Source organism: Oncorhynchus clarkii, chromosome 13, assembly GCF_045791955.1.
Source record: "Oncorhynchus clarkii lewisi isolate Uvic-CL-2024 chromosome 13, UVic_Ocla_1.0, whole genome shotgun sequence".
NCBI lineage: Eukaryota > Metazoa > Chordata > Actinopteri > Salmoniformes > Salmonidae > Oncorhynchus > Oncorhynchus clarkii.
In genome coordinates this window covers 56,822,059-56,894,147 of record NC_092159.1, presented here as the reverse complement: position 1 = coordinate 56,894,147, position 72,089 = coordinate 56,822,059, and the positions used below count along the sequence as shown (strand labels likewise).

Below are 72,089 nucleotides of genomic sequence, written 5' to 3'. Positions count from 1 at the left end.
ATAGACTGTTCTCTCTGCTACCGCACGGCAAGCAGTATCCGAGCGCCAAGTCTAGGTCCAAAAGACTCATTAACAGCTTCTATTTACATTACCCCCCCCCCCCCATGTTTTTACACTGCTGCTAATCACTGTTTATTATCTATGCATAGTCACTTTACCCCTACCTACATGTAGAAATGACCTCGACTAACCTGTACATTGCGTCAGTACCAGTATCCCCTGTATAATGCCTCGTTTTTGTTATTTTGTTGTGTTACTTTTGTTTATTTAGTAAATATTTTCTTTACTCTATTTCTTGAAATGCATTATTGGTTAAGGGATTGTAAGTCAGCATTTCACAGTAAGGTGAATGAATGAAGAGGAGGGAGTAAAATGTAGGCAAGTAATAAACATTTCAGAACTACTAGTCGAATAGGACATGGGAGAGATGACAAATTTTGTTTGAACTGCTGATTGTCCCTTTAACTAAGCTCTAAAAGCATCTAGAAGTTATTCAAAATAAATCAACCAAACAGACTGTGGAGATCAGTGTGTGACTTAAAACAATGCAGGTTCTACGAAACGCCCTGTGAAGTAAACAATGAATGAAATGTAAATATAAAAACAAACTAAAAGTTGTTGGAAGCAGTTCTGTAACAAATAAAGTATAATTCTATGTTGACACATATCTTCAGGAGTGATATTGTTGCAATATAAGTTGGATTAAAGTATGTGTGAGCTATTTTGGTGAGTTGTTTGGTCTGTGACAAGAAAACTATTAAGTTAGGGGTAAAAACACACACAACAATCCCTTTTAGCATTTATGACAGATACGATTTTCAAGCCAAATGCCTCTATTATGTGAGTGAATACACAGTGGTCATCATTTCACCTGTATTATTTGACAACACTTAACATTTAAAAACAACTGAAATGGAAAATTAATGGAGGAACATTCTCTGAAAACATTCATAAACTCAGAGCGAGTGTGGAAAGTAGGGCCACATCAAAATAAAAACATTTTAGAGGGCTCCTGTGTTGACAAAAGCTATTGCTAACTGGTTGAAACACCATGTACTCAACATATTGCTTTGACAATACATGCCTATTGAAACTAACTGGAAGTTTTATACCTGCTAAAATACCAACATTTTGAAAATATTTAGCCAGATAAAACAATGTCACAGATCATATCAACAACCACAACATAGTTTAATCTCAGGACTTCCTCTCACCTCACAGAGGCTGCGATAGGGCCTCTTGAGATCCAGCTGGAGCATGTTACCAAGCAGGGGCAGAGGCCTGGGTCCTGGAGGCTGCTTCCCCTGTTCCTCAGAGTTGGAACCAGAGGAGAGGCGGTAAAGGGCCAGCAGAAACAGCAGAGCCCCCAGCAGTGTCACTGTGCTCGATGTCTGGAGAAGACATTCTAAAAGAGACATCTTCAAACAGCTCTAACAGGGCTAAAAATAGTGACTACTTCCTGCTCATTGATCTGCCTGCCAATGGAGGCTCACCTTTTATAGAGCATGGAACAGCCTCAGGGGAGGGACTAAACATTCTGAAAAAAATGTGCTCTTATCTATGCAAAGGTTACTCGTCCTATGAGGAATTCCCATAGTTTATTAGACCATGATCAACACAAGATACAAGAAGGCAAGTGTAAAAATAAACATTTACAGACCTTTGAGGTTTGACTCTGTTAACCACCATCTTTTGAATATCATTTAGCAACTATTAGATGCATATTTCCAAATCTTTTTTCACAAATGCACACATTTTGGGGGCTTTCACATTTGACACTTTAGTGGGGTGTAAAAATATAAATGGCATGGAAACAACGTTGATTCAACCAGTGTGTGTGCCCAGTGGATTGATAGATCACGGTGCTGTGCCGACATAGACATAACCTGAACGACCGCTCAGCAAGAAAGAAGCCACTGCTCCAAAACCACTATAAAAAAAGCCAGACTACGGTTTGCAACTGCACATGGGGACAAAGATTGTACTTTTTTGGAGAAATGTCTTCTGGTCTGATGAAACAAAAATAGAACAGTGTTTCCATAATGACCATCGTTATGTTTGCAGGAAAAGGGGGAGGCTTGCAAGCCAGAGAACACCATCCTAACCATGAAGCACAGAGGGGGCAGCATCATGTTGTGGGGGTGCTTTGCTGCAGGAGGGACTGGTGCGCTTCACAAAATAGATGGCATCATGAGGAAAGAATATTATGTGGATATACTGAAGCAACATCAAGACATCAGTCAGGAAGTTAAAGCTTGGTCGCAAATGGGTCTTCCAAATGGACAATGACCCCAAGCATACTTCCAAAGTTGTGTAAAAATGGCATAAGGACAACAAAGTCAAGGTATTGGAGTGGTCATCACAAAGCCCTGACCTCAATCCTATAGAACATTTGTGGGCAGAACTGAAAAAGTGTGTGCGAGCAAGGAGGCCTACATACCTGACTCAGTTACACCAGGTCTGTCAGGAGGAATTGGCCAAAATTCACCCAACTTATTGTGGGAAGCTTGTGGAAGGCTAGTTTACTTTTGAGGTAGAAGAACACAAGTCATGTTTAGTGCATAAACTGTGTCAGAGGTATTTTCTGTCGACAAACATTTATTTGTAAAACTGTAGCAAACGGAACACTATGTACTTGGCGCTTGAGTCATGACGTCCATAGGGAAAAAAACATTAGCCAACTAAATGCAGGCATAATGTGCTGAAATCCATTCTATCATTTTACTTAATGAATGTTTGAAAACTGAAAACATTAGCCAGATAAAACAATCTTACAAATCACATCAACAACCTAGGACTGGGTGGTATGGCCAAAATATATATGATTATTTATTATTATAATAATAATTATTATAATAAAAGTTCTACATTTGCTGTATGAGTTGTGCATTACCCTAGGGTGGCCACATACATTCTAATTGATTTCAGTGGGGCTTTTCCATTTGGATTCATTTTATACTGTTTATAGTTCAACCAGAAGTTGAACTCATTTGAGATCATTTCCACACTGCCACATAGTGCTGCACGATACAGGCAAAAAATCTAGGCCTTATTTTTTCAAAAATATTGCAACTGTGATTTGACTTGCAATTTAGATCAAAACACTTGGTTGAACTGTTGGTACATGTTCTAATTCTATAGTTAGAATGTGATAGTGGGCAAAAAGCCAAGAGGTGTTCAAAGAATTAGAATACTAACAGGATCTCTATGGAGGAAGTACACTATATATGCAAAAGTATGTGGACACCCCTTCCAATTAGTGGTCTCGGCTCTTTCAGCCACACCCATTGCCGATAGGTGTAAAAATCAAGCACACAGCCATGCAATCTCCATAGACAAACATTGGCAGTAGAATGGCCTCACTGAAGAGCTCAGTAACTTTCAATGTGAACCGTAATAGGATGCCACCTTTCTAACAAGTAAGTTTGTCAAATTTCTCCTAGAGCTGCCCCGGTCAACTGTAAGTGCTGTTATTGTGAAGTAGAAATGTCTAGGAACAACAACAGCTCAGCCTCGAAGTGGTAAACCACACGGGACTGCCGAGTGCTGAAGCGTAAAAACTGGTTGCAGCACTTACTACCGAGTTCCAAACTGTCTCTGGAAGCAACTTCAGCACATTAACTGTTTGTCGGGAGCTTCATGAAATGGGTTTCCATGGCCGAGCAGATGCACACAAGCCTAAGATTACCATGGTGTAAAGCTTGCCGCCATTGGAGTCTGGCGCAGTGGAAACGTGTTCTCTGGAGTGATGAATCACGCTTCACCATCTGGCAGACCGACGGACAAATCTGGGTTTGGCGGATGCCAGTAGAACGCTACCTGCCCGAATGCATGGTGCCAACTGTACATTTTGGTGGAGGAGGAATAACGGTCTGGGGCTGTTTTTCATGGTTTGGGCTAGGTCCCTTAGTTCCAGTGAAGGGAAATCTTAACGCTACAGCATACAATGACATTCGAGACGATTCTGTGCTTCCAACTTTGTGGCAACCGTTTGGGGAAGGTCCTTTCCTGTTTCAGCATGACAATACCTCATTGCACAGATGCAGAAGAGTAGGGAGGTAAGGCAATAAATAGGCCATAGAGGCGAAATAATTACAATTTAGCGTTAACACTGGAGTGATAGATGTGCAGATGATGATGTGCAAGTAGAGATACTGGGGTGCCAAAGAGCAAATGGTTAAGTAACAATATGGGGATGAGGTAGTGGGGTGTGCTGTTTACAGATTGGCTGTGTACGTTCAGGTACAGTGATCGGTAAAGGAAGTGTTGGCTTTGGGGATGACCAGTGAAATATACCTGCTGGAGCGCTTGCTACCGGTGGGTGTTGCATACACACCCACACACAGGTCCAGAGGAAGAGAGACAGAGAGAGCCTGAGATTTCATTAAAGGTAAATTACATTTTAAAACCCTTCATTTCCTCAAAAATGTTACTACCAGCATTTAAACACATTACCATTATTAAAAGTTACTATGCAATATTAAGCTATACCTCAAATGTTTTCTTACTAAACATTTATATAAATACTACATATTACAACACAATACTACATTTTAATAGCCTTTAAATGTTTATGTATAATTGTTTTTGAACTGTGTTCATATAAATAAAGCCTTTGCTCCTTGATCAGGGCTTCTAAATCCACAGCTCGTAACTTGATGCAACCAGAGGGCCGAGGAAGAGACAGAAGACCAGAGGAAGAGCTGTCATTAGTTGAAGGTAAATACAGTACATGCTTCTTTTAAAAAAATGTTTTGCTGCAAAATGTTACCATAGCGTGAGAACATCCGGACAGGATGTCCATAAAAGGGCATATTACTACTATTATTATGTTGTAGGAAAGATTCTAAATGTGTTATGTTCACAGAAATAATGTTTCGAGTAACTTTCTCTCTGCTTGTAACCTAGCACCCTGCCTATCTCACACGCGCGTGCACACACACACACACACACACACACACACACACACACACACACACACACACACACACTTGTCATAGGACAAGACTAACACTTAGTTATACTCAGGCAGACCTACCCGGAAAATACTTTTTCATTTTACAAGGGGTCACAAGCTCCCTCCATAAGTTTACGAATAAACTTTACCAACTGTTTCAAATGGTCAAACTCAGGCCTCCCCATTCTCTACATAAATACCCAACTGTTTCAATGTTTACACTTAGGCCTCCCCCATTCTCTACATAAATACCCAACTGTTTCAAATGGCCAAACTCAGGCCTCCCCCATTCTCTACATAAATACCCAACTGTTTCAAATGGTCAAACTCAGGCCTCCCCCATTCTCTACATACATTTCCAACTGTTTAAAATTGTCAAACACATTCAACAGTTCAACAAGGTCACTCACTATACATCAATCACCAGGACATTTTTATTACAAACATATGCTTTACTTCAAAGGAACAGTTGCACGATCATGTTACATAAGCACTCACTCTATAGCATGAGAAAATCCGGACAGGATTTCCATAGCGTGAGAACATCCGGACAGGATGTCCATAAAAGGGCATAAACAAGTGACACTAAAAATAGATCTTCAATCACTTTTTGACACATGCCGTCTACTATATTCTCTCTGACAACATATAACAATTAGGTCTACATATATTTCCTATAGTTGACATATCAATAGATGTCAAATTGTACACATTTCTATAACATAAACTATACCATCATCTCTCTGGGTCAAAGCAATGGCCAAAAATGTTAGAGCACCATAGATGGATTCTGAATGAGTCGCTTAGTGTTATATGTATCTATATTTTTCACAGACCCGTCCATCCCCTCAACTCTCTCTGGGCCAAAGTAATGAGCACAATAGAATGTATGATTGAGTTAATTGCTGAATGATAGTGTAAATTAAGAAACAAACATTGGAATTGCCTGCAGAGTAGGGCATGAAGGCATCCCTCTTAACAAATCAATCTTTCTCATCCAGAAAGTGGGCGGGGTTAAAGGTGTGTGAGCTCTCCTATTCACTCCCGTCTTGTAGAACAAACGTCAGTCGAGGAAACAAGCGTCCCCTTCTTGATGAAGTGGAAGATGATGCCCTGGAAGGTGATGTCTCACCTAGAGGTGTGAGGTTTTAACTGTAACCCTGTTCCTGTAGTAGAGCTACTCTCCTGTAGGTTTTAACTGTAACCCTGCTCCTGTAGTAGAGCTACTCTCCTGTAGGTTTTAACTGTAACCCTGCTCCTGTAGTAGAGCTACTCTCCTGTAGGTTTTAACTGTAACCCTGTTCCTGTAGTAGAGCTACTCTCCTGTAGGTTTTAACTGTAACCCTACTCCTGTAGTAGAGCTACTCTCCTGTAGGTTTTAACTCCAACCTTGTTCCTGGAGAGCTACCCTCCAGTAGGTTTTCGCTACAACCCCAGTTATAACTAACCTGATTCAGATTATCAACCAGCTAATTATTTGAATAAGGTGTGCTAGTTAAGGTTGGAGTGAAAACATCCCAGAACTGGATTGGAGAGCCCTGCTCTATTACATGGACCATATAGTTATTTCTCAATACCCACTGAACCCCTAGACCACAGGTGCCAAACTCATTCCACAGAGGGCCGAGTGTCTGCAGGTTTTTGCTTCTCCCTTGTACTTAATTGATGAATTAAGATCACTATTAGTAAGGAACTCCCCACACCTGGTTGTTTAGGGTTTAATTGAAAGGAAAAAACAAAAACCTGCAGACAGTAGGCCCTCCAATGAATGAGTTTGACACCCCTGCCTTAGATGCAAGTTATTCATTTCAAGAATTTGAACTCTTGTATTATCAAAAAGGTTGAACACTGTTGAAGTTCTGGGTGTCCTTCAGCCCACACACCAGCTCCCTCATTTCCTTCTTGTTGTCAATATTCTTTAACAAAAGCTTATTGGTTTTCAGCCAAGGCCCCAGCCATGGGAACATGTTGTACCACTATCTTCCCATAAACAAAAAGTAAAGCATGAATGTAGCCTACAACAAATTTAATATTTATTTTCCTGGTTTAGTCAAGTGTGAACAGTTTGGCATTATTCTCTAAGAGTGAGAAACAAAGTAAACATTATGTACCTGCATTGAAACAGAGCCACTAATTCTGGAGGTTCTCATTGGCTTGGATCTTGGGGTCAGAGTATTCAAACCTGCTGCCATACACAATGTTGGAGATTACATTGGAGACATCATAATTCATTGGCTGGGTTGTGTCAAATGCTTTACCTGTCACAAAGCCCAACAGAAAGAGAATTAGCAAAACTAAGAACATGTATATATTTGTTATCTTATTTGGGTATTCAAAAATCGGAACTTCAAATTTTTACCTCATGTTTTTTCTAACATTGAATAAGGTAGCGAATTTCCTCCTGACTTCCTTTCTTGCCCATGCCAAAGTCTAAGGTTCGCTACGGCAAAGCATCTCATCTCAGTCCATGACTCTCCATTGGCAACCAGAATTCCTGTAGAAAAAAGTCACATTCTGCAGGTGTCAGGAATTAATCATGTCAGGAGAGAATAATATTTTTGTCAAATATTTGGGTCTGGAGGTACAGCACCAACTATGCCTGCTTGACAGACCATTGTGTAGAATGCAACAGTTAACTGGATTACAGGTTTGGACATTACCATGTCCACTGGTGAAATATTAGAACACAGGCGGCGTTCCCCTGTCCCCAAACTCCTCTGCCTGGTTGACCAGCGCCTGCTTGACCATCTTGTATCCTGCCAGAACAACCACTTTCTTGGGTCCAAAGTGAACCAGGTGGAGCCATATTTTTTGGAAAGCTGGAGGGATAAAGCATACAGATAAAGTCTACCTATAGATACTGGTGTACCGGACTGTAACGAATCTATTCTTCGTCTGAGGAAGAGTAGTCAAGATCAGACCAATATGCAGCGGGGTAAGTGTCCATGTTAATTTATTAGAACTGAACACACAAAACAACACCGTGAATGAAAGCAAGAAAGAAACAAACAAACAAACAAACAAACAAACCAGTCCTGTCAGGTGAAACAACACACTAAACAGAAAATAACTACCCACGAATCATAGTGGGAACACAGGCTACCTAAGTATGGTTCTCAATCAGAAACAACGATTGACAGCTGCCTCTGATTGGGAACCATACCAGGCCAAAAGCAGAAATACAAAACATAGAACAAAAACATAGAATTCCCACCCCAACTCACGCCCTGACCAAACTAAAATAGAGACATAAAAAAGGAACTAAGGTCAGGACGTGACACGGACAGCCGCACAATAAAAATCACAGTAAATTGAACTCTTACTGAAGAAAATGTAACTCTGCCTCAAATAACATTTGGTCCCAGTCTAAAGAGAGTAAAACCTACTCTGGTCATTTTTTTCAGAGATGTATATGTTAAATTTATTGTTGAGATTTAACTCTGCGTCATTGCATTTCCCTCTGTACACTATTAATTGTAAATATCTCTTACTTTTTTGTTCACTATTCTAAAGTTGACTAGAGTAATGTTGACTCATATAATCACAACAGTTAATTCAACTTCTATTTTGTCAAAGTCAAAACTATTTTGTGTTTATATGGTTCCATTTGAGTTGTAAAATCTAATTGATGTATTTCTTAATGTGTCGTATTATGGTGGCTTGGTTGTGAAATCCAATCTCTATTGGTATCCATTGAAGATAAATCATTTCCAGCAATTTTACATTTCCCACAATTTACATTCAGAATGCAAGTCAGCCTTCTCAGTAAAGGTTGCAATAAATCCAACCACCTACAGATTAGATTAGGAAAATGTACAGTATGTTACATATCATTGTGTAGCATAAGATTAAAAAAAACAATCAACGTATAGTACCAGTCAAAAGTTGACACACCTACTCATGCAAGTTTTTATTTAATTTTTACTATTTTCTACATTGTAGAATAACAGTGAAGACATCAATACTATAAAATAGCACATATGGAATCATGTAGTAACCAAAAAGTTAAACAAAACAAAAATATCTTTTATAATTTCGATTCCTCAAAGTAGCCACCCTTTGCCTTGATGACAACTTAGCACACTCTTGGTATTCTCTCAACCAACTTCAATTGGAATGCTTTTCCAACAGTCTTGAAGGAGTTCCCACATATACTGAGCACTTGTTGGCTGTTTTTCCTTCACTCTGCAGTCGGACTCATCTCAAACCACCTCAACTGGGTTGAGGTTGGGTGACTGTGTAGGCCAGATCATCTGATAAAGCACTCCATCACTCCTTCTAGGTCAAATAGCCCATACGCAGCCTGGAGATGTGTTTGGATCATTGTCCTGATGAAAAACAAATGATAGTGGGACTAAGCGCAAACCAGATGGGAAAGTGTATCGCTGCAGAATGCTGTGGTAGCCATGCTGGTTAAGTGTGCTTTGAGCACCCCCTCACCATCATACCTACTCCTCCATGCTTCACGGTGGGAACTACTACTACTCTCCGTCTCACAAAGACACAGCGGTTGGAACCAAAAATCTCACATTTGAACTCATCAGACCAAAGGACAGATTTCCACCGGTCTAATGTCCACTGCTCGTGTTTCTTGGCCCAAGCAAATCTCTTATTATTGGTTTCCTTTAGTAGTGGTTTCTTTGCAGCAATTTGATCATGAAGGGCTGATTCATGCAGTCTCATCTGAACAGTTGATCTGGAGATGTATCTATTATTTGAACTCTGTGAAGCATTTATTTGGGCTGCAATTTCTGAGGCTGGTAACTCCAATGAACTTATCCTCTGCAGCAGAGGTAACTCTGGGTCTTCCTTTCCTGTGGCAGTCCTCATGAGAGCCAATTTCATCTTAGTGCTAGATGGTTTTTGCGACTGCACATGAGGAAATATTCAAAGTTCTTGAAACGTTCCAGATTGACTGACCTTCATGTCTTAAAGTAATGATGGACTGTCCATTCTTCTTGCTCAGTTGAGCTGATCTTGCCATAATAAGGGCTTGATCTTTTACCAAATAGGGCTATCTTCTGTATGCCACCCCTACCTTGCCACAATACAACTGATTGGCTGAAACGCATTAAGGAAAGAAATTCCACAAATTAACTTTTAACAAGGAACACCTGTTAATTGAAATGCATTCCAGGTGACAACCTCATGAAGCTGGTTGAGAGAATATGTGCAAAGCTGTCATCAAGGCAAAGGGTGGCTAATTTGAAGAATCTCAAATATAAAATATATGTTGATTTGTTTGACACGTTTATGGTTAATACATGATTCCAAGTGTTATTTCATAGTTTTTATGTCTTCACTATTATTCTACAATTCAGAAAATAGTACAAGTAAAGAAAAACCCTGGAATGAGTAGGTGTGTCCAAACTTTTCAATGGTACAATACATGCGAAGACACAGACATTGAAACAAACAATTCAAAGAATCTACCTGCAACAGAGCATGCTGGGAAATATGACAATAACGCCCCTCCCACATATGTGGATACTCCATAGTTTTAACTCCCTGTCTCTGATTACTCTTAAAGACAGGAAGCAAACCAAAAAGGTGGAGCAAAATCAAATCAAAGAAATCAGACAAAATAATGCTTTTCTAGAAATCATCTTCTGAGAGCCCACTAAAGGTGTTGACCCTCCACATCTCTCAAGACAACTGGAGCACTGTAACAGCCAGTCTTAAATTGCACCTTGGCCAGCACAGGTGAAACACCTTCCTTCTAAGAAGATTGCAACCAACACAGGTGTAACACATACTGACTAACGAGGTGACACCAATTGGTGCGCCCTACGTGCTGAAGTCCAACCTCAAAACATATATGGAAAAACCAAAACCTTTAATATTACCTATTTTGGGGTGGTGTGTAGGTTTGGAGTGGTTATAGTCGGTTAGAGTGAGTACTATATTACTGTAGTACTATATATATATATACTGTTTTTAAAACAAACATGTTTTAAGTGAGAAGACGTCATTGGTCTGAAACCAAAAAAGAAAGGAAATTCACAAGCACCAAAATGCCTACTCCACCCATGCTCTACCAGCGTTTTCCAGCCCATAGTTTTGGTATATTGTACTATAAACAATGTGTATGCAGGTTTCTCAGGATTCAAACCTCCTCAAAAAATCAGGAAAATACATATTTTAAACTTCAGGAAAATACGTATTTTCACCTTTCATTCAAAACTTAAAATGAGCCCAACTTCAACATCTGGAATAGACGTATTTTGAACGCTTACTGCTTACTGGGTTCAGATTTCTGGGAACACACTGAAAACTAACATGACACTGTTGATCAGTCAGCGCAAATTGGGATTAAAATAGCATGAGGAAAATTGCATTGACTGAAGAGAAGAGGGTGTACTGAATCAATGCATCATAAAGATAGGGCTGGAATTTGTTCTGGATGCTCGAGCAGGAACGTGTCTGTCTCGTGTGTTTATCTAGATAATTAGGTAGCTAGCATGTGTACACTCACTGCAATGCACAGCCAATGCGCTACTTGCTTGTACATTGGCTGGGTTTAGATTAAACTTTGCCAACTGTTTCTTATCAAGAAGATTTGTTTAATTATTTTCAGTTTGTGTTGTGAGAGGTTGATCTTGGTTGAGGAAATGTAGAATATCTATCAGTGTTTGTGCTGAAACTTACATCTGGCTGCACACGTAGCCATCTAGCCAATTTTGAGCTTAAACGATTTAAGCTATTAAAAACCTCTTCAAGATTGGTGGGTCCCCTGCGGGATGGTTGAGCTAAAGTGCGATTAGCATGAGGTTGTAAGTAACAATAAAATGTCCCAGGACATAGACATATCTGATATTGGCAGAAAGCTTAAATTCTTGTTAATCTAACTGCACTGTGCAATTTACAGTAGCTATTACATTGAAAGAATACCATGCAATTGTTTGAGGAGAGTGCACAGTTTTGAACATGCACAGTTATTAATGAACAAATTAGGCACATTTGGGCAGTCTTGATACAACAAGAACAGAAATGCAATGGCTCATTGGATCAGTCTAAAACGTTGTACATACTGTTGTCATCTAGTGGCCAAAATCAAAATTGCACGTCGGCTGGAATAATACATTTTGGAATAATACATGTTGTACCATTTCAAAGATGGTACAAAAAAATACAAATAAACTAGTTTTTTTCTTTGTATTATCTTTTACCAGATCTAATATGTTATATTCTCCTACATTCCTTTCACATTTCCACAAACCAAACTTCAAAGTGTTTTCTTTCATATGGTACCAAGAATATGCATATCCTTGCTTAAGGTCCTGAGATACAGGCAGTTAGATTTGGGGATGTCATTTTAGGTGAAAATTGAAATAAAAGGGTCCGATCCTTATAACCAACTTTCAAATGTCCAACTGCCCAACTCGGAATGCTTGAGAAAATATTTTTGATAGACATATCACAATTTCAGAACCATGGACAGTGATATTTATACTATACTTGTGGCAGGCGTCATCCACATACTTAAACGGCATACTATTTCGCATCGCCACAACGTAGTAGTGGCTCCTAATTGGCTGAGTAGCTGGGGCGGGGCCGAATGAGGAAGGATTCTTCCATATTCAACAGACATGAATCGCATTAACCAGCCTGATAACTAATTTCCAAGTTAGAATAGAATAGGAATGGAGTTATAGGCCTACTCAGGCTGGTTATAGACAGACTATCACATTCGACCTATACCGTAGTAGACAATAAATATAGCCCATCTAGCCTATTTAAAAAGGACTGAAGACAGAAACAGATTTGGTTCCATTTCAACATATTTATTAGTGAAACATACACTATATGACCAAAAGTATGTGGACACATGTCATTGAACATCTCATTCCAAAATTATAGGTATTATTATGGAGTTGGTCCCCCCTTTCCTGCTATAACAGCCTCCACTCTTCTGGGAAGGCTTTCCACTAGATGTTGGAACATTGCTGCGGGGACTTGCTTCCATTCAGCCAGAAGAGCATTAGTGAGGTCGGGCACTGATGTTGGGCAATTAGGCCTAGCTCACAGTCGGCATTCCAATTCATCCCAAAGGTGTTCGATGGGGTTGATGTCAGGGCTCTGTGCAGGCCAGTCAAGTTCTTCCACACCGATCTCGACAAACCATTTCTGTATGGACCTCACTTTGTGCATGGGGGCATTGTCATGCTGAAACAGGACAGAGCCTTCCCCAAACTTGTGCCACAAAGTTGGAAGCACAGAATTATCTGAATGCAGAATGCATAAGGAGCCAAGCCTGAACCATCAAAAACAGCCCCAGACCATTATTCCATTTCCACCAAACTTTACGGTTGGCACTACTATGCATTGGACAGGTAGCATTCACCTGGCATCCGCCAAACCCAGATTCATCAGTCGGACTGCCAGAGGGTGAAACGTGATTCATCAATCCAGATAACGCGTTTCCACTGCTACGGTACAATGGCGGTGAGCTTTACACCACTCTAGCCTTGGCATTGCGCATGGTGATCTTAGGCTTGTGTGCGGGTACTCGGCCATGGAAACCCATTTCATGAAGCTCCTGGTGAACAGTTATTGTGCTGATGTTGCTTCCAGAGGCAGTGTGGAACTTGGTAGTGAGTGTTGCAACCGAGGACAGCGGATTTTTACACGCTATGCGCTTCAGCACTCAGCGGTCCCACTCTGTGACCTTGTGTGACCTACCACTTCGCAGCTGAGACGTTGTTGCTCCTAGGCCTTTCCACTTCACAATAACAGCACTTACAGCAGCTCTGGCAGGGCAGACATTTCACAAACTGACTTGTTGGAAAGGTGGCATCCTATGACGGTGTATATAGTGTATATACATTAAATCAAATAGCCTAGTACAAACACTAAAACTTTTCAAATCAAAAGGCTAATGCACAGAACAACGTGGACAGTCGGGTGCATCTCAAATTCAGTACCATTGGACAGCAAGATAATAAACTAAAGCACTGATCATCAGGAATGAGATCAGAATGAGTGCTAAGGCCTACATTTGAACACAACCGCGGAAGCTTCAGGCATTTGTGGTGCTCACCAACAGGGATGTAAACACATTTGTGCTCAGATTTTGTGAAAAATAAGCTTTTTCTGCATATGGAACATTTCCGGCATCTTTTATTTCAGCTCATGAAACATGGGACCAACACTTTACATGTTGTGTTTATTTTTTTTTTCAGTATATTTACGATGCAAGTGTGGGTATTCAGACCTTGAGGGGAGTGTGCACAGAAACTACTTGACACGTTCTATAGATACTGATAAAGACAACTTGAAGTCAGTTTACTTTTGAGGTTAAAGAACACAAGTTATGTTTTGTGGATAAAATGTGTCAGAGGTCTCTTCTGTCAACAAACATTATTTTTTTAAACTGTAGCAAATGGAACACTATGCATTTGCCACTTCAACATTTATTAACAAATGCAAATGGAACACTTTGTATTTGCCACTTCAACATTTATTAACAAATGCAATGCTTGAGTCATGAAGTTCTCGGGAAGAATAATCTCTAGTCACTCAAAAGCCAGAGATGTGGATCTGATTACAAATTAAATGAAAAGCTGCCATACCTTTGTAGATTTGTCAGTAGCACCATGGGTAGTGAACCTCATTTGATCAATTTAAAGGAGAGATGAGAAATACTAACCCATCGAGAGTGGGAGGTTGGGGAAGCAGATCTCTACTCAAATCCTTGAAAATCTTAAAAAAGAAATGACAAAAACTTTTGGGGAGCAAATTAAATCGTGGGTCGACTTCTGGCTTAGACTACACATGATATACAAATATAGGACTATGAAGAAAAAGCATATTTTAAATGTTGTATTTTAATGAAGTATCTGTATATGCAGGGCTAAGGTGACTTCTGTTAGTTATGCTTCCCTCTATTCAAGAAGAGGTTTTCAGACTTTTACAGAGATTGGAAATGTATTCTGTCTTTGGAATGTGTAAACTGACCTTTGTAACTTCGTGGCAGAGGGATTATTGGGATCCAGCCTGACCTGTTCTTTCTCCCACTGTCTGAACTGAAGATAGTTTTACCAGACCATTTACCTGATCATCATTGACTCACACTAAACAAATAAAACATCAAATGTGGAACACCTTCAAGTGTCTAAAAAGTTATTATATATGATTGGAGATATAAATATATGTCAATCAGTAATTTATTATCGTTTTTATATGATATTTACAGAGTTTTCAAAGTATATAGACAACAGAGGGGGATTTCTGTAGATCTTTAGTAACACAATCAAATCCCAAATATGATTAGATTTAACCTCATTCTATCTATGTAACCCTCACCATCCCTTTGGTGATGGAATAAAGTTTGTGTTAATCTGGTCTATCAATCTAATTCCATTTCGCCGGGCGTATAAATGCCTTTCGATGTATTACCTTTTTTGGAAAGACCAGGACACAAATCATATGGAGAGTTTGTCAATGACCTGCAGGTGAGATCATGTGAGTTTGACAATTATATGTAGACAGACCTGCTGGAGTTGCATTGTTTAGCTCCTCCTCTGAGGTTGTAACATCCCTCTTCTCATCTTGCTCAAATAGAGTGGTGTGGGGAGGTTATACAAATAGCATTCATTGGCGTTCTGTTGTTGTGGAAGTTCTCTGAGCACACACACTTGTTCCATTAAGGAGCATTAGTGTGTTGTCTTTTTAGCCCAGTATAAGGTGAATGAGCTCAGTCTGAAGATGTCTCTTATAGAAGGTCTTCTACAGACATCAAGCACAGTGACACTGCTGGGTACTGTGCTGTTTCTGCTGGTCCTCTACCTCCGCTCCTCTGGTTCCAGCTCTGAGGAACAGGGGAAGGAGCCTCCAGGACCGAGGCCGCTGCCCCTGCTTGGTAACATGCTCCAGCTGGACCTCTATAAGCCCTACTGCACTCTCTGCGAGGTAAGATGAAGTCATCCTTTGCTTTCAGAACAAAACATGTTGATGTTGACTTGATCTGTGAGATTTGATCTGTTTTTTGCTATTTCACCGGGTTTGAAAAGTTCAGTAAGCAAACTGATGAATGAACTCTGGCACATTGTTCATGCTTTTAGCTGTTTAATGTTGTTTGTTTTATTCTGTTGTGTATTTCAATAGATATGTCCTACCCAAGTAGCCTGGTCCCAGATCTGTTTTTTTGTTGGGAACCAGGCTATGGACAAAATACTTTGTGACAGTGACCAATGTGTTGCAAGGAAAGAGATGAGGTCACTTTAGAATATTGAAAGTAAAGGGGGATCTGGTCATTTGTACAACTGAACTCATTCAACTGAAATGTGTCTTTCGCATTTAACACAACCCCTCTGAATCAGAGAGATGCGGGGGGCTGCCATAATCGACATCCACGTCTTCGGCACCCGAGATGCACCCTAGGAATATCCCTTCAGGGATCTTGTTATAACAGACCTGGGTTCAAATACATAGTGTACTTAAGTATTTGACATTTTGTGTTTTGAGTATTTTCTAATACACAGCCAAAAACAACTACATCAAATAAAACAACAAGTAGTTGTAAATACATGCCACTTGTAACATAGGTGCAGTTAATGACCGGTGCAGTTAATGACATGACCAGACTTCTGACATGGAAACATAAACAATACTATCTGATGACAGATAACAGAAGAGTGCTTTTTAAAGGGTAAGTAATCAAGGGAGTAATGAAGTCCAGGTGTGACTGACGATGAGTCGCAGGTGTGCATAATGATGGTTGCCAGGTGTGCGTAATGATGGTTGCCAGGTGTGCATAATGATGGGTTGCCAGGACAAGTGGTTAGTAGTACAGTGACGATGGGAGCGGGAGCTTGACACCAATACTTTCCAAATGTATTTCCAATTAACTTTGTCTAAATACTAATTGTTTGTAAGTAATTCAATTACATTGACTGGTATTTGAACCAAGGTCTGACATCAACTGTAAACCACTGTCTTCACTCTATTTCTTGACTGAAACATGTTAAACAAGTTGTATAGGATGTCCAGTTATGTGCTTAGTCATAGATCATTACGAGACATAACTGAGTCTATGGTGTACTTTTATGTATACTTCCTGTCCAGCTCTCCAAGAAATATGGTTCCATCTTCACGGTTCACTTCGGACCCAAGAAAGTGGTTGTTCTGGCAGGATACAAGACGGTCAAGCAGGCGCTGGTCAACCAGGCAGAGGATTTTGGGGACAGGGACATCATGCCTGTGTTCTATGATTTCAACCAATGACATGGTAATGACATTTTACTCTTATGCTGGCTATGTCCTATTATTAAAGGGATAGTTCACCCAAATGACAACCTGTCTTATTGATTTCCTTAATCTGTAAGCAGTCTATGAACAAGCTAAACAGTAATCCATGTGTTTGTTCTCCAATGTATGTGTAGGCCACAAATATGAGCATAGGATGAGTCAACAACATTGTGGGTAGAAATTAACAAATTATGAACTTTTAAAAGGGAGATTTTCACCTAACAGTTATTTTAAATAAACTTTATTGAGCTACACAATCAATTTCAGACACTTTGAGATGAGTATAATGCATTTCATTTCCAAATCTGTTGAGTCTTATTCTAGCCTGGTGGAGCAAGTCTGATTGCTGCATTCACCAATTTGTTTTAATGCATGTATCAGCCTGCCCTTTATCCAATAGATTGGCCTTTGGAATAAGCCAGAAAATGTCTGGTCCAATCAGTGCCCTCGCAGAAACTGATTGTTGTCCTAAACCCAACCACTATGTTGCCAAATACTGTTTGAATTAGGCTGTCCTCTGATTGCTTGAAAGTGATCCTGTAACGGTTTTCTTCCTGGGAAGGAGAGGAGGACCAAAATGCAGCGTGGTTATTTATAAACATCTTTCATGAAAGATGAAAACGTGAACACTATACAAAATAAGAAACCGTGTAAAAACCGAAACAGTCTTAACTGGTGAAAAACACAGAGAGGAACAATCACCCACAAGATACCTAAAGAATATGGCTGCCTAAATATGGTTCCCAATCAGAGACAACGATAAACACCTGCCTCTGATTGAGAACCACTCCAGGCAACATAGACTTACCTAGAACACTCCACTGAACACAACCCCATAGACTACAAAACCCCTAGATAAGACAAAACACATAAATTACCCATGTCACACCCTGGCCTAACCAACATAATAAAGAAAACACAGAATACTAAGGCCAGGGCGTGACAGATCCAATAGCTGACAAGTTCATTTTTAATAGCACCACTCATTTCTGACATTTTGAGACTAGAATGGTGAATGCAGAGATCAGACTAGAATGGTGAATGCAGAGATCAGGCTGTCATCCTCTGCAAATAATATAAATGTCTAAAATAGTTACAGATGATCATGACCAGAAAGGATGCAGAGATCATTTGGCATATATATATATATATATATATATATATATACAGTGGGGAGAACAAGTATTTGATTTTGCAGGTTTTCCTTCTTACAAAGCATGTAGAGGTCTGTAATTGTTATCATAGGTACACTTCAACTGTGAGAGACGGAATCTAAAACAAAAATCCAGAAGATCACATTTGTATGATTTTTAAGTAATTAATTAGCATGTTATTGGCGTGACATAAGTATTTGATCACCTACCAACCAGTAAGAATTCCGGCTCTCACAGACCTGTTAGTTTTTCATTAAGAAGCCCTCCTGTTCTCCACCTATTACCTGTATTAACTGCACCTGTTTGAACTTGTTACCTGTATAAAATGCACCTATCCACACACACAATCAGACTCCAACCTCTCCACAATGGCCAAGACCAGGGAGCTGTGTAAGGACATCAGGGATAAAATTGTAGACTTGCACAAGGCTGGGATGGGTTTCAGGACAATAGGCAAGCAGCTTGGTGAAAAGGCAACACCTGTTGGCGCAATTATTAGAAAATGGAATTAGTTCAAGATGACGGTCAATCACCCTGGGTCTGGGGCTCCATGCAAGATCTCACCTCGTGGGGCATCAATGATCATGAGGAAGGTGAGGGATCAGCCCAGAACTACACGGCAGGACCTGGTTAATGACCTGAAGAGAGCTGGGACCACAGTCTCAAAGAAAACCATTAGTAACACACTACGCCATCATGGATTAAAATCCTGCAGCGCACGCAAGGTCACCCTGCTCAAGCCAGCACATGTCCAGGCCCATCTGAAGTTTGCCAATGACCATCTGGATGATCTAGAGGAGGAATGGGAGAAGGTCCTGAGGTCAGATGAGACAAAAATAGAGCTTTTTGTTCTAAACTCCCCTCGCTGTGTTTGGAGGAAGAAGGAGGATGAGTACAACCCCAGGAACACCATCCCAAAGGTGAAGCATGGACTTGGAAACATCATTCTTTGGGGATGCTTTTCTGCAAAGGGGACAGGACGACTGCACCGTATTGAGGGGAGGATGGATGGGGCCATGTATCGCGAGATCTTGGCCAACAACCTCCTTCCCTCAGTAAGAGCATTGAAGATTGGTCGTGGCTGGGTCTTCCAGCATGGCAACGATCCGAAACACACAGCCAGGGCAACTACGAAGTGTCTCCGTAAGCAACATCTCAAGGTCCTGGAGTGGCCTAGCCAGTTTCCAGACCTGAACCCAATAGAAAATCTTTGGAGGGAGCTGAAAGTCCGTATTGCCCAGCGACAGCCCCGAAACCTGAAGGATCTGGAGAAGGTCTGTATGGAGGAGTGGGCCAAAATCCCTGCTGCAGTGTGTGCAAACCTGGTCAAGAACTACAGGAAACGTATGATCTCTGTAATTGCAAACAAAGGTTTCTGAACCAAATAATAAGTTCTGCTTTTCTGATGTATCAAATACTTATGTCATGCAATAAAATGCAAATTAATTACTTAAATCCAGAAATCACATTGTATGGTTTTAGATTCAGTCTCTCACAGTTGAAGTGTACCTATGATAAAAATGACAAACCTCTACATGCTTTGTAAGTAGGAAAACCTGCAAAATCGGCAGTGTTTCAAATACTTGTACTCCCCACTGTATATACGTACATGCTCATTATTGTAGTAAATATTCTTTATAACATATTACACTTTGAATTGTCATGGAAACAAACTACGTTCTCTACAGGGATTCTGTTTGCCAATGGAGACTCATGGAAAGAGATGAGGCGCTTTGCCCTGACAAACCTTAGAAACTTTGGGATGGGCAAGAAAGGGAGTGAGGAGAAAATCTTAGAGGAAATCCCCTACCTGATTGAAGTGTTTGAAAAACATGAGGGTAAGAGAATCAGTATCTTTTCAGTAGTAGTAGAAGTAGTATGATGTATTTATAGGGGATGCCTAGGATTCATTGCCTGGTTAAAAATCAGGCTATTTTTAACCACTTTATTAGTAAATAGCTAAGTGATTGTGTGTTCTGGAAAGCTTATTTTGTAATTAGATTTTTGTCTATTACAGGTAAGGCATTTGACACAGCACAGCATTTGCTTTATGCCGTCTCCAACATAATCTCGGCCATTGTCTACGGCAGCAGGTTTGAATACACTGACCCACTATTCACAGGCATGGTGGACAGGGTCAAGGAGAGTATTCACCTTACAGGTTCTGCATCAATTCAGGTAGTCTGCTTATTCAGACCATTTTGTTTTTACTGTATTTTCTGAGTAATTAATGTCTGTCTCAGTGCAATCAATAAAACAAGGAAACAGAACACCTGTTATGAATTCTTGCAAATTAAAATGTACATACTCATTTAAACTTTACTTGATGTGCCGGTAAACTTATTATAAACCATTATTGTACAGTTTATAACCCATTACTAAACTGCTTATACATCATTATATACAATATTCATGATGTATAACATATCAAATAAAATCCTCATAGCCCAGTCCAAGCTCTTTGTCCTGGCACACCAATGGTGGATCCAGCTTCCCCTGAAGCTAGGACAGCAGAGTCCCTGCCCATCTTCCGAAAGCCCCTGAAACTCTACCTCCTCAAAAAGTATCTTAAAATAAAACCCTCGCCACCACCCCCCCCCCCCAAAAAAAAGTTCCTGAACAACAGGTTTCTAGCTCTGACTTTGCTGATAACTACTTTGAGAAAAGTGCACTTACTATGTCTGTGACATGTGATTGTCCCACCAAGCTCTCTTAAGATGAATGCACTAACTGTGAATCGCTCTGGATAAGAGCATCTGCTGAATTGATCAAATATTTTGTACAATTAATTATATCATTGTAATTAAACCTTCAGCGAGCAGGCCTTTCTAATAGACCTGGCCGGGGTATCCTGGAAGGATATTGATCTCATCCCGTCAGTAGAGGATGCCTGGTTATATTTTCAAAATGCCTTCCTCACCATCAGCTGCAACCCTTTGTTCTCAATTTCCGCCTGAAGACATACCCAAATCTAACTGCCTGTAGCTCAGCCCCAGAGGCAAGGATTTGCATATTCTTGGTATCATTTGAATGGAAACATTCTGAAGTTTGTGGAAATGTTAATTGAATGTGGGAGAATATAACACAGTAGATCTGGTGTAAGAAAAGAGAAAGAAAGAGCATACGTTTTCTGTTTTTTATTGTTGTAGTATCATATTTCACATGTACTAGAATAGCCACACAGTCAGATAGGATGCTGGATATCATTTGGATGGATAACACAAGAGGGCAGCTGTAGGTGTGCAAAGTTTCAGACTGATAACTTCAGGAATGGGTGAGCTACATGACATTTAGCATGAAGTCACCCAGGTGTCCCACACAAGTTGCCCAAATGTACCCAAGTGGCCGAATTGGTGAAATGACCTATAACTATATACAGCAGTGCAAATAACTATATACAAATCAAAAAGCAATTCTAACACACACACACACACACACACATTTTTTTTTATTTAAATATGAGAAAATAAATATAAAAAAAAAAAACAGTACATACATTTTGGAAGTCCTCGTCACAATATTTTGCTGCCTGTGCCATGTCCCATAGCAGTCTCTTTCTGATGTAAAGCAGAGGCAAACTGAACAAGTGGTGCATTTCATGCGACACAGAACACAACGACACCTCCATGCTGTGCCCTTTTGGCTCTGAGGCACAGTCATGCCTGCAGTAATGAACTGTGGCATATGAACACCACTGGGGGCACAGGTAGAGCGGGCAGCTTGGCACCGGGGGCTCCCAGTCGGAGTTGCTATCACTGTGAAAGAAAACATAAAAAAAATATTTGTATTGTATGAGCCTTTTATCATCACATAAAATAAACAGATATGTATTGATTGTATAGAGCAGAGGGAACAGTCACTAAGGAGTTCCATTCAACTCCAGCCATTGTTGTGTGTGTGTGTGTGTGTGTGTGGATATGTGTGTATATATATATACACACACACACACACACACACACCCACCCACCCAGGGGGCGTATGCCTCATGGCCAACGTGACATGGTGTGATGAAAGAAACATACAGGAACTCAAATCCTTCTGTTCACCTGATTTAGAATTCCTCACAATCAAATGTAGACCGCATTTATCTACCAAGAGAATTCTCTTCGATTATAATCACAGCCGTATATATCCCCCCCCAAGCAGACACATCGATGGCTCTGAACGAACTTTATTTAACTCTCTGCAAACTGGAAACGATTTATCTGGAGGCTGCATTCATTGTAGCTGGGGATTTTAACAAGACTAATCTGAAAACAAGACTCCCCAAATTTTATCAGCATATCGATTGCGCAACCAGGGGTGGAAAGACCTTGGATCATTGTTACTCTAACTTCCGCGACGCATATAAGGCCCTGCCCCGCCCCCCTTTCGGAAAAGCTGACCACGACTCCATTTTGTTGATCCCTGCCTACAGACAGAAACTAAAACAAGAGGCTCCCACGCTGAGGTCTGTCCAACGCTGATCCGACCAAGCTGACTCCACACTCCAAGACTGCTTCCATCACGTGGACTGGGAGATGTTTCGTATTGCGTCAGATAACAACATTGACGAATACGCTGATTCGGTGTGCGAGTTCATTAGAACGTGCGTTGAAGATGTCGTTCCCATAGCAACGATTAAAACATTCCCTAACCAGAAACCGTGGATTGATGGCAGCATTCGTGTGAAACTGAAAGCGCGAACCACTGCTTTTAATCAGGGCAAGGTGTCTGGTAACATGACCGAATACAAACAGTGCAGCTATTCCCTCCGCAAGGCAATCAAACAAGCTAAGCGCCAGTATAGAGACAAAGTAGAATCTCAATTCAACGGCTCAGACACAAGAGGCATGTGGCAGGGTCTACAGTCAATCACGGACTACAGGAAGAAATCCAGCCCAGTCACGGACCAGGATGTCTTGCTCCCAGGCAGACTAAATAACTTTTTTGCCCGCTTTGAGGACAATACAGTGCCACTGACACGGCCTGCAACGAAAACATGCGGTCTCTCCTTCACTGCAGCCGAGGTGAGTAAGACATTTAAACGTGTTAACCCTCGCAAGGCTGCAGGCCCAGACGGCATCCCCAGCCGCGCCCTCAGAGCATGCGCAGACCAGCTGGCCGGTGTGTTTACGGACATATTCAATCAATCCCTATACCAGTCTGCTGTTCCCACATGCTTCAAGAGGGCCACCATTGTTCCTGTTCCCAAGAAAGCTAAGGTAACTGAGCTAAACGACTACCGCCCCGTAGCACTCACATCCGTCATCATGAAGTGCTTTGAGAGACTAGTCAAGGACCATATCACCTCCACACTACCTGACACCCTAGACCCACTCCAATTTGCTTACCGCCCAAATAGGTCCACAGACGATGCAATCTCAACCACACTGCACACTGCCCTAACCCATCTGGACAAGAGGAATACCTATGTGAGAATGCTGTTCATCGACTACAGCTCGGCATTCAACACCATAGTACCCTCCAAGCTCGTCATCAAGCTCGAGACCCTGGGTCTCGACCCCGCCCTGTGCAACTGGGTACTGGACTTCCTGACGGGCCGCCCCCAGGTGGTGAGGGTAGGCAACAACATCTCCTCCCCGCTGATCCTCAACACTGGGGCCCCACAAGGGTGCGTTCTGAGCCCTCTCCTGTACTCCCTGTTCACCCACGACTGCGTGGCCACGCACGCCTCCAACTCAATCATCAAGTTTGCGGACGACACAACAGTGGTAGGCTTGATTACCAACAACGACGAGACGGCCTACAGGGAGGAGGTGAGGGCCCTCGGAGTGTGGTGTCAGGAAAATAACCTCACACTCAACGTCAACAAAACTAAGGAGATGATTGTGGACTTCAGGAAACAGCAGAGTAGTGGAGAGGGTAGCAAGTTTTAAGTTCCTCGGCATACACATCACAGACAAACTGAATTGGTCCACTCACACAGACAGCATCGTGAAGAAGGCGCAGCAGCGCCTCTTCAATCTCAGGAGGCTGAAGAAATTTGGCTTGTCACCAAAAGCACTCACAAACTTCTACAGATGCACAATCGAGAGCATCCTGGCGGGCTGTATCACCGCCTGGTATGGCAACTGCACCGCCCTCAACCGTAAGGCTCTCCAGAGGGTAGTGAGGTCTGCACAACGCATCACCAGGGGCAAACTACCTGCCCTCCAGGACACCTACACCACCCGATGTCACAGGAAGGCCATAAAGATCATCAAGGACATCAACCACCCGAGCCACTGCCTGTTCACCCCGCTATCATCCGGAAGGCGAGGTCAGTACAGGTGCATCAAAGCTGGGACCGAGACTGAAAAACAGCTTCTATCTCAAGGCCATCAGACTGTTAAACAGCCACCACTAACACTGAGTGGCTGCTGCCAACACACTGACACTGACTCAACTCCAGCCACTTTAATAATGGGAATTGATGGGAAATGATGTAAATATATCACTAGCCACTTTAAACAATGCTACCTTATATAATGTTACTTACCCTACATTATTCATCTCATATGCATACGTATATACTGTACTCTATATCATCGACTGTATCCTTATGTAATACATGTATCACTAGCCACTTTAAACTATGCCACTTTGTTTACATACTCATCTCATTTGTACATACTGTACTCAATACCATCTACTGTATCTTGCCTATGCTGCTCTGTACCATCACTCATTCATATATCCTTATGTACATATTCTTTATCCCCTTACACTGTGTACAAGACAGTAGTTTTGGAATTGTTAGTTAGATTACTTGTTATTACTGCATTGTCGGAACTAGAAGCACAAGCATTTCGCTACACTCGCATTAACATCTGCTAACCATGTGTATGTGACAAATAAAATTTGATTTGAAACAAACCAACACACACACACACACAAAAACAAACTACACATTTCATTGCAAAAAAAAAAAAAAAGAAATCTCACTTTTACTTTAGTTTGACTTCGCTTTACATGAAGTATTCGCCAGGATATCTTCAATGAAATCGTTGAAACTACAACTTTCCGAAATACAGCTGCGCGTAAAACGCCTTACAGCAACCCCTCTGATCGTTAAGGCGAAAATGGAGTTTCCTGCGCGTGCGATTACAACCAAGGAATTGTGGTCCAACCCCAAACCATTACATACTGGCGTTTACCTCAGCTCATTGGCTATCTACCCAGCTAGATTTCAAGAAGATCAGTGGTCATTGGGCAGAAATGTAGTCAATCAATGAACGGGGACAGCAGCCATAACAGGTTTATTGAATCTAGGGGTCATTTTTTTATTTTTGGGAAAATAACATTCCCAAAGGGCTATTTTTCAGGACCAGAAAATAGAATATGCATATAATTGACAGTTTAGGATAGAAACCACTCAAGTTTCCAAAACTGTAAAGATATTGTCTGTGAGTATAACAGAACTGATATTGCAGGTAAAAGAATGAGAAAAATCCAATCAGGAATGCAGCGGTTTCTAAATAAGAGTCCCTTCCTATGCTTCCCTATTGAGCAGTGAATGGGATATCAACGAGATTCCCTTTTCTATGGCTTCCTTAATGTGTCTAGTATCACAAGACAGTTTCAGGATTTTATTTTGAAAAATGAGCGTGGTCAACAACATTGCGTCAGTGTCCACCTGATGGCTCTTTGTGTATTTCTCGCGCAAAAGACAGAGGTAGCCATTTTTCCACCCGGGTCTTACTGAAAAAAGGTCTGTCCGGGTTGATATATTGTTAGTTGCATACATTTGAATCTGGTATCAGGATAAATATAACAATGAGTCACCAATTTTATACTATGTATTTTTTATTAGCTAACTAATAAATGGCAAATGCAACTTTCGTATATACGGGCTCACTGTAATGCCACGCAGGGCAGAACAGAGAACTGACAAGATGTATGTAAACAGTGTTCTTATACTGTGAAGGACACAGTAGAAACTGGGCGTGGTTTAAACTTGCCCAGCCTATCGCAGGCGCTCAGGCGGGTCCCCGCCTCTTGGCGCTTCTTGGAGTCCTCCCTCCTTCGATGTATAGATCCTTACTGTTCTGGTATCGCAGCCTAGTTATAACATTTGCTCAGTTCCTGCTATTGTGTTGTTCAGTATTTTTCCATCTCAGTTAAACCTCGTGATGACCACCCCTCCCTATCACAACTTTGTAAGATACAGCAAGTCACACCATGTGCTCAATATTGTTACATACAAACACAAGGACAAAGCATCTGCTGGGCTGTTATCTACAGTTTTGCAACATGCAGGTCACACCATGCAGGTCACACCATGTTACTCAGTTCTTGTCACACACAAACAGGCAAGTAGCAAGCAGTTGTTTAATCTCATAATGATGCTCCAGTCCACAAATGCAGACACCTCACACAACCAACATCAGATAATATGTAATCATATATATGCTAATGGCTATAATGTAAAATACAGAATCCAACAATATTATCGAATAGATATTTGAAAAACACCTTGGGGATTGATTATAAACAACGTTTGCCATGTTTCTGTCGATATTATGGAGCTAATTTTGGAAAAAATTTCGGCATTGTCGTGACCGTAATTTCCGGTCGTTTTCTCAGCCAAACGTGAAGAACTAACGGAGCTATTTTTGGCTACAAAAAAAATATTTCTGGAAAAAAGGAACATTTGCTATCTAACCGGGAGTCTCGTGAGTGAAAACATCCGAAGCTCATCAAAGGTAAACGATTTAATTTGATTGCTTTTCTGATTTTCGTGAACAGATTGCCTGCTGCTAGCTAGGCATAATGCTATGCTATCGATAAACTTACACATGCTTGTCTTGCTTTGGCTGTAAAGCATATTTTCAAAATCTGAGATGACAGGGTGATTAACAAAAGGCTAAGCTGTGTTTGAATATATTTCACTTGTGATTTCTTGAATATGAATATTTTCTAGTAAGATTTTTTTGTCCGTTGCGTTATGCTACCTAGTGTCAGTTGATGACAATTCTGCCGGATCCTGGATGGGTAGATCCAAGAGGTAAATGAGCATGCCCCATTCATGAAATGTAGAACCAGGAACAGATATAGCCCTTGGTTCTCTCCAGACCTGACTGCCCTTAACCAACACAAAAACATCCTATGGCGTTCTGCATTAGCATCGAACAGCCCCCGTGATATGCAACTTTTCAGGGAAGCTAGAAATCAATATACACAGGCAGTTAGAAAAGCCAAGGCTAGCTTTTTCAAGCAGACATTTGCTTCCTGCAACACAAACTCAAAAACGCTCTGGGACACTAAAGTCCATGAGAATAAGAACACCTCCTCCCAGCTGCCCACTGCACTGAGGATAGGAAACACTGTCACTACCGATAAATCCACTATAATTGAGATTTTCAATAAGCATTTTTCTACGGCTGGCCATGCTTTCCACCTGGCTACCCCTACGCCGGTCAACAGCACTGGTCAACAGGCTCTAACCAATGATGCCAAAAAAGAGGTGTGTGTGTGTGTAAGTAAAGAAATAAAACGACAGTAGAAAGACATTTGAAAAAAGAGTAGCAAGGCTATATACAGACACCTGTTAGTCAGGCTTATTGAGGTAGTATGTACATGTAGGTATCGTTAAAGTGACTGTGCATATATGATGAACAGCAGAAGCGTAAAAAGAGGGGTTGGCGGGTAGTGGGACACAATGCAGATAGCCCGGTTAGCCAATGTACGGGAGTACTGGTTGGTCTGGCCAATTTGGGTAGTATGTACATGAATGTATAGTTAGTGACTATGCATATAAGTGTTACGAATCCCTTTTGGCCCGACAGTCTAGGGGGGATGGTAGTGAGACCCGTAACATAACTCATGTAAATTATAATTGTGACAAAGTAAAAGTGTGAACGTAATAACCAGGACAACTGAAATTATACCGTCAAACTCAGGGTTTATTGTAAAACACACGGTAATGGGGGGAGCAGGAAAAAGGGGCTGAGCTGGACCCAAGGAAAGAAACAATAAGTATTCAAAACACCCCTAAGCTAGACTAGCCTATTTCAACAACAGCTAACTAACTAACCAAAAATACAGTGGGTGGTCCGCCCAGTTCTAACTAGTGTGTGTTAACAAAGTTTACCTACGGGTAGTGTATGCCCATGGGCGACTTGTCTTGGTTTCCCCCTTTTCCCACCAGCAACAAACAAACACCATAACCAAAACAATACTCACAGGTGATGACAAAGTGCTATGGAGGTGCTCAAACAAAAGAGAGGTTAATTAATACACAGAGAGCGCGTGCAAAACAGAGGTCTACAAACATGGCATTTACAAAGATTGAGCTACTGAAATCTATATAGAACAGCTATCTACCAACATGGCATTATAAAGAGATTGAGCTCTTGAACAAACAAATGATGGGGTTTTTAAACCATGGGGAAGGAACTGTGATAGGGTAGGAAACAGGAGGAGGTGTGTCTTCTGATTGATGGGTTGATTGTTGACTGATTGGGGAGTAATGATTTTCACCTGTGAGGGGAGAATGAGAGAAAAGAAACACACACACACACAGGATACACACACAGATAACTGTATCCGTAACATAAGATAAACAGAGAGTAGCAGCAGCGTAAAAGAGGGCTTGGGGGGGGGGGTCACACAATGCAAATATGCAAATAGTCCGGGTAATCATTTGGTTACCTGTTCAGGAGTCTTATGGCTTGGGGGTAAAAACTGTTGAGAAGCCTTTTTGTCCTAGACTTGGCACTCCCGTACCGCTTGCCATGCGGTAGTAGAGAGAACAGTCTATGACTGGGATGGCTGGGGTCTTTGACAATTTTTAGGGCCTTCCTCTGACACCGCCTGGTGTAGAGGTCCTGGATGGCAGGCAGCTTTGCCCCAGTGACGTACTGGGCCGTACGCACTACCCTCTGAAGTGCCTTGCGGTTGGAGGCCGAGCAATTGCCGTACCAGGCAGTGATGCAACCGGTCAGGATGCTCTCAATGTTGCAGCTGTAGAACCTTTTGAGGATCGCAAAAGGTCTTCAAAAGCCAAGTCAACAAACAGATTACCGACCATTTCGAATCCCACCATACCTTCTCCGCTATGCAATCTGGTTTCAGAGCTGGTCATGGGTGCACCTCAGCCACGCTCAAGGTTCTAAACAATATCTTAACCGCCATCTATAAGAAACAATACTGTGCAGCCGTATTCATTGACCTGGCCAAGGCTTTCAACTCTGTCAATCACCACATCCTCATCGGCAGACGCTATAGCCTTGGTTTCTCAAATTATTGCCTCGCCTGGTTCACCAACTACTTCTCTGATAAAGTTCAGTGTGTCAAATCAGTGTTGTCTGGGCCTCTGCCAATCTGTATGGGGGTGCCACAGGGTTCAATTCTTGGACCTACTCACTTCTCTATACGTCAATGATGTCGCTCTTGCTGCTGGTGAGTTTTCGATCCACCTCTACGCAGACGACACCATTCTGTATACTTCTGGCCCTTCTTTGGACACTGTTAACAACCCTCCAGACGAGCTTCAATGCCATACAACTCTCCTTCCGTTGCCTCCAATTGCTCTTAAATACAAGTAAAACTTCATGCATGCTCTTCAACCGATCGCTGCCTGCACCTGCCCGCCCGTCCAACATCACTACTCTGGACGGTTCTGACTTAGAATATGTGGACAACTACAAATACCTAGGTGTCTGGTTAGACTGTAAACTCTCCTTCCAGACTCACATCAAACATCTCCAATCCAAAGTTAAATCTAGAATTGGCTTCCTATTTAGCAACAAAGCATCCTTCACTCATGCTGCCATACATACCCTTGTAAAAATGACCATCCTACCGATCCTCGAATTCGGCTATGTCATTTACAAAATAGTCTCCAATACCCTACTCAATAAATGGGATGCAGTCTATCACAGTGGCATCCGTTTTGTCACCAAAGCCCCATATACTATCCACCACTGCGACCTGTACGCTCTTGTTGGCTGGCCCTCGCTTCATACTCGTCGCCAAACCCACTGGCTCCAGGTCATCTACAAGACCATGCTAGGTAAAGTCACCCCTTATTTCAGCTCGCTGGTCACCATAGCAGCACCCACCTGTAGCACGCGCTCCAGCAGGTATATCTCTCTGGTCACCCACAAAACCATTTCTTACTTTGGCCGCCTCTCCTTCCAGTTCTCTGCTGCCAATGACTGGAATGAACTTCAAAAATCACAAACTGGAAACACTTATCTCCCTCACTAGCTTTCAGCACTATCTGTCAGAGCAGCTCACAGATTACTGCACCTGTACATAGCCCATCTATAATTTAGCCCAAACAACTACCTCTCCCCCTACTGTATTTATTTATTTATTTTGCTCCTTTGCACCCATTATTTCTATCACTACTTTGCACATTCTTCCACTGCAAATCTACCATTTCAGTGTTTTACTTGCTATATTGTATTTACTTCACCACCATGGCCTTTTTTTGCCTTTACCTCCCTGATCTCACCTGATCTCACCTCACGTCTTCTTTATTAAAGAATGGAACACTGAACAAACTAACAAAACGATACGTGAAGCTAATATGGATAGTGCAGCCAGGCAACTAAACATAGAACAAGAACCCACAAAACCAAAAGGGAAAATGGCAACCTAAATATGATCCCCTAAATATGATCCCCAATCAGAGACAACGATAAACAGCTGCCTCTTATTGGGTACCAATTCAGGCCACCGTAGACTTACATAAACCTAGACCTACCAAAACCCTTAGACAATACAAAAACGAACATTCACACCCTGACCTAACCAAAATAAAACAGAGATATCAAAGGTCAGAGCGTGACAAATAACTAGTGATGGGCACCGATTTATATAGAAAATGATATCACTATCGGTACCATTTTTGTGATTCCATATCGTAGTGGTTTGTATAAAATATATTGCAACTGTATGTTCACTTTTCTGTTCACTTCCATGGCTCTTTGAAGTTCAGACAACTGTTAGCAGATTGTCCGTTGGGCCAGGCGTGAATATTCTGATATTATAATATTCTATTCAAACTGGCTAGTTGGGAGGCCTATATTATAGGACCATCAACAGGCAATTAATAAAATATGCTAAATTGAGAGCCTGTGAGGTCTGTTAGAGTTTTGTGTATGCAGGAAAAGTATGTTGTAAATTGTGTTCTTTTTACAGAATAGTAAAAAATAATAAACCGACTTTACAATGTGCCTTGCTCATAATGATATCAAATAATATTGAATATCACTATTGGTGCTCACAACTAATAATTACATTTTTATTCATATGTGTATTTAATAATCTAATCATAGTTGTGGTGTTATGTTATAATTAATATAAAATTGTTTTATGCGTATTCTACCTGAATCTCTGTGTAGATGTACAACATGTTTCCCTGGTTGGGTCCGTGGATAAACGACCTGACACGTCTGAAAAAGAATATTGCTGATATGAAGATGGAGGTGACAGAGCTGGTGAGGGGCCTGAAGGAGACTCTGAACCCTCACATGTGTAGAGGCTTTGTGGACTCGTTCCTCGTCCGAAAGCAAACCCTGGAGGTATGAAGACTTCATGCAGAATCTGCATCTCACTCATTCATAACAAAGTGTTGCATTAATATTGCTCAGTATGACTATACAGAATAGAATTAATCAATAAGGCCCGAGGGGGTGTGGTATAAGATCAATTTACCACAGCTAAGTGCAGTGCCTGTATACAGTCCTTGTATATTGGCCATATTCCACAAAACCCTGAGGTGCCTTGCTGGTGTTATAAACTTGATACAAAATTATTAATTTACTGTTCTAAATATGTTGGTATCACACCTGTGGTATATTGTCTAAGTTACCAAGACATCCGGACAATCAGTATCCAGGAACCAAACTGCCGGGTTTATAATACTTATTACACCACCTTGTGGTTCACTTTACTGCTGAAAAACACAACTAACTTCAGTTGTCCAACACTAACATCCCACTGGGCACAGAAGTCAATTCAACATCTATTCGACGTTGATTCAACATAATTTAATTAAAATGATGTGGAAAATGTTGATTCAACCAGTTTGACTGAATGCCAGCTGAGGGAGGATCTAACTAGTTCTCTGTATCAGTAGAATCACATGTAAACTCAGACTCAAACACTGAAACAGTTCCTCAAGCTGATTTCAAAGAATGTGTTGATTATCTGTTTTGTTTGCTTTTTTGTCATTTTCCATATTATGTCTATCTCTGATAAGCTACACAGGAAATGGCAAACAAATAGCCCATATTAACCTCTCTTGGGTAGTGAGCAGTATTTTTACGTCCGGATGAAAAGCCCAAGGTAAACTAACTGCCTGTTACTCAGGCCCAGAATCTAGGATATGCATATCATTTTATTGGTACATTTGGATAGAAAACACTCAAAAGTTTCTAAAACTGTTCAAATGATGTCTGTGTATACAGAACTTATATGGCAGGCGAAACCCCGAGGACAAACCATCCCCCCAAAAATTCAGCCTACCACTATTTTCAATGGAAATAACTTTTTATTATAAGTCCTCCCAGATTGCAGTTCCTAGGGCTTCCACTAGATGTCAACAGTCTTTAGAAAGAGTTTCATGCTGGTTTTTGGAAAAATTATCCAGAAATTGTAGTTTTTCTAGGTGGCTCCCATTTGGCTGTAGTGTTTCCAAGCGTGTGAAAAGTGTGCGTTCTTTGGTATTTTTCTCCAGTAAAGACAATAACGATTCTCCGTCTTAAATGTTAGTTTATTTACGTATTAGGGTACCTAAGGTTTGATTATAAACGTTGCTTGACTTGTTTGGAAAAGTTTATTAGTAATGTTTGGGATGCATTTTGATGGAGGGAAACTGGGTGGATTATTGACTGAAGCGCGACAGCCAAACTGAGTTTTTATGGATATAAAGGACATTATCGAACTAAGGGACCATTTGTGATGTGACTGGGAAGAAGATCATCAAAGGTAAGGCATTTTTTACATCGCTATTTCTGACTGTCGTGTCGCACCTGCCTGGTTGAAATATGTTTTTAATGTGTTTGTATGCGGGGCGCTGTCCTCAGATAATCGCATGGTGTGCTTTTGCCGCAAAGCCTTTTTGAAATCTGACACAGCGGCTGGATTAACAAGAAGTTAAGCTTTATTTTGATGTATTACACTTGTGATTTTATGAAAGTTAAATATTTATAAGACTGTAGTTTGAATTTCGCACTCTGCAATTTCACCGGATGTTGGCCAGGTGGGACGCTACAGTAGCCTTAGAAATAAGGTTAATATAATTAATAACTTGCTAACATCAGATATATATTAGCCATTTATGAGACTCATGTCAATAATTCATTGGATACATCATTAGCAATCCAATGATATAACATCTACAGAAGACACAGGAATGCGTATGGGGGAGTTGTTGCTGTACATATTCAGAGCCATATCCCTGTAATGCTTAGAGAGGATCTTGTGTTATTGAAGTGTTGTGGTTGCAGGTTCACCTGCCTCCTCTAAAGCCTATTTTAGTGTAGCTCCTATAGGCCACCAAGTTCTAACGGTCAGTATCCAGATCATGTGTGTGAAATTCTTGATGGGGGCTCCTGAGTGGCGCAGAGGTCTAAGGCACTGCATCTCAGTGCTAGAGGCGTCACTACAGACACTGGTTCGATACCAGGCTGATTCACAACGGGCCTTGATTGGAGTCCCATAGGGCGACGTACAATTGGGCCAGCATTGTTAGGGTTTGGCCGGGGTACGCGGTCATGGTTAATAATAATAAAAGATGGGACTAAAATAGTGTATGAGATCATACAAACGATTTCCAATTCAAATTAAATTGTATTTGTCACATGCCGAATACAACCGGTGTAGACCTTAGAGTGAAAGGCGTACTTACAAGCCCTTAATCAATAATGCAGTTTTAAGATTTAAAAAAAACAAACATTTTGCTGTGACTCTTATGTCGATGATGTTAAAAAATATTTGTTGGTCTGATGTGATTAATAAGGAGCATCCAGACGCTACACTTGATGCATTTATGAAATTGCTTCTTCTAGTTATTGATAAATATGTACCTTTTTAAGAAACTGGCTCCGTGGATTGATGAAGAATTTAATAACTGTATTGTTGATAGATATGGGGCAAAAGGAGTGGCTAATAAGTCTGGCTGCACATCTGACTGAATGAAGGTGAGGTGAAGAAATTATTGTTGATCAATAATGACAAACCTCCTGGCATTGACAACTGTCATGCCTTTAATCTGAGCCTAGAGAAGTGTTTGTCCTCAGGCCTGGTTCTAACAGCCAACCTATCATCTTACTGCCAGCTTTTAGTAAACTGTTGGAAAAAAATGGTGTTTGACCAAATACAATGCTATTTCTCTGTAAACAAATTAAGACTTTCAGAATGTTTATAGAGAAGGCCACTGAACATGCACTGGCACAGATGACTGATGATTGGTTTAAAGAAATGTATAATAAAAATATTTCGGTGCAGCCTTTAATATTAGTGACCATAACGTGTTGAAAAATCCTATGTGTTATGGCTTTTCAACCTCAGCTCTGAATCCACAATATGGCAATCTATCTAATAGAACCCAAGGGGGGTTTCTTTCATGGAAGCTTCTCTAATGTTAAACATGTAAAGTGTGGTGTACTGCATGGCAGCTCTCTTGGCCCTCTACTCTTTTCTATTTTTACCAATGGCCTGCCACTTAAACAGAACCTGTGTCCATGTAAGCTGATGATTCAACCCGTCAGCAATCACAGCTAGTGAAATCATGGGTGGCCAGTAATAAACTGGTCCTGAACATATTCAAAATGAAGCATTGTATTGATACAAATCATTCCCTAAGTTCTGGAGCTCTTTTTGTATCCAAATCCGGCTTTAAACTTCTTCACAACAGTATCTCGGACCTGCCTGGTGTGTTCCTTGTTCTTCATGATGCTCTCTGCGCTTTTGACGGACCTCTGAGACTATCACAGTGCAGGTGCATTTATACGGAGACTTGATTACACACGGGTGGATTGTATTTATCATCATTAGTCATTTAGGTCAACATTGGATCATTCAGAGATCCTCACTGAACTTCTGGAGAGAGTTTGCTGCACTGAAAGTAAAGGGGCTGAATAATTTTGCACGCCCAATTTTTCAGTTTTTGATTCGTTAAAAAAGTTTGAAATATCCAATAAATGTCGTTCCACTTCATGATTGTGTCCCACTTGTTGTTGATTCTTCACAAAAAAATACAGTTTTATATCTTTATGTTTGAAGCCTGAAATGTGGCAAAAGGTCGCAAAGTTCAAAGGGGTCGAATACTTTCGCAAGGCACTGTAGATGCTCTGCTTTTTTAATCAATCAAATGTATTTATAAAGCTCTTCTTACATCAGCTGATATCTCAAAGTGCTGTAAAGAAACCCAGCCTAAAACAGCAAACAATGCAGGTGTAGAAGCACCACTCTCCACAAAGCAAGCTCTAGTTTGATCTTATCTTAATTATTGTCCAGTGAAAAGAAGGGCCAACTTAAGCTGCCCAGAACAGCGTGACACATTTATCTCTTCATTGTAATCAGAGGGCTAATATCAATACTATGCATGCCAGTTTCTCTTGGCTAAGAGTTGAGGAAAGACTGACTGTACATTACTTATGTCATCTGAGGGTCTGTTTCTGTTAGGAATCTGGCGATATGGATTCTTTCTACCATGACGACAACCTGGTATTTAGTGTTGGTAATCTGTTTTCTGCTGGTACCGACACCACCGGGACAACCCTGCGCTGGGGTCTGCTGCTAATGGCCAAGTACCCCCATATACAGGGTAAGGATTGATATAAACACAAACGCATGCACGCACACACACACCACAGGAGGCTGCTGAGGGGAGGATGGCTCGTAACGGCTGGAATGGCGTGGTATCAAAAATATGGAAACCATGTGTTCAATTCCAGCCATTACTATGAGCTCGTCCTCCCCAATTAATGTGCCACCTGTGACACACAGACATGAAACAGTAAAGCACTCATGGTATTACATGTAAACATTGGCAAAGAGCCAGATTGAATAATATATTATGAAACTAGATAAGGATGGCTTGGTTAATGAAGGTTAAACGTTAACTGAGGAACATCTTCCTCAGAACAGTCTCAAATTGTTGGAGCATGGACTCCAGAAAGTGTTGAATGCATTCCACAGAGATGTGGCCCATGTTGAATCCTGGTTGGCTGGATGTCCTTTGGGTGCTGGACCATTCTTGATACACACGGGAAACTGTTGAGTGTGAAAAACCCAGTGGCGTTGCAGTTCTTGATACAAACCAATGCGCTTGGCACCTTCACCATACCCCGTTCAAAGGCACTTAAATCTTTTGTCTTGCCCATTCAACCTCTGAATGGAACGCATACACAATCCATGTCGCAAGACCCACTGGTTGACTCTTATTTATAAAACCCTCTTAAGCCTCACTCCCCCCTATCTGAGATATCTACTGCAGACCCCATCCTCCACATACAACACCCATTCTGCCAGTCACATTCTGTTAAAGATCCCCAAAGCACACACATCCCTGGGTTGCTCACCTTTTCAGTTCGCTGCAGCTAGCGACTGGAACGAGCTGCAACAAACACTCAAACTGGACAGTTTTATCCCAATCTCTTAATTCGAAGACTCAATCATGGACAGTCTTACTGACAGTGTCTGCTTTGCGTGATGCATTGTTCTCTACCTTGCCCTTTGTGCTGTTGTCTGTGTCCAATAATGTTAGTACCATGTTTTGTGCTGCTAGCATGCTGTGTTGTCATCTTAGGTTTCTCTTTATGTAGTGTTGTGTTCTCTCTTCGTGATGTGTGTTGTCCTATATTTATATAAATTTTTATCCCAGCCCCCGTCCCTTCAGGAGGCATTTTGGTAGGCCGTCATTGTAAATAAGAATTTGTTCTTAACAGACTTGCTTAGTTAAATAAAGTCTCAATTGTCTCAAGGCTTAAAAATCCTTTGTTAACCTGTCTCCCCCACTTCATTTACCCTGATTGAATTTGATTTAACAAAAGACATCAATAAGGGATCATAGCTTTCACCTGGATTCACCTGGTCAGTATATGTCAGCGAAAGAGCAGGTGTTCTTAATGTTTTGTCTACTCAGTGTACATTTCACTGTATTAACTCCAACCCTCCCTCCTTTCTGTCTCAGATCAGGTCCAGGAGGAGATCAGCAGGGTTATAGGAAGTCGTCAAACCTTGGTAGAGGACAGGAAGAACCTGCCCTACACGGATGCAGTGATCCAGAGATCCAGAGACTGGCCAACATTGCACCCATGTCCATCCCTCACACCACCAGCCGAGATGTCACCTTCCAGGGATATTTCATAAAAAAGGTCAGATACCGGGGTATCCAAATCTCTTTGTTTATTTTGAGACCAACTTCAAATTGTCTTTTTTCCTGAAGGTAAGTTACAGGTTCAAAAAACATTAAAAGAAATGCATATAAAGAGAAGCCCAATCCATTCCCCCGTTCAGTCCCTATCCAACCCCCGCATCCTCCTTCCACACCTGGAAACCAAGCCTCCCACCCTGCCTGTATAAATTGATGGTTGGGATTACAGGATGCCAAGGTCATATTTTTCTATTGTAACATGTGAGCTGGGAGTCGGGAAGCAAGTTCAGGGAGTTAATCAATAAACAAAACATAATACAAAACAAGAACAAACAACGCACAGACATGAAACTGAAACAGAAACAATAACGCCTGGGAAGGAACCAAAGGGAGTAATATATGGAAGGTAATCAGGCAGATGGTGTCCAGGTGAGTCTGAGGTGCTGGTGCGCGTAATGATGGTGACAGGTGTGTGTGTATAATAATGAGCAGCTTGGTGACCTAGTGCGCCGGAGAGGGAGTATACGTGACATCTATATTCTGTTCCAGATAAAGGATTGTTCAGATTGAATTAGATCTGTGGACCATACTTTTTTAATGGCTAGCTCAGAATATAAGCTTTCCAAAAGTTGTTTATATATTATAGAGATCAGTCCTTCTGGGAACCCAGATCATGTATTTATAAATCCATCACTGGATGGTTTGGTAGTTGGGGTTCCCAAAGGAGTCTGTAGACCAGCATAGCTGACTTTAGTTGTAAATATAGAAAAAAAGGAGTAGCCCGGTAATGTGTATGGATGCAAAAAGACGGCATCCAGATCACAACACATGATTGTGAAATATTGGAGTATGGGCGTGCCAGAAATATATATATTTATTGCTGCCTGAAGTTGTAATCCACTCCTTTTGAATGTGCACATTTATTAAAACCTCTTACTTCTACCCCCTCCTTTTTCGAACATTCTGTTAAAAATCGCGCAACTTTTCAGCGTCCTGCTACTCATGCCAGGAATATAGTATATGCATATGTTTAGTATGTGTGGATAGAAAACACTCTGAAGTTTCTAAAACTGGTTAAATCACGGCTGTGACTATAACAGATCGTGTGTTTCATTGAAAAACGCAAGAAAAACTGCTCTCTGAAAGCTAAAAATAATTTCCATAAGTCACTTCCATGGGTTGTTAAAAGAGGACAACATTTAATATCGACCTGCATGCAATTCATACAAATTCCACACGATGTCGCCATTGTCGTCATTTTCAATTGAATTTTTTGTTGGAAAATCCATCTATCTGGCTTCCGTTTCTTCCAGTCTCCACCTGGATGTTGTTAATGTGGACATTGGCAGCCATTGATATGCAAACGAGGAGCTATTGAATATACATCGCCCTGTAATCATTTTGATAGATTATAAACGTTTACTAATACCTAAAGTTGGATTACAAAAGGATTTCGAAGTGTTTTGTGAAAGTTTATCGTCGACTTTTTTAATTTTTAAAAATTACGCAGCGTTTAAAAACGATGTTTTTTTCTGAATGACAGCTTCCATAGAAAGCTATTTTGGGTATATATGGACCGATTTAAACGAAAAAAAAGACCCAATAGTGATGTTTATGGGGCATATAGGAGTGCCAAGAAAGAAGCTCGTCAAAGGTAATGAATGTTTTATATTTTATTTCTGCGTTTTGTGCTGCGTCGGATAAGCAGAGTCTTTGTTTACGTCGCATTCAGGCATTTTCAGGTGGTGCATGCTATCAGATAATAGCTTCTCATGCTTTCGCCGAAAAGCATTTTAAAAATCTGACTTGTTGGCTAGGTTCACAACGAGTGTAGCTTTAATTCAATACCCTGCTTGTGAATTTTGATCAAGGTTTGAGTTTAAACGAGTACATTTAGCATTTAGCGTAGCGCATTTGCATTTCCAGGTGCCTACTTGAGACATATGCGTCTCAAGTAGAATCAAGAAGTTAAACCAGGTTTCATCACTTTTGCTCTGAAAATAAGGGATCCTATGCTTCACCCTTACTGCAGGGGACGTCTGTGATACCTCTACTGACGTCGGTCCTACAGGACGATAGCGAATGGGAGAGCCCTCACACCTTAACCCCCTCCCACTTTCTGGATGAGAAGGGAGGATTTGTCAAGAGGGACGCCTTCATGGCCTTCTCTGCAGGTATATTAACTTCATTATACAACAAATTACAACAAATTATTTAATTGAAAGAAGTAGAACAATTCTGGTAGCCTTTTGGACAGACTTCATGCTATTTTCTGTATATTTGGTCTCTCTCGCAGGTCGTAGGGTGTGTCTGGGGGAGGGTCTGGCCAGGATGGAGCTCTTCCTCTTCTTCACCTCCCCCCTGCAGCACTTTCGTTTCTCTCCTCCTCCTGGAGTAACAGAGGATGATCTGGACCTGACACCATCCGTGGGGTTCACCCACAATCCGTCACCTCACCAGCTGTGTGCTGTGAGCCGGGTCTGAGATTAGAACATGAAAATATTGGTGGGGCAAAAACTCAATCAAAAAAGTGAATATGCTGCGAAACCACTACACATTAAATGTACCATTATAATAAATAATCCCAGAAATGAGTTTGCGCGAAACACACAAACATTATTATATTTAGTTTATGATCGGTTCATAGGCACCTTCCAATATCTTTTACATTTAATTACACTGAAGACTACGGTAGTGGAATTATTTTTATAGAGTGAAGTCTATTTTACTTCATTTTCAGCATCGGTCTGCAGTATTGCTAAGAGTATTGGAACGCAGTCCAACACGTTCTGAGGGTAGTTGCATCCGCCTGTCTGTTAATAAGATAATCCTGTTAAGAATAAAGCAACAAAGTTTATAAAGCTTCTTCGTTTCAATCATTGCATCGTAAGTTCCATGGGTTATTAAAACAGGGTGTTATCCTGTTCTAACGGTGCCTATTAAAACAGGGTGTTATCCTGTTCTAACAGTGCCTAATAAAACAGGGTGTTATCCTGTTCTAATGGTGCCTAATAAAACAGGGTGTTATCCTGTTCTAATGGTGCCTAATAAAACAGGGTGTTATCCTGTTCTAACGGTGCCTATTAAAACAGGGTGTTATCCTGTTCTAACAGTGCCTAATAAAACAGGGTGTTATTCTGTTCTAATGGTGCCTAATGGTGCCTAATAAAACAGGGTGTTATCCTGTTCTAATGGAGCCTAATAAAACAGGGTGTTATCCTGTTCTAACAGTGCCTATTAAAACAGGATACATCCATTAGAATTTAACTACTTTTTGACAACACCCCTTTTCTATTTGAACAAAACCTTACATACATATTTGCCCATTGTAAAACTGCTCAGAAAGTGACTTATTAAATATTTATTTTTGTTCTCAAGAAATTTGACAACCTGGTTGTAGATAAACCAAATGCAAATGTTATTGTTGCTGGGATTTACCACCGACCCCCCCCTGCTGCCATGGCGGATGCTATTGTTGATATATCTGAGTGTTTAACACCTTTTCTGTCCTCAAAGTTGGTCATTTTAGGGGATTTGAATCTGGAGTAGCTCTCCCTGGCTTCAGATCAATTTAAGTTTATATGCATAGATTTGTATCTTACTCAATTGATCTCAAAACCCACATGGCCCTGTTAACTCTTCATTGATTGAGTTCATTCTTACTAATAACCCCCATAAATATTTGTGTAGTGGAGTATTTGCATATGATCTCAGTGATAATTGTCCCATAGGATGTTTTAGAGATACGACACGGCAAAATACTAATCATGGTTTAATTAAGAAACATTTTTTTAAATGTTTCTGCTGAAGGGTTTTTACATAACATGTTCTACTCTGATAAAACCACTGTCTCCTGTATTCCTGACCCTGAGTTGGCTCTAGAAAAGGTCTCCTCAATAAATAAATAAATATATACACTACCGTTCAAACGTTTAGGGTCACTTAGAAATGTCCTTGTTTCTGAAAGAAAATCTCATTTTTGTACGTTAAAATAACATCAAATTGATCAGAAATACAGTGTAGACATTGTCAATGTTGGAAATGACTATTGTAGCTGGAAATGGCCGATTTTAACTTCTTGACGCTACCCATCCCCTAAGTGGGATAATTGTCATCAGCAATCGCTGAATAGCATAGCGCCACAGTCAAATAATATGACAAAAAATATTCATAAAATCACAAGTGCAATATTGCAAAACACAGCTTAGCCTTTTGTTAAATCTGTCGTCTCAGATTTTGAAATTGTGCTTTAATAATAATAATATCCAAAATGTCCACAAACATGTCAAACGTTTTTTATAATCAATCCTCAGATTGTTTTTAAAATATACACTGCTCAAAAAAATAAAGGGAACACTAAAATAACACATCCTTGATCTGAATGAATGAAATATTCTTATTAAGTACTTTTTTCATTACATAGTTGAATGTGCTGACAACAAAATCACACAAATTATCAAGTTTGCGGACGACACAACAGTGGTAGGCTTGATTACCAACAACGACGAGACGGCCTACAGGGAGGAGGTGAGGGCCCTCGGAGTGTGGTGTCAGGAAAATAACCTCACACTCAACGTCAACAAAACTAAGGAGATGATTGTGGACTTCAGGAAACAGCAGAGGGAACACCCCCCTATCCACATCGATGGAACAGTAGTGGAGAGGGTAGTAAGTTTTAAGTTTCTTGGCGTACACATCACAGATAAACTGAATTGGACCACCCACACAGACAGCATCGTGAAGAAGGCGCAGTAGCGCCTCTTCAACCTCAGGAGGCTGAAGAAATTCGGCTTGTCACCAAAAGCACTCGCAAACTTCTACAGATGCAAAATCGAGAGCATCCTGTCAGGCTGTATCACCGCCTGTATCACCGCCACAACCGTAAGGCTCTCCAGAGGGTAGTGAGGTCTGCACAACGCATCACCGGGGGCAAACTACCTGCCCTCCAGGACACCTACACCACCCGATGTCACAGGAAGGCCATAAAGATCATCAAGGACAACAACCACCCAAGCCACTGCCTGTTCACCCCGCTATCATCCAGAAAGCGAGGTCAGTACAGGTGCATCAAAGCTGGGACCGAGAGACTGAAAAACAGCTTCTATCTCAAGGCCATCAGACTGTTAAACAGCCACCACTAACATTGAGTTGCTGCTGCCAACACACTGACTCAACTCCAGCCACTTTAATAATGGGAATTGATGGGAATTGATGTAAAATATATCACTAGCCACTTTAAACAATGCTACTTAATATAATGTTTACATACCCTACATTATTTATCTCATGTGTATACGTATATTCTGTACTCTATATCATCTACTGCATCTTTATGTAATACATGTATCACTAGCCACTTTACCTATGCCACTTTGTTTACATACTCATCTCATATGTATATACTGTACTCGATACCATCTACTGCATCTTGCCTATGCCGCTCTGTACCATCACCCATTCAAATATCTTTATGTACATATTCTTTATCCCTTTACACTTGTGTGTATAAGGTAGTAGTTTTGGAATTGTTAGCTAGATTACTCGTTGGTTACTACTGCATTGTCGGAACTAGAAGCACAAGCATTTCGCTACACTCGCATTAACATCTGCTAACCATGTGTATGTGACAAATACAATTTGATTTGATTTGGAAATCAAATTTATCAACCCTTGGAGGTCTGGATTTGGAGTCACACTCAAAATTAAAGTGGAAAACCACACTACAGGCTGATCCAACTTTGATGCAATGTCCTTAAAACAAGTCAAAATGAGGCTCAGTAGTGTGTGTGGCGTCCACGTGCCTGTATGACCTCCCTACAACGCCTGGGCATGCTCCTGATGAGGTGGCGGATGGTCTCCTGAGGGATCTCCTCCCAGACCTGGACTAAAGCATCTGCCAACTCCTGGACAGTCTGTGGTGCAACGTGGCGTTGGTGGATGGAGCGAGACATGATGTCCCAGATGTGCTCAATTGGATTCAGGTCTGTGGAACGGGCGGGCCAGTCCATAGCATCAATGCCTTCCTCTTGCAGGAACTGCTGAAACACTCCAGCCACATGAGGTCTAGCATTGTCTTGCATTAGGAGGAACCCAGGGCCAACCGCACCAGCATACGGTACCTAATGGCAGTCAGGCTACCTCTGGCGAGCACATGGAGGGCTGTGCGGCCCCCCAAATAAATGCCACCCCACACCATGACTGACCCACCGCCAAACCGGTCATGCTGGAGGATGTTGCAGACAGCAGAACGTTCTCCACGGCGTCTCCAGACTATGTCACGTCTGTCACATGTGCTCAGTGTGAACCTGCTTTCATCTGTGAAGGGCACAGGGCGCCAGTGGCAAATTTGCCAATCTTGGTGTTCTCTGGCAAATGCCAAACGTCCTGCACAGTGTTTGGCTGTAAGCACAACCCCCACCTGTGGACGTCGGGCCCTCATACCACCCTCATGGAGTCTGTTTCTGACCGTTTGAGCAGACACATGCACATTTGTGGCCTGCTGGAGGTCATTTTGCAGGGCTCTGGCAGTACTCCTCCTGCTCCTCCTTGCACAAAGGCGGAGGTAGCGGTCCTGCTGCTGGGCTGTTGCCCTCCTACGGCCTCCTCCACGTCTCCTGATGTACTGGCCTGTCTCCTGGTAGCGCCTCCATGCTCTGGACACTACGCTGACAGACACAGCAAACCTTCTTGCCACAGCTCGCATTGATGTGCCATCCTGGATGAGCTGCACTACCTGAGCCACTTGTGTGGGTTGTAGACTCCGTCTCATGCTACAACTAGAGTGAAAGCACCGCCAGCATTCAAAAGTGACCAAAACATCAGCCAGGAAGCATAGGAACTGAGAAGTGGTCTGTGGTCACCACCTGAAGAACCACTCCTTTATTGGGGGTGTCCTGCTAATTGTCTATAATTTCCACCTGTTATCTATTCCATTTGCACAACAGCATGTGAAATGTATTGTCAATCAGTGTTGCTTCCTAAGTGGACAGTTTGATTTCACAGAAGTGTGATTGACTTGGAGTTACATTGTGTTGTTTAAGTGTTCCCTTTATTTTTTTGAGCAGTGTATATTCGATAATATATCAACCGGGAGTGTAGGTTTTTCAATAGGACAGGGAGAAACAATGACCCCTTTACTCTTTTGTGCAAAACTCACTCTGAGAGGCCCCACCTATCCACTTACGCAATGTAATCTTTCTCGCTCATTTTTCAAAATAAAAGTCTGAAACTGTCTAAAGACTGTTGACACCTTAGGGAAGCCATAGAAAAAGGAATCTGGTTGATATCCCTTTAAATTGAGGATAGGCATGCATAGGAACAGAAGTTTCAAAATAAGAGGCACTTCCTGATTGGATTTTCCTCAGGTTTTCGCCTGCAATATCATTTATGTTATACTCACAGACAATATTTTGACAGTTTTGGACACTTTAGTGTTTTCTATCCTAATCTGACAATTATATGCATATTCTAGTTTCTGGGGCTGAGAAATAGGCAGTTTCAAATGGGTAAGTTTTTTCGCCAAAAACGAAAATACTGCCCCCTACACGCAAAAGGTTAATGGAATATCTACATAGGCGTAAATAGGCCCATTATCAACAACCATCACTCCTGTGATCCAATGCCACATGTTAGCTAATTCAAGTTTATAATTTTAAAAGGCTAATTGATCATTAGAAAATCCCTTTGCAATTATGTTAGCACAACTGAAAACTGTTGTACTGATTAAAGAAGCAATAAAGCTGGCCTTCTTTTGACTAGTTGAGCATCTGGAGCATCACCATTTGTGAGTTCGATTACAGTGTTACGTTCGTAGCCGGAATGAGGAGACCAAGGTGCAGCGTGGTAGGCGTACATCTTTCTTTTATTGATGACACCGAAAAAATAACAAATACAAAATGAAACGCACAGTTCTGTAGGGCTGGAAAGCAACAATACAAAAACAAGATCCCACAAACTAAGGTGGGGAAAAAGCACTGCCTAAGTATGATCCCCAATCAGAGACAATGATAGACAGCTAGCTGCCTCTGATTGGGAACCATATCCGACCAACAAAGAAATAGACAAAGTAGAATGCCCACCCAAATCACACCCCGACCTAACCAAATAGAGAACGATAAAGGCTCTCTGAGGTCAGGGCGTGACATACAGGCTCAAAATGGCCAGAAACAAAGACCTTTCTTCTGAATCTTGTCAGTTAAATCAAATCAAATTTTATTTATCACATACACATGGTTAGCAGATGTTAATGCGAGTGTAGAGAAATGCTTGTGCTTCTAGTTCCGACAATGCAGTAATAACCAACAAGTAATCTAACCTAACAATTCTTGTTCTGAGAAATGAAGTCTATTCCATCTGAGAAACTGAGATCCCGTACACCGCTGTGTACTTCTCCCTTCACAGAACAGCGCAAACTGGCTCTAACCAGAATCGAAAGGAGTGGGAGGCCCCCGGTGCACAACTGAGCAAGAAGTCAAGTACATCATTGTCTAGTTTGAGAAACAGATGCCTCAAGTCCTCAACTGGCAGCTTCATTAGATAGTACCCGCAAAACACCAGTCTCAACGTCAACAGTGAAGAGGTGACCACGGGATGTTGGCCTTCTAGGCCCGTTCTGTGAGCTTGTGTGGCCTACCACTTTGCGGCTGGGACAGGTCTGGCAGGGCAGAAATCGAACGAACTGACTTGTAAAGGTGGCATCCTATGACGGTGCCACATTTACAGTCACTGAGCTCTTCAGTAAGGCCATTCGACTGCCAATGGTTGTCTATGGAGATTTTATACCCCTGTAAGCAACGGGTGTGGCTGAAATAGCCGAATCCCCTAATTTGAAGGTGTGTCCACATATTTTAGTATATATAGTGTATATACATTAAATCGCATAGCTTAGTACACACACTAAAACTTTTCCAATCAAAAAGGCTAATGCACAGAACAACGTGGACAGTCGGGTGCATCTCAAATTCAGTACCATTGGACAGCAAGATAATAAACTAAAGCACTGATCATTGGGAACAAGATCAAAATGAGTGCTAAGACTTGATACATGGATTAAATAGGTCGCCTAGAATACAAAACTAAAACAATCTGTTCCAATTCAAAGGCCTGATTAACATGACATCAATAACGCAGCCACATCCTGAGTCCCCGGTGCCGACACATTCAGGAATCAGAAGATGGTTTACCATTTAGTTTAACAGCTCTAACAAAGGCCAAGAGAACAAGTAACACTTTCAGTGGAAAACAAAAATCCACTTTGTCCCCAAAGACTTCTGTTTTCAAAGATGTAGACTACGCTGCAATACTTGGTCATTTTAAGGAGAAAAACTACTTAGCCTACATTTGAACACCATCGCAATAAGCTTCAGGCATCTGTGGCATTGTGTTTTGTAACAAAAACTGCACATTTTAGAGTGGTCTTTTATTGTCCCCAGCAGAAGGTGCACCTGTGTAATGATCAAGCTGTTTAATCAGAATCTTGATATGCCACACCTGTCAGGTGGATGGATTATCTTGGCAAAAGAGAAATGCTCACAAACAGGGATGTAAACAGATTTAGAAAAAAAAATGCTTTTTCTGCATATGGAACATTTCCAGCATCTTTAATTTCAGCTCATGAAACATGGGACTTTACAACATTTTACATGTTGTGTTTATATTTTTGTTCAGTATATTTAGGATGCAAGTATGGGTATTCAGACACATTCTATTAATTGTATTTAAGGGAGGTGGGGGGGTGAACTCCGACATTGGGGGGGGGGGGGCGGAGTCCACAGAAACTATGTTACGCCAGTGTCTATAGATACTGATAAAGACAACCTGAAGTCGGTTTACTTTTGAGGAAGACCACAAGTCATGTTTTGTGGATAAAATGTGTCAGAGGTCTCTTCTGTCGACAAACATTTATTTTTAAAACTGTTGCAAATAGAACATTATGTATTTGCAACTTCAAAATTTTTTAACAAATGGAATGCTTGAGTCATGAAGTCCTTTGGGAAGAAAACATTAGCCAGCTAAAAGCAGGTATAATGTGCTGAAGTCCATTCTATAATTTTACTTACTGAATGTTTTCAAACCTGATGAAAATGAAAACATTTGAACAACATTAGCCAGATTAAACAATCTTACAGATCACATCAACAACCTAGGACTGGGTGGTATGGCCAAAATATATATTAGCATTTATTATTATAATAAAAGTTCTACATTTGCTGTATGAGTTGTGCATTACCCTAGGGAAGCCACATACATTCTAATTGATTTCAGTGGGGCTTTTCCATTTGGATTCATTATATACTCTTCAACTAAACTTCAACCAGAAGTTGATCTCATTTGAGATCATTCCCACTCTGCCACATAGTGCTGCATGATACAGGCGAAATATCTAGGCCTTATTTTTTACAAAATATTGCAATTGTGATTTGACTTGTGATTTAGATCAAAACACTTGGTTGAACTGTTGGAATCATGGAAATATAATACCTGTTCTAATTCTATAGTTAGAATGTGATAGTGGGCAAAAAGCCAGGAGGTGTTCAAAGAATTAGAATACTAACAGGATCTCTATGGAGGAAATACTGTAGATCCATTCTTGTGTTACTGTTCTATTATTCTTAAACTCTGCATCAATGAAAAGGGCTCGTAAGCAAACATTTCTCAGTAAAGTCTACACCAGTTGTATTCGGCACATATGACAAGTACAATTTGATTTGATTTCATCTTGAATGACAAACCAAGAAGCTGACCCTGGGACTGTATTCTTGATTGACAAACCATAAATATGATCCTTTGTGTAGGGGGTGGGGGAATAACGTCATTGGATCTCTGTGGGGGTAAGGGCACATCCAATAAAGAATAGGATTCTAACATCCAAGTTTGGTCTCTCAAGTTTAGCTGGAATTTAGCCCGAAAGGATTTGAGAAATATTGGTTGATGATAGGTTGATGAAAGCAAACTTTGTACATACAGTGGAGAAAACAAGTATTTGATAACCTGCAAAATCGGCAGTGTTTCCTACTTATAAAGCATGTAGAGGTCTGTAATTTGTATCATAGGTACACTTCAACTGTGAGAGACGGAATCTAAAACAAAAATCCAGAAAATCACATTGTATGATTTTTAAGAAATGAATTTGCATTTACGGGGTCAGTGTATTCAAACCTGCTGCCATAGACAATGGCCAAGATTATGTTGGAGATTGTGTAATTTAGAGGCTGGGTGGTGTCAAATGCTGTACCTGTGATAAAAAACAAGGAAAATGAAAAATGAAAATAATCATGAGGCCTGCTGCCTGGATTCCATAAGCCATGTGATTCAAACTAGAAAAGAGGATTCTTGACCAGGCCCGGTTGAAAAATGTGCCATTTTAGCAATACAGCCCAATGATTCCTGGTGATCTCTGTGAAAATGTTCTTATTCAAGATAGATTGGGTGACAACATACTTACTGTTTGCAAGCCTATGAAATCACATAAGTCTATGGCCAAAGGGGTTCAGTCATAGGAGCAGCACACCACCCTGCATCCCACTGCTGGCTTGCTTCTGAAACTAAGCAGGATTGGTCCCTGGATGGGAGACCAGATGCTGCTGGAAGTGGAGCTAGAGGGCCAGTAGGGGGCACCCTTTCCTCTGGTCTAACAAAATATCCCAATGTCACAGGCCAGTGGGGACGTTGCCCTGTGTAGGGTGCAGTTTTTCAGATGAGACGTTAAACGTGTGTCCTGACTCTCTGTGGTCACGAAAGAGTGGATGCTGGTGACTTGAAAAATTGAGGAGGATGGGAGTGAGAGGGCTACTTACATTGTTGGAATGGGATCACATCAGTGATTGAATGAGGGTATGTGGCATGAGTTGAGGTGTTCAGAGGCTTGACCAGTGCAGGACAGGATTTTACTGGGAACTAAAAACAATAACACAAGACACTACACAGTTAGACAAAAGAGCTAAGAATGAGGTAGTCCAAGCAAGGAGTAAAATCTTTGATGTGTAATAATGTGATTGTGTATGAGATTGACTCTACATACAGTAATGAGAGGAAATTGATAGGGGTACTCACAGTGCTTGGAAGGGAAACATTCAATGTTCAGTGGATGAGAGGGCAGTTGAGACGTTGTGGCTTCAGTTCATGTCAGGAGAAAGTTGACAATGGTAGTGGAGTGGAGTATTCATCACCTCATAAATCAGGTAACGAGGGGACATAGCTGTAAATCCAAATAGCAGGTACGTTCCATTACAGCTGTGCCTTCGTAGGTTTGGACGAGTTTCTCTATGAAGTTAAACTCAGACATAAAATTCATAAAGTCAAAACACAGACTGCGCATCTCTCCCACTTGACACATCAAAGTAGCCCAAGAAACGTTCCTGAATAAAGCCCTGATCATCCACATACCTGAGGGTAACTGACAACTGAAAGCAGACTGGTGGCCAGTGGTGTAGGTTTAGCCGGTGTGGTCGCACCAGGGCCTGCAACATACATGGGCCCTGGTGCCACCCTTAAACGGATGGCACTGTGATAGCAAACTGGATGTAGTTTGAGTAGAGTGTTGGAGGCTATTTTATAAATGACATCGCCAAAGTCAAGGATCGGTAGGATAGTCAGTTTTACGAGGGTATGTTGAGCAGCATGAGTGAAGGATGCTTTGTTGCGAAATAGGAAGCCAATTTTAGATTTAACTTTGGATTGGAGATGTTTGATGTGAGTCTGAAAGGAGAATTTAAAGTCTAGCCTGACACCTAGGTATTTATAGTTGTCCACATATTCTAAGTCAGAACCGTCCAGAGTAGTGATGCTGGACGGGCGGGCAGGTGCGGGCAGCGATCGGTTGAAGAGCATGCATTTAGTTTTACTAGCATTTAAGAGCAGTTGGATGCCACGGAAGGAGTGTTGTATGGCATTGAAGCTCATTTGGAGGTTTGTTAAAAGTGTCCAAAGGGGAAAATGTATACAGAATGGTGTTGTCTGTGTAGAGGTGGATCAAAGAATCACCCTCAGCAAATAAATTGTATAATTGATGTTATAAACTGGGTGGTTCGAGCCCTGAATGCCGACTGGCTGACAGCCGTGGTATATCAGACCGTATACCATGGTTATGACAAAACATGTATTTTTACTGCTCTAATTACGTTGGTAACCAGTTTATAATAGCAATAAGGCACCTTGGGGGTTTGTGGTATATGGCCAATATACCACGGTTAAGGACTGTGTCCATGCACTCCGCGATGCATCGTGCCTAAGAACAGCACTTAGCCATGGTATATTGGTCATATACCAAACTCCCCCGTGCCTTATTACTTAAATATATTACTTTTAAAGTATGGTTACATTTAATTTGCTCTGTTAACGCAGTGTCTAGTCATTGTGCAAATGCACGGCCGCTTTATATTGCTATAGAATTTACACAAATGCCTTACTATACGTCATTCCCAAACATTTTATGAATTTATGATGAAAATGACCATATCTAAGTGCTCACTTGTCTGAAGATATAAACGAAAAGATGTCATATTCTTCCTGGGGGTGTATATGAACAGATGTTAATACCATTTCATGCTGCTAAAATACTGTCAGTTCCACTTTAAGACTTTATTAAAAGTTTTGGTGAAATCTACAAGTTGAACATTTTTCACTGCTGCACAGTGATTGGTTCCCACTGAGCACAGACAGTAATTCAAATTATATTCTATTCCAAACCCCGACTCCAAGTTGACTAAATGGACCAGAATTTGACGAACAGCAGCCCAATTCTGGTCTTTTGTCCAATTGTAGGCAAAGTGCTGATATGGTAAGTCAAAAGACTAAACAGTGGAAAAAGATCCAAATTGGGTTTCCTGTGTCAATGCAGTCTTTCTTTGTTTCAAGTCTCCTTCCATAACTAGAACAGCTCATGGAGTGAAAGTAGGCAGCCGAACTTCCACTCCTGCTGGAGCTAGCTAGCTTATGGTTAGTCATTGTTCTAGCTAGCAGATCTGGCTAAGTATGTTTGCTAGTCACATAAAAACATGCCCAGAAGGGTAGGTATAGATATCAACTGCTGATAACATTATCTAGAAAAATGATTGACTTTACTTAGCAACAGCTGTCCAGTCCCAGACAAGGCAGGACAGCAAGCAAAAACAATTGCATTCTGTACATACATAATAGCAGTGCTTTGTATCAATCAATTACATTGTTGGATTGTAGAGCAATCAAATTAAATCAAAACCATTGAGGGACTGGTCTCATCTCAGACCTGGCTCACAGTACAGCTGGTGAGGTAACCCATTTCAGCATGTTTGTCTAAAGTGGAGCATTTGTTCTAAGTCATGTATAATATACATTAGGCCCAGACTCATCTCAGACCCGGCTCACAGCACAGAGCTGGTGAGGTGAAGGATTGAGGGTGAACCCCACGGATGGTGTGAGGTCCAGATCATCCTCTGTTACTCCAGGAGGAGGAGAGAAATGAAAGCGCTGCAGGAGGGAGGTGAAGAAGAGGAAGAGCGCCATCCTGGCCAGACCCTCCCCCAGACACACCCTACGACCTGGAAGAAGATAAAATGAGGTAGACAACATAACAATTAGGTTTACAGATTCCTATAGTTCACATATAAATATGTCAAATTGTACACACATTTTATACCATAAACTCTCTGGGTCAAAGCAATTCCCCAAACTCTTAATTTTAGAGTACCATAGAAGGATTCACTTACCCAGTCAGTATGGATACAGAAACAGTGGAACTCACCTGCAGAGAAGGGCATGAAGGCATCCCTCTTGGTGAATCGACCTTCCTCATCCAGAAAGTGGGCGGGGTTAAAGGTGTGTGGGCTCTCCCATTCGCTTCCGTCTTGTAGGACAGACGTCAGTAGAGGAAACACAAGCGTCCCCTTCTTGATGAAATATCCCTGGAAGGTGATGTCTCGGCTGGTGGTGTGGGGGATGGCAATGGGTAAAATGTTGGCCAGTCTCTGGGTCTCATGGATCACTGCATCAGTGTAGGGCAGGTTCTTCCTGTCCTCTGCTAAGGGCTGACGACTTCCTATGACGCTGCTGATCTCCTCCAGGACCCGGTCTGAGACAGATAGGAGGGAGGACCAAAGTTACTACCCTCAGAAAATGTCATCTTAAACTTTAGCCTGGACATTTAATAATTTTTACAAGATGGCCTGATAACTGAATAAAGCTGGGAATGATACCTTAACCTACGTACCAAAACAGTTACCTTTTCTGCACAGTTCAATGTTCTCACTTAATGCATAACACCTTTTTGTAGTCAACAGCTACACAATAAGTAAATTGTGTAAATCATGTCCAACAAAACTGTTCGTTTTTGGATTGTTTGAACACTTCCCTCAAAACAGGGATAATGGAATAAAAAAAAGTGTTTGCCAAAACACCACATTACCCTAGCAAAATGCACTAACCTGATCAAAACCTGTCACTAACTTAACTATATCTATATCAAAACAGTATAATTTGTCATATTACATACATACATACATATATATATATATATAACCGGTTGTTTCATTCATGTGGACTACATCTTCATTCAGTGTTCAAGCAATTGAAACAAACTAAACTGGCCTGTGGTTCAAGTGGGAAATGTTCACAGCATGTAAAACCTTGATTGTCTTGCGTTACTACAATCACTTGTAGCAATGTCTGTACAACGGCGTGTGTCTGTGTGCACATTGATACTTACCCTGTATAAGAGGGTACTTGGCCATTAGCATCAAAGCCCAGCGTAGAGTTGTCCCTGTGGTGTTAGTACCATTAGAAAACATGTTTCTCACAGAGGATATCAGGTTGTTGTCATGGTAGTGAGAGTTCTTGTTGCCAGATTCCTTATACATACAGAAAAACACAGAAAAAGCATTTTAAAAAAGGGGAGAAAATATTTGTTTCCATGGCATAGACCAGGGATCATCAACTAGATTCACCCACAGGATTATATTTATTTATTTATTTATATTCCCCTGAGCGGATGGCTGGAATATAATTACATATACATTTGTAGACCGCAAATTGACCACAAGAGATAATATTTGAATAAAACAATCATTTCTCAAACCTTGCTCAGAGTTGTAGATGTCTCTATTATGTGTGGGAATACTTGGGAGCAGATTTCCAAAATGAATCAGTTAGAGCTGATTTCCTGGTGTTTTACAGTTTGTGTATGTTGAAGGAATTGAATTCCTCTGTTTTAATACCCAATTAAATTAAACACTCAGTCAATTCATAACGATTTGTAAGACCCTTATTTTATAGGAATGGACAGAGCCCCGGTCTTAAAAGTCAAGTAACAGCCTTTAATCAAGAGAGTACTGAGTAAATACACATTTTACCACAGGTTATAAACTGAAAATGACGTCAGCGTTTTCTAAATGTTCCGTCTCTTCTTGACACTGGTAGAAAGGCCCTATAGCTCTCAAGCCTTCCCTCCTCGCCTAGAGCCAAGGTCAGTCAGTGTAGATAAGCATTCTAGACAGTCTGGAGATAGATAATTCATTTGTACCAAGGAACAGACAGTCATTGTTCTAATTTTTGCCCATGTTCACACACACACACACACACACACATTATTTTCAGTACTGGGATCAAGAATGAAAACTCATACATATACAGTAACACAATAGTATTCGGATTATTCAGTCCTGATTGAAACGTATACATAATTAGTCATCATTGATAAAAATTCCCTTAAGTGTAAAAAATAATAATAATAAAATGAAAAAAAAAAAAGTTAATTCCAGAAAACCTAGGGGACCAATTAAAACCACCCGCGGGCCAAATTCGGACTGCCAGTTGGGGAAACCTTACATAAACTGACCAGGTCAATCCAGGCGAAATAAGATCCCTTATTGATATCACTTGTTAAATCCACTTCAATCAGTGTAGATGAAGGGGAGGAGAAAGGTTAAAGAAGGATTTTTAAGACTTGAGACAATGAAGTCAAGGATTGTGTATGTGTGCCATTCAGAAGGTGAATGAGCAAGACAAAAGATTTAAGTGCCAGGAGCACCTGTTTGAGTGTCAAGAACTGCAACGTTTTTTCACGCTCAACATTTTCCCCATGTGTATCAAGAATGTTCCACCACCCAAAGGACATCCAGCCAACTTAAAACAACTGTGGGAAGCATTGGAGTCAACATGGGCTAGTATCCCTGTGGAATGCTTTTGACACCTTGTAGATTCCATACCCCAACGAATTGAGGCTGTTCTGAGGTCAAAAGGGGGGAGATGTTCCTAATGTTTTGTACACCGAGTGTACAGTATACCGCTACAGCATGGGCCCAATGCTATTTCAGCACAATCGCTCCTATATTTTCTCTATGACATGGGCCAGTTACATATTTCTCAATGCACACTAAATCCCTACATGAAAGTTATTAATTCAAAATAATTGTGTGGGGGGGGGGGGGGGGGGGTAGATCAGCTTTAATATTGCAGAGAGATTGCAGCTTCCATCAATGTAATTGTCAGCATAATTCCCAATCCCAATACTGCTGTTGTAAATATACAGTGCATTCAGTAAATATGCAATGCATATACAGTACCCCATAATGACAAAGCAAAAACAGGTTTATACATTTTTACAAATGCATTACTGAGGAGTGGCTTCCATCTGGCCGCTCTACCATAAAGGCCTGATTGGTGGAGTGCTGCAGAGATGGGTGTCCTGGAAAATTCTCCCAACTCCACAGAGAAACTCTGGAGCTTTGTCCGAATGACCATTGGTCACCTTCCTGACCAAGGCCCTTCTCCCCTGATTGCTCAGTTTGTCTGGGCAGCCAGCTCTAGTAAGTCTTGGTAGTTCCAAAATTCTTCCATTTAAGAATGATTGAGGCCACCGTTGTCTTTGGGACCTTCAATGCTTCGAAAATTTTTTGGTACCCTTCCCCAGATCTGTGCATCGACAATCCTGTCTCAAAGTTCTACGGACAACTCCTTTGACCTCATGGCTTGGTTTTTTCTCTGACATGCACCGTCAACTGTGAGACATTAAAACCTGTTTTCACTTTGTCATTATGGGTTATTGTGTGTAGATTGATCAAGAAAAATATGCATGTATTCCATGTTAGAATAAGGCTGGAACGTAACAACATGTGGGAAAGGTCAAGGGGTCTGAATACTTTCCCAATGCACTGTGTGTGGGTTATATTATACACTGCTCAAAAAAATAAAAGGGAACACTTAAACAACACAATGTAACTCCAAGTCAATCACACTTCTGTGAAATCAAACTGTCCACTTAGGAAGCAACACTGATTGACAATAAATTTCACATGCTGTTGTGCAAATGGAATAGACAACAGGTGGAACTTCTCAGTGGAACTCAAAATACCAGCAACAGTGTGTGAAAACCTTGTGAAGACTTACAGAAAACGTTTGACCTCTGTCATTGCCAACAAAGGGTTTATAACAAAGTATTGAGATAAACTTTTGTTATTGACTAAATACTTATTTTCCACCATAATTTGCAAATAAATTAATTAAAAATCCAACAACGTGATTTTCTGGATTTTCTTTCTCATTTTGTCTGTCATAGTTGAAGTGTACCTATGATGAAAATTACAGTGGGAGAACTTGCACAATTGGTTGCTGACTAAGTACTTTTTTGCCCCACTGTGTGTATAATATATATGAAGTCGTTTACATACACTTAGGTTGGAGTCATTAAAACTTGTTTTTCGTGGCCTCCCGGGTGGCGCAGTGGTTAAGGGCGCTGTACTGCAGCGCCAGCTGTGCCATCAGAGTCCCTGGGTTTGCGCCCATGCTCTGTCGTAACCGGCCGCGACCGGGAGGTCCGTGGGGCGATGCACAATTGGCCTAGCGTCGTCCGGGTTAGGGAGGGCTTGGTCGGTAGGGATGTCCTTGTCTCATCGCACACCAGCGACTCCTGTGGCGGGCCGGGCGCAGTGCGCGCTAACCAAGGTTGCCAGGTGCACGGTGTATCCTCCGACACATTGGTGCGGCTGGCTTCCGGGTTGGAGGCGCGCTGTGTAAAGAAGCAGTGCGGCTGGTTGGGTTGTGTATCGGAGGACGCATGACTTTCAACCTTCGTCTCTGGATACCACGAAATTGGGGAGAAAAAGGGGTAAAAATTCAACAACAAAAAAAAAAACTCGTTTTTCAATCACTCCACAAATGTCTTGTTAACAAACGATAGTTTTGGCAAGTCAGTTAGGACATCTACTTTGTGCATGACAAGACATTTTCCCAAAAATTATTTACAGACAGATTATTTCACTGTATCACAATTCCAGTGGGTCAGAAGTTAACACACACTAAGTTGACTGTGCCTTTAAACAGCTTGGAAAATTCCAGAAAATTATGTCATGGCGTTAGAAGCTTCTGATACCTGAATTGATACATGCTTCTACACCTGCATTGCTTGCTGTTTGGGGTTTTAGGCTGGGTTTCTGTACAGCACTTTGAGATATCAGCTGATGTACGAAGGGCATTTGATTTGATGGGCTAATTGACATTATTTAAGTCAATTGGAGGTGTATCTGTGGATGTGTTTCAAGGCCTACCTTTGCTTGACATCGTGGGAAAATCAAAAGAAAAATCAGCCAAGACCTCAAAAAAAAATTGTAGACCTCCACAAGTCTGGTTCATCCTAGGGAGCAATTTTCAAACACCTGAAGGTATCACGTTCATCTGTACAAACAATAGAACGCATGTATAAACACCATGGGACCACGCAACCATCATACCGCTCAAGAAGACACATTCTGTCTCCTCGAGATTAACATAGTTTGGTGCGAAACGTGCAAATCAATCCCAGAACAACAGCAAAGGACCTTGTGAATATGCTGGAGGAAACAGGTAGAAAAGTATCTATATCCACAGTAAAACAAGTCCTATATCGACCTAACCTGAAAGGCCGCTCAGCAAGGAAGAAGCCACTGGTCAGAAACTGCCATTGAAAAAGCCAGACTACGGTTTGCAACTGCACATGGGGACAAAGATCGCACTTTTTGGAAAAACGTCCTCTGGTCTGAGGAAACAAAAATAGAACAGTGTTTCCATAATGACCATCGTTATGTTTGGAGGAAAAGGGGGAGGCTTGCAAGCCAGAGAACACCATCCCAACCGTGAAGCACAGGGGTGGCAGCATCATGTTGTGGGGGTGCATTGCTGCAGGAGGGACTGGTGCACTTCACAAAATAGATGGCTGCATGAGGAAAGGAAATGATGTGGATATATGGAAGCAACATCTCAAGACATCAGTCAGGAAGTTAAAACTTGGTCGCAAATGGGTCTTCCAAATGGACTATGACCCCAAGCATACTTCCAAAGTTGTGGCAAAATGGCTTAAGGACAACAAAGTCAATGAATTGCAGTGGCCATCACAAAGCCCTGACCTCATTCCTATAGAACAGTTGTGGGCAGAACTGAAAAAGCATGTCCCAGCAAGGAGGCCTACAACCTGACTCAGTTACACCTGCTCGGTCAGGAGGAATGGGCCAAAATTCACCCAACTTATTGTGGGAAGCTCTTAGTAGGCTACCCAAAATGTTTGACCCAAGTTGAACAATTTAAAGGCAATGCTACCAAATACTAATTGAGTGTATGTAAACTTCTGGCCCACTGGGAATGTGATGCAATAAATAAAAGCCGAAATAAATAATTCTCTACTATTATTCTGACATTACACATTCTTAAAATAAAGTGGTGATCCTAACTGACCTAAGACATGGAATTTTTAAATGTCAGGAATTGTGAAAAACTGAGTTTAAATGTATTTGGATAAAGTGTATGCAAACTTCTGACTTCAACTAACTAACTAATTAACTGTATGTATGTATGTATGCATGTATGTACAAGCCATGTCTCAAAGCTTAAAAATCCTTCTTTAACATGTCTCCTCCCCTTCATCTACAACATGTCTCCTCCCCTTCATCTACAACATGTCTCCTCCCCTTCATCTACAACATGTCTCCTCCCCTTCATCTACAACATGTCTCCTCCCCTTCATCTACAACATGTCTCCTCCCCTTCATCTACAACATGTCTCCTCCCCTTCATCTACAACATGTCTCCTCCCCTTCATCTACAACATGTCTCCTCCCCTTCATCTACAACATGTCTCCTCCCCTTCATCTACATTGACTGAAGTGGATTTAACAAGTGACATCAATTAGGGATCATCGCTTTCAGCTGGATTTACCTGGTCAGTCTATGTAAGGTTTCCCCATCTGGCAGCCCGTGCAGTCTGTGCCCTAATTTGTCCTGCGGATGGTTTTATTTGGCCCCCCAAAATACCACAGTGTGCCATCACAGCAGCAATATTTGTGACCTGTTGCCACAAGAAAAGGGCAACCAGTGAAGAACAAACACCATAGTAAATACAACCCGTGTTTATGTTTATTTATTTTCCCTTTTTGTATTTTAACTACTTGCACATAATGACATTTGAAATGTCTCTATTCTTTTGGAACTTTTGTGAGTAATGTTTACTGTACATTTTTATTGTTCTTTCACTTTTGTTTTATCTACCTCACTTGCTTTGGCAAAGTTAACATATGTTTCCCATGCCAATAAAGCCCTTGAATTGAAATTGAATTGAGAGAGAGTTTAAATATATTTACCTTTATTATTTTTCATTAACCCTTCCACCCCACTCCTAATTGCAGTAAACTAATGGACAACAAGACTTAGGCTTCTACTTCCAGCTTATACACACTTTCATTTTACAGACACAATGTATTATACAATAGTTATCTTTTGTTTGTATTTATTCCCATCCTTCAGCTACCCTCAACCCCACCCATCTATCTCTGAAGACCATTCAGCTTGATTTATATTTGCCATATATTTCTAACTGTGCTGTTTCACAAACGTTCTGAACCTATATATTTTACATGAGTTATCTTGTTTTTAATTGAGATGTTTTTAACTGTAGTGAGATTTCATACCTCCAGGGTTTGCTTTCGGACGAGGAACGAGTCCACAAAGCCTCTACACATCTGAGGGTTGAGAGTCTCCTTCAGCCCCCGCACCAGCTCCTTCATCTCCTTCTTGTTGTTCTCAATATTCTTCAACAAAAGCTTCCTGCTTTTCAGCCAAGGGCCCAGCCAGGGGAACATATTGTACAACTATCTCCCCGTAAAAAAAAAGTTAAGCATGAATTACTCTATTATTCCAGTAGCCCAGTACAAATTAGAATAACTATTACATTTTCCTGGTTTAGTCAAGTGTGACCAGTTTGTTTTTCACTCTGAGAATAATGGCAAAGTAAACATCATGAGCACATAGTACAGTACTTGAACTGAAACCCAGCCTGCAATTCGTAGGTTCTCATTGGCTCGATCCACTGTGGCTCGGAACTTGGAGTCAGAGTATTCAAACCTGCTGCCGTACACAATGTTGGAGATTACGTTGGCGACAGCATAACTCAATGGCTGGGTTGTGTCAAAGGCTTTACCTATTAAAAAGATCAAGATCAGAAATTCAATTAAAAAATCTAAGGATTTTTTAAATGTAATCCTTTTTTTGGTTTTCAAAATCAGACCTACGAATTCTTACCCTCATGTTTTTCCAACACTTCAATCAGGTAATGAATTTCCTCTGAGATTTTCTCCTCACTCCCTTTCTTGCCCATCCCAAAGTCTCTAAGGTTTGTCAGGGCAAAGCGCCTCATCTCTTTCCATGAGTCTCCATTGCCAAACAGAATACCTATTTAAAAGTAACATTGTGCAGGTGTCAGGAACTAATCATGTCAGGAGAAAATCATATATTTGTCACATATTTATAGTTCCAAATATGCTTGCTTGACAGAATATTGTTGAATGCAACAGTTAACCGGGATTACAAGTTTCACATACTACATTACCATGTCCATTGGTGAAATCATACAACACAGGAAGCATGCCCCTGTCCCCAAACTCCTCTGCATGGTTGACCAGCGCCTGCTTGACCGTCTTGTATCCTGCCAGGATGACCACTTTTGTGGGTCCAAAATGAACCGTGAAAACAGACCCATATTTCTTGGACAGCTGTAGAACATAAAATAAGACTAAATGCATGGTTTATTAAAGGATCCGGACAGTGACAATCATGTTTTTTATCAAATTCGATGATATTTGAATGTAACCAGTTCATAGCAGTTTGACCCAAGTAAGAAAAAGTACTGTAGCTGGTACATTGGAAAAGCTGATAAAGTTACTGGTCCCCCCCCCCTCCCCCGTTGCGTTGTGGTTTTTAGCTAGCAAGCTACTTATCAGCATGCCGGATGTCATAGTGTTAATTTAACGTTGTTTATCAAATAATGAAGACAATACGATCGAGTTTGCAGTGCACATTCGAGCGAAGTTGCTTTATCAATTGGGGAAACATTCAATCGGTCTTCAGTATTGAATAGCCATTTATTTGGCTATGCCTGCAAATTGTGCTCCTAAAAGGTTGGCTAACCTATAGGACTATGCTAAAACGTCAAGTGTCGCTGTCATCATTCTTGCTGCTTCCAGTTCAGTAGCAGTACCTTTCGAGATCTCAACTAAACAGAGTAGACTATAACCTATGTATACGTGGTCGGAGAAGCACAGGGTAGTTATCTTTCCAATTTAATATATTTCCTAAATAGGCCTATGATTAGGCTATAGTTTACTACATTGCCTAGAAATAGGGCTAAATATTGATCATCCATATTTCTCAGTCTGAAAATCTTCTCACTCCTAAAAGGTAGGCTATAAAAATAGCTCAAGAGAAAGTGCAAGTTTCTCCAACTCTGCTCTCTTTAAACTACATCTAGCATATTTCCTGATATTGCCCAGTAATAGAAAGGGCCATGTGAGAATCTCGGCTAATTTAGCCCATGTCTTAAGTTATTTTTGCGCATTTGATATTGCCTATAGGACGCAAAATTGCTGGGACCATGGCTAGCTAGTGAGCTGCTTCGGTTAGGTTTGGGACTTCGGTTAGGTTTGGGACCAGTTCTTGCGGTAGCGGGTGGAAGAGCGGGAGCAGGATTTAGAAATCGGTCCTGCGCAGACCTCTACTGTGCACCATGACAGTGAATCCTGTAACTTTAGAGCTATTTATGACTGAGTCAGTGTGAAAAGTAGGGAACTAGCTAGGGAAACTGACAGATCAATACCGTTACATTGCCATACTGACTAATACAACTCACATTGATATTCTGACATGTTTTCAGTGCAATCTTCAATTGTTTGGCCAATTGTTTGATTCAGGTCTAGTTTGATTGAGGCAAAAAAAAATAATAGCTAAAGTAAGCCAACTTTTGGCCAGCTCTCTCTCTCTCTCACTTGCCAAGTTAATTTACTTCATAAATGGGACAAAACAATGGCTACAAGCAATACTGCGGTTAGATAGTAATAATAGCCACCTCATCTCGCAACTGCCAGATAACTAGAGGCTAGAGCTGACCTGGCTGTGGTAGCTACTCACTAGCATAGCTTATTCATTCACCTCAAACGAGTGGGGATGAAACATTAGACAACGTTACATGTCAGTTACAATACTAGCCCAGCACTGCGAATAAACATTAGTTCATTTTTTTCTGTTAAGTTTAAAAGCAGTTACCTTGTCAGCTATATCAGTCAACTAAAGTAGCCATTTTCTGTTCTGCTTCCTTTTACAACTCGATGAAAGAGCGGAACACATACACACTGATTGAATTGTGCTCAACTCTCCAGTGCTGGTCCAGCCAGCCTTTCAGAAGTTTTGCCTTCACACAGCCTGTTAGCCCACTCTGTGGTCTCCACAAGGTCCTAAATCCAGTCAGATGAACACTCCAAACAGCCTTCCCGACAACTATGAGGCGTCCGCATGGCCCTAAAGCACACAGTTGCCCCAATTTGATCACATTCCAATGATAAAACTGGGGGGAACAAAAATGCAATTTCAGATACGTCCCCCCACATTATGAAATTGCATTTTTGTCCCCCCCAGTTTTATCATTGAAATGTGATTTTTAAAAACGTGCCAACGTCCTTTAGGACCATGCGGATGCCTCAGTTGTCGTAGGCTGTTTAGAGTGTTCATCTGACTGGATTTAGGACTGCACAAACACAACAGAGCGTGCTGACAGGCTGTGTGAAGGCAAAGCTTCCCCCCCATCCCCAGTGAAAGTCCCTGTGTATAGTACCATATTTAAACTTTTGTTACTTTCTTTGCTTTCTGGCCCACAGTGAAGGGGGGGGTCGGGGACTAAGGGGGAAATGGGTCGTGGTTATCTTTATATGCATTCATTTTGGTTTTATACCTGTAACCCTCTGAAGAAAACAAATTAAACAAGTTGGTCACAACAACAAAAAAAACATTTCAAGCTACGTAGACAGGCTCCTGGATCTCCTCTTCAACGAGGTCACACTTGATCCAGCGTCGTATGTGGGGAAGCTGTGTGAGCTGTCCATCCCAGGACCCCTGTCTGCCCAGTATGAGAGGCCTGACAAGTAGGAGGTCAAAGCTGGATTTGTTTCCCGCGTATATCTTGGGGGTGACTGTGGCCAAGTGGTTGACTGAAGCGGGGTACATGGTTCCCCCTCCTCTCCCGCTCCCCTCACCATCAAGCTCTGTAGTTTGTGGCATTTCCTAAAGCATAAGTAATTCACTTTTCCATGATATGATATCACATTGTTACTTTGTATAGTTTTATTTCAAGCATTCAGATGGAAGATGAGTGTTATACATTGTACGAATCAGTGTGATTCTGCACAATGTAGTGAGGCCGGATGCCTTCAGTATATTAGGATTATGGCTCTAAGAATCTATTTATGTCAAATGTCACCATTATTTATCATGATTGTTCATGTTGATCAATATTTCAGCTATACGGGCCTATTGTAAGTTATCAACTGAATGTCTGATCAATTAATACAATTCTGAACATATCATTTATAATGTTAATATAGAGACACCAAAAATTGTTCAGTACACTTATGTATGGTGCTTTCGTGTACGTTCCCTTATGTCTAAGCTTCTAAGGGGACTCTTTACTAAAGAAGAATTGTATCAGTGAACTGTATTTTGTAATTAGTTTTAAAAAAACAATAGAAATGCTACGGTTTGTCTGAGAGCCAACAGTCCATGATCAGCTCTATTGACCATGAGAGCATTGAAGAGAAAATGGGTTGAGGCATACTCCGAGTCGATATTCACGTAATATGGAATTCCCCTCGACCACATCCACAAATTGGGGAAAATCAAACATTATTTTCCATTGACCCCCAGTGTAAAAGAGACAACTTTGTCGAATATATTTGTGTTATATATAAACAACAAACCATGCTGAAAACCTGCTGTGTGTTCAATGTACATGTAACCAGGTCAAAAATCACGACCTACGGTTCGCAATGCTCCCACGTAGGGAAATAGAGCCAGCAAGAAGAGCCTGTGGCTTCAGGCTATTCGTCATGGGAGAGTGGGAAATTGTGGGGAGCCGGTGTCCAAGTAGGCTACACATAGTTAGAGCTCTATAAATGTGGAAGCAATGTAATCACAGGTAAGACATTTAACTTGTTTAGCAAGCACAGTCCGTTTGTAACTCCATTCACTACTTGTAGCTGTATAGTTTGTTTGCGTCTTGGCTAGCCTAACGTTCTGGTCGGAAGCTAGCTAGCACTCACTCACGTGGCTGCTAGCACCGTCATGAATAGGGGCATTCAGGACGCCCTACAGTATTACATTTTTCTAAGTAGTGAGAACACTAGGGAGAGGCAATGTTGAAAAGGGGAAGCAGGGTAGCCTAGTGGTTAGAGCGTTGGAGTAGTAACCGGAAGGTTGCAAGTTCAAACCCCCGAGCTGACAAGGTCTGTCGTTCTGCCCCTGAACAGGTAGTTAACCCACTGTTCCTAGGCCGTCATTGAAAATAAAAATTTGTTCTTAACTGACTTGCCTAGTTAAATAAATGAATAAAAAGACATTGCAAAATAAATGTAGAAATCTATGTTATTGCACCAACGAGTGCCTGCGTTGCCAAGGGCTAAAATAGAAATTAGTTATATTTCTGATGCAGATCGCGCTGCAAGTCCTGCCTCTCCCATCTCCTCATTGGTTTATAGAAGCAGGTGCCATTTCCTCATTGGTTATACCCACGCGGGTACCCAAGTGCCATCTCCTCATTGGTTATACCCACGTAGGTGACTGTGAGACGAACAAGGTCAGTGGCGGTAATGCACCTAATTTATGAAAGTTGCCAATCGCAATATATTCAAGAGGTGAAAAAGCCTGAAAGGAAGAGAGATGACTAGAATCGATTCGGTTGACCGTTTTATATGTGGAATAATTGTAGGAGTAGAATTTCAGGTAAAATAACAACTCAATGTTTATATCCCAGGACAAATTAGCTAGCAACAGCAAGCTAGCTAAATAGGACAAATTGGCTAGCAAGTGCAAGCGAACTAGCTAAATTGCCTTAAAAATGTTTAATGATTTCGACCTGTCCCCAAATGAATATAATTGGTTCAGAGTTTGTTTTGATATTTTAACATGCGTGTCATGATGGCGTTTGGTGTGGGGGGACAAAATACATTTATGCACGACGGAGCACACCGCAGCCGGTTTGGGTTCCCTGTAACACTGACTGGGAGTGTACTATTTAGGCTCATAATGACATGTGGCCCATTGTTTACCTTACCAGGCAATGACCACAAGGGTGTTTCCACGAGCTGTCTGTCAATGTTTTCCTGAGTTTTACACCAATCTTAAAGCTGCAGTCTATAATTCAAACATCAAAACATCCATCCCATCACTTAACTTAACAGCTGAGGAATGGGCCTGGAGAAATGCAACCACTCAAATTCACAGATGGCGCTATGGATGCAAGGACTGACCATCCGTGAAAGGATCTTTTTAGGCCAGGATTCAATCCGATTGCTGATTTGGACAATGCAGAATGTAAAGGTAATATCCAATTGAGCCGACATATGCAGCTTTTACCGTGAACGTGATCTGAGTATGCGGGAACGTTGTTTCTAAAAACGTGCATAGTGGACAAATGCGATCGGATTCAATCTAACCCTTAACCATCAAATGAAGCTATACAGTGTTTGTTTAGAATCACATTGTTTACAAACAAACAAACACAGAGTTCTAAAGAGTAAACCAGTTTAAAAGGGTCAATCTGCCATTGGTACAGCCATTTTTTAAAGTTTAAATTACTAATTATAGCTATAGATTCTTAAAGAATATAACTAGAAATACCTTATAAGCTTAGCTCAACTGTCATACCCCATCAGAACCCAAAGTATGAGATTGTTAAACATAAAAATAAATACATGTAGCCTCTAAACATGATTAAAACTACAATGTATTAGTATGGATGGTCAGTCATTGCATCCATAGGTTTGTCTATAATTTCAGAGGGGTTATATTTCTCCAGCCCCATTCCTCACCTGTTAACCTAAAACAGTAGTGGGGTGTAAGCTTTATTGTTTGAACTGCAGATTGTCCCTTTAACTAAGCTCTCAAAGCATCTAGAAGTTATTCAAAATATATTAACGAAACAGACTGTGGAGATCAGTGTGTGACTTAAAACAATGCAGGTTCTACGAAACGCCCTGTGAAGTAAACAATGCATGAAATGTAAATACAAAAACCTGAGCTAAAGGTTGTTGGAAGCAGTTCTGTAACAAATAAAGTATAATTCTATGTTGACACATATCTTCAGGAGTGATATCGTTGCAATAGAAGTTGGATTGAAGTATGTGTGAGCTATTTTGGTGAGTTGTTTGGTCTGTGACAAGAAAACTATTAAGATAGGGGTAAAAACATACAAAACAATCCCTTTTAGCATTCATGACAGATACGATTTTCAAGCCAAATGCCTCTATTATGTGAGTGAATACACAGTGGTCATCAGTTCACCTGTATTATTTGACAACACTTGGCATTTAAAAAAACTGAAATGGAACATTAATGGAGGAACATTCTCTGAAAACATTCATGAACTCAGAGCGAGTGTGGAAAGTAGGGCCACATCAAAATAAAAACATTTTAGAGGGCTCCTGTGTTGACAAAAACTATTGCTAACTGGTTGAAACACCATGTACTCAACATATTGCTTTGACAATACATGCCTATTGAAACTAACTGGAAGTTTTAAACCTGCTAATACAAATATTTTGAAAATATTTAGCCAGATAAAACAATGTCACAGATCATATCAACAACCACAACATAGTTTAATCTCAGGACTTCCTCTCACCTCACAGAGGCTGCGATAGGGCCTCTTGAGATCCAGCTGGAGCATGTTACCTAACAGGGGCAGAGGCCTGGGTCCTGGAGGCTGCTTCCCCTGTTTCTCAGAGTTGGAACCAGAGGAGAGGCGGTAAAGGGCCAGCAGAAACAGCAGAGCCCCCAGCAGTGTCACTGTGCTCGATGTCTGGAGAAGACATTCTAAAAGAGACATCTTCAAACAGCTCTTATACCTACACAGGGCTAAAAATAGTGACTACTTCCTGCTCATTGATCTGACTGCCAATGGAGGCTCACCTTTTATAGAGCATGGAACAGCCTCAGGGGAGGGGCTAAACATTCTGAAAAAAATGTGCTCTTATCTATGCGAAGGTCCTATGAGGATTTCTCATAGTTCATTAGACCTTGATCAACACTAGATACAATTGAAGGCAAGTGTAAAAATAAACATTTACAGACCTTTGAGGTTTGACTCTGTTAACCACCATCTTTTGAATGTCATTTAGCAACTATTAGATACATATTTCCAACCTTTTTTCACAAATGCACACATTTTGGGGAGTCTTCACATTTGACACTTTAGTGGGGTGTGAAATATAAATGACGTGGAAACAACGTTGATTCAACCAGTGTGTGTGCCCAGTGGATTGATAGATCACGGTGCTCTGACGAGGTATATTCTATACAAACATTCTGAGTGGATTTTTGGTGCACGACTACAGGAATTTTGGATTTGGAATTCGTTGGAATTGAATATCCAGACTCCAACTAGAAAAAAAAGCTGCCGATGTCAAGTATACTCATTGATTTGCAATTTATATGGAGCAGTCTGACTCACTGCTAACCAAGGCTAATCAGAAGTATACGCCTTGTCTTATTTATCTTAGGGGTGTATCCAAGCTTAGAGAAGTCATCTAACTGTTATCAATAACTGACATTGTTAGTGTTATGTACCTTTGGTTGGCCTGTTTGAATAGGACAAGAAAGCTTAAAGGTGCAATAAGTTGGATTTTCTTGCCCAAATTTAGCCAAATGTATTATATGTAAAAAGTCATTAGTAGCTAATGTGGCTAATGCTACCCACTAGCTAACGTCATTGGACAAGGAGTAGGTTAAACTAGTCACCAGCTAGGTAGCGAACAGTTTGTAAACAACTTTTTGAGACTTTTTGGCTGCGTTTACACAGGCATCCCAATTCTGGTATTTTGCCCAAAGAGCTGATATGATTGGTCAAAATTCTGTGTAAATGCAGTATTTCTTTGTTTCAAGTGTACTTTCATAACTGGTACCACTCATGGAGGGAAAGTAGGCAGCATAACTTACACTCTTGCTGGAGCAAGCTTTCTGGTTAGTTAGTGTTAACCATATTTGCTAGCTAGAACTAAGAAATAAGTATGCTTGCTAGTCATGTATATATATTAGTGTCAACTACTGAACATTAGCTAGAAAACTGATTGACTTTGCTAAGCTGGGCAACAGTTATAGTCCCAGACAAGGCAGGACATCAAGCAAAAAAAACAAGCATTCTGGACATACACAAAGTAGCGCTGCTTTGTATCGATTAATTACATTGTCACAATGTAGAGCAGTCAAATTCAACCAAAACCATTATGAGGGATGGGTCTCTCATCACAGATCCGGCTCACAGCACACAGCTGGTGAGGTGAAGGGTAGAGGGTCAACCCCAGTAATGGTGTGAGGTCCAGATCATCCTCTGTTACTCCAGGAGGAGGAGAGAAACTAAAGCGCTGCAGGAGGGAGGTGAAGAAGAGGAAGAGCTCCATCCTGCCCAGACCCTCCACCAGACACACCCTACAACCTGGAAGAAGATTACATGAGGAAGACAACAATATCAATATATGTAAAATTGTTCACACATTTCTATACCATCAACTATACCATAACATTTCTGGGTCAAAGCAATGCCAAAAAAGTTTAGAAGCACCATGGATTCTGAAAGATTTACTTAGTGTTATCAATATCGATATTTGTCACAGAAACTTCCATCCCCTCAACTCTCTCTGGGCCAAAGTAATGAAAACCATAGAATGATATCTGATTTATTTAATTCCTGACTGATAGTTTAAATTAAACAGTGGAATCATCTGCAGAGTAGGGCATGAAGGCATCCCTCTTGACAAATCGACCTTCCTCATCCAGAAAGTGGGTGGGGTCAAAGGTGTGTGGGCTCTCCCATTCGCTCCCGTCTTGTAGGACAGACGTCAGTAGAGGATAAAAGTGTACTCTTGATGAAATATCCCTGGAAGGTGATGTCTCAGCTGGTGGTGTGAGGGATGGCCATGGGTAGAATGTTGGCTAGTCGCTGCGTCTCATGGATCACTGCATCAGTGTAGGGCAGGTTCTTCCTGTCCTCTGCTAAGGGCTGACGACTTCCTATGATGCTGCTGATCTCCTCCTGGACCCGGTCTGTAAAATAAAGGAAGAGGATGAGCCAAAATGACTACCTTCAGAGAACAACAGAAAACACAATGCATTTAAAGGGTGGGAATTATTTGTCAAAAGGGTATGGCATAGGATGGTCTAGCCTCCAGAACAGATGCCACTGCTGCATGGGTTTGAACGCAGCCCACTGCTATTTCGGCTACCTTCATCTTTATGCCGTCCTCTATCACAGGGCTCTCCAACCCTGTTCCTGTGGAGCTACTCTCCTGTAGGTTAACTCTAACCATATTCCTGGAGAGTTACCATCCTGTCTGTTCCTGGAGAGATACTGTACCCTCCTGTAGGTTTTAACTTCAACACTGTTCCTGGAGACCTCCCTCATCTCCTTCTTGTTGTTGTCAATATTCTTTAACAAAAGCGTATTGGTTTTCAGCCAAGGCCCCAGCCATGGGAACATGTTGTACAACTATCTCCCCATAAACCAAAAGTAAAGCATAAATGTAGCCCGCTACAAATCCAACATTTATTTTATTTTCCTGGTTTAGTCAAGTGTGACCAGTTTGTTATTTTTCGCTAAGAGTGAGAAACAAAGTAAACATCATGTACCTGCATTGAAACAGAGCCACTAATTATGAGGTTCTCATTGGCTTGATTCACAGTGGCTTGGATCTTGGGGTCAGAGTATTCAAACCTGCTGCCGTACACAATGTTGGAGATTATGCTGGAGACAACATAATTCATTGGCTGGGTTGTGTCAAATGCTTTCCCTCTCACAAAGACCAACATAATTAGCGAAACTAAGAAAATGTATATATTTGTTATCTTATTTGGGGTTTTCACAAATCGGAACTTCAAATTTTTACCCTCGTGTTTTTCAAACAATTGAATTAGGTAGCGAATTTCCTCTTCACTTCCTTTCTTGCCCATGCCAAAGTCTAAGGTTTGCCAAGGCAAAGTGTCTTATCTCTTTCCATGAGTCTCCATTGGCAAACAGAATACCTGTATAAAAGTCACATTGTGCAGGTGTCAGGAATTAATAATGTTATGAGAGAATAAAATCTTTGTCAAATATTTCAAATCAATCAAATCAAATTGTATTTGTCACATACACATGGTTAGCAGATGTTAATGCGAGTGTAGCGAAATGCTTGTGCTTCTAGTTCCGACAATGCAGTAATAACCAACAAGTAATCTAGCTAACAATTCCAAAACTACTACCTTATACACACAAGTGTAAAGGGATAAAGAATATGTACATAAAGATATATGAATGAGTGATGGTACAGAGCAGCATAGGCAGGATACAGTAGATGGTATTGAGTACAGTATATACATATGAGATGAGTATGTAAACAAAGTGGCATAGTTAAAGTGGCTAGTGATACATGTATTACATAAAGATGCAGTAGATGATATAGAGTACAGTATATACGTATACATATGAGATGAATAATGTAGGGTATGTAAACATCATATTAGGTAGCATTGTTTAAAGTGTCTAGTGATATATTTTACATAATTTCCCATCAATTCCCATTATTAAAGTGGCTGGAGTTGAGTCAGTGTGTTGGCAGCAGCCACTCAATGTTAGTGGTGGCTGTTTAACAGTCTGATGGCCTTGAGATAGAAGCTGTTTTTCAGTCTCTCGGTCCCAGCTTTGATGCACCTGTACTGACCTCGCCTTTTGGATGATAGCGGGGTGAACAGGCAGTGGCTCGGGTGGTTGTTGTACTTGATGACTATTATGGTCTTCCTGTGACATCGGGTGGTGTAGGTGTCCTGGAGGGCAGGTAGTTTGCCCCCGGTGATGCGTTGTGCAGACCTCACTACCCTCTGGAGAGCCTTACGGTTGTGGGCGGAGCAGTTGCCGTACCAGGCGGTGATACAGCCCGACAGGATGCTCTCGATTGTGCATCTGTAGAAGTTTGTGAGTGCTTTTGGTGACAAGCCGAATTTCTTCAGCCTCCTGAGGTTGAAGAGGCGCTGCTGCGCCTTCTTCACGATGCTGTCTGTGTGGGTGGACCAATTCAGTTTGTCTGTGATGTGTACGCCGAGGAACTTAAAACTTACTACCCTCTCCACTACTGTTCCATCGATGTGGATAGGGGGGTGTTCCCTCTGCTGTTTCCTGAAGTCCACAATCATCTCCTTAGTTTTGTTGACGTTGAGTGTGAGGTTATTTTCCTGACACCACACTCCGAGGGCCCTCACCTCCTCCCTGTAGGCCGTCTCGTCGTTGTTGGTAATCAAGCCTACCACTGTTGTGTCGTCTGCAAACTTGATGATTGAGTTGGAGGCGTGCGTGGCCACGCAGTCGTGGGTGAACAGGGAGTACAGGAGAGGGCTCAGAACGCACCCTTGTGGGCCCCCAGTGTTGAGGATCAGCGGGGTGGAGATGTTGTTGCCTACCCTCACCACCTGGGGGCGGCCCGTCAGGAAGTCCAGTACCCAGTTGCACAGGGCGGGGTCGAGACCCAGGGTCTCGAGCTTGATGACGAGCTTGGAGGGCACTATGGTGTTAAATGCCGAGCTGTAGTCGATGAACAGCATTCTCACATAGGTATTCCTCTTGTCCAGATGGGTTAGGGCAGTGTGCATTGTGGTTGAGATTGCATCGTCTGTGGACCTATTTGAGCGGTAAGCAAATTGGAGTGGGTCTAGGGTGTCAGGTAGGGTGGAGGTGATATGGTCCTTGACTAGTCTCTCAAAGCACTTCATGATGACGGAAGTGAGTGCTACGGGGCGGTAGTCGTTTAGCTCAGTTACCTTAGCTTTCTTGGGAACAGGAACAATGGTGGCCCTCTTGAAGCATGTGGGAACAACAGACATATTTGGGGCTGGAGTTACAGCACTAAGTATGCCCTCT

The 72,089-nt window shown here is 41.3% G+C and overlaps 2 protein-coding genes and 2 pseudogenes across 3 annotated transcripts in view; 2 read left to right on the top strand and 2 right to left on the bottom strand.

Moving 5' to 3' along the window:
• Window positions 1-1,500, bottom strand: part of LOC139365158 (cytochrome P450 2K1-like) — a 30,160-nt gene extending 28,660 nt beyond the window's left edge. Inside the window, exon 1 of one of the 2 annotated variants that reach the window (XM_071102595.1) lies at window positions 1,215-1,500. In XM_071102595.1, the coding sequence (XP_070958696.1) occupies window positions 1,215-1,418 (204 nt within the window). In that variant the 5' untranslated portion in view covers window positions 1,419-1,500. The remainder of the gene's footprint in view (window positions 1-1,214) is intronic. The other variant, XM_071102596.1, reaches the window with a different exon arrangement.
• The window catches only part of LOC139365160 (cytochrome P450 2K1-like), a 129,067-nt pseudogene extending 124,143 nt beyond the window's left edge, over window positions 1-4,924 (top strand).
• Window positions 4,925-15,550: 10,626 nt separating this feature from the next.
• LOC139365157 (cytochrome P450 2K1-like) lies at window positions 15,551-40,602 on the top strand (annotated as a pseudogene).
• An 11,256-nt stretch (window positions 40,603-51,858) lies between these two features.
• LOC139365159 (cytochrome P450 2K1-like) lies at window positions 51,859-67,095 on the bottom strand. Its single transcript, XM_071102597.1, has 8 exons — window positions 66,831-67,095; window positions 60,498-60,660; window positions 60,191-60,340; window positions 59,929-60,089; window positions 59,581-59,760; window positions 53,358-53,499; window positions 52,398-52,724; window positions 51,859-52,194 (listed from the first exon to the last, which is right to left on the bottom strand). The coding sequence occupies exons 1-8, from the start codon at window positions 67,032-67,034 to the stop codon at window positions 52,007-52,009; spliced, it is 1,515 nt and encodes a 504-aa protein (XP_070958698.1). The 5' UTR covers window positions 67,035-67,095; the 3' UTR covers window positions 51,859-52,006.
• Window positions 67,096-72,089: the final 4,994 nt, after the last annotated feature.

What these genes read in the sequence shown, in the direction of transcription:
- LOC139365159 (XM_071102597.1), bottom strand. Translation starts at nt 67,034, where the DNA reads ATGTCTCTTTTAGAATGTCTTCTCCAGACATCGAGCACAGTGACACTG. An exon ending in TGATTTCACCAATGGACATG is followed by an intron (nt 60,341 to 60,497) that starts GTAATGTAGTAT and finishes ACTTTTAAATAG; the next exon opens with GTATTCTGTTTGGCAATGGA. An exon ending in CTTCATGCCCTTCTCTGCAG is followed by an intron (nt 52,195 to 52,397) that starts GTGAGTTCCACT and finishes ATCTTCTTCCAG; the next exon opens with GTCGTAGGGTGTGTCTGGGG.